Source organism: Microcebus murinus, chromosome 19 (genome assembly GCF_040939455.1).
Source record: "Microcebus murinus isolate Inina chromosome 19, M.murinus_Inina_mat1.0, whole genome shotgun sequence".
In the NCBI taxonomy this organism is placed as follows: Eukaryota; Metazoa; Chordata; class Mammalia; order Primates; family Cheirogaleidae; genus Microcebus; species Microcebus murinus.
The window spans coordinates 50,751,822-50,822,699 of record NC_134122.1 but is presented as its reverse complement, the minus strand read 5'-3'; the positions used below and the strand labels follow the sequence as shown (position 1 = coordinate 50,822,699).

The 70,878-nt window shown below is 41.6% G+C and overlaps 2 protein-coding genes, 1 long non-coding RNA gene and 1 other non-coding gene across 9 annotated transcripts; 2 read left to right on the top strand and 2 right to left on the bottom strand.

Annotated features, from left to right (window-relative positions):
* Window positions 1–34,123: 34,123 nt before the first annotated feature.
* HNRNPU (heterogeneous nuclear ribonucleoprotein U) lies at window positions 34,124–52,545 on the top strand. 4 transcript variants are annotated; one of them, XR_012913558.1, is made up of 16 exons: window positions 34,124–35,068; window positions 35,934–36,045; window positions 36,131–36,204; window positions 38,243–38,382; window positions 38,895–38,994; window positions 39,428–39,540; window positions 39,945–40,208; window positions 40,531–40,650; window positions 41,397–41,525; window positions 41,628–41,796; window positions 42,076–42,330; window positions 42,636–42,820; window positions 43,192–43,263; window positions 43,700–49,290; window positions 51,321–51,423; window positions 52,024–52,545. XR_012913558.1 is itself a non-coding variant. In XM_012751267.3 (14 exons), the coding sequence occupies exons 1-14, from the start codon at window positions 34,381–34,383 to the stop codon at window positions 43,751–43,753; spliced, it is 2,475 nt and encodes an 824-aa protein (XP_012606721.1). In that variant the 5' UTR covers window positions 34,124–34,380; the 3' UTR covers window positions 43,754–52,545. The 4 variants fall into 4 exon arrangements, 1 of the variants encoding a protein (XP_012606721.1); XR_012913559.1 differs by having other exon boundaries at window positions 34,124–35,011; window positions 43,700–51,423; XR_012913557.1 differs by having other exon boundaries at window positions 43,700–51,423.
* On the bottom strand, window positions 48,322–48,445 carry LOC142862523 (small nucleolar RNA ACA64). Its single transcript, XR_012913607.1, has one exon. It is a non-coding gene; the product is annotated as a small nucleolar RNA ACA64 (small nucleolar RNA).
* Window positions 52,546–53,523: 978 nt separating the features above from the next.
* COX20 (cytochrome c oxidase assembly factor COX20) lies at window positions 53,524–63,707 on the bottom strand. 3 transcript variants are annotated; one of them, XM_012751269.3, is made up of 4 exons: window positions 63,261–63,368; window positions 55,235–55,349; window positions 55,035–55,098; window positions 53,524–53,954 (listed from the first exon to the last, which is right to left on the bottom strand). In XM_012751269.3, exons 1-4 carry the CDS (start codon window positions 63,300–63,302, stop codon window positions 53,816–53,818), a joined length of 360 nt encoding a protein of 119 aa, XP_012606723.1. In that variant the 5' UTR covers window positions 63,303–63,368; the 3' UTR covers window positions 53,524–53,815. The 3 variants fall into 3 exon arrangements, with proteins under 3 accessions (XP_012606723.1, XP_075851647.1, XP_075851648.1); XM_075995532.1 differs by lacking the exon at window positions 55,235–55,349 and having other exon boundaries at window positions 63,261–63,707; XM_075995533.1 differs by lacking the exons at window positions 53,524–53,954; window positions 55,035–55,098 and adding an exon at window positions 62,156–62,234 and having other exon boundaries at window positions 55,233–55,349; window positions 63,261–63,707.
* A 5,329-nt stretch (window positions 63,708–69,036) lies between these two features.
* LOC142862403 (uncharacterized) lies at window positions 69,037–70,489 on the top strand. The gene is made up of 2 exons (XR_012913458.1): window positions 69,037–70,088; window positions 70,175–70,489. It is a non-coding gene; the product is annotated as an uncharacterized LOC142862403 (long non-coding RNA).
* The last annotated feature ends 389 nt before the right edge of the window (window positions 70,490–70,878 follow it).

Here is a 70,878-nt window from a genome sequence, read left to right as displayed (position 1 = left end):
AATCCTAGCACTCTGGGAGGCCGAGGCGGGCAGATTGCTCGAGGTCAGGAGTTCGAAACCAGCCTGAGCAAGAGCGAGACCCCGTCTCTACTAAATATAGAAAGAAATTAATTGGCCAATTTATATATATAGAAAAAATTAGCCGGGCATGGTGGCGCATGGCTGTAGTCCCAGCTACTCGGGAGGCTGAGGCAGGAGGATTGCTTGAGCCCAGGAGATTGAGGTTGCTGTGAGCTAGGCTGACGCCATGGCACTCACTCTAGCCTGGGCAACAAAGTGAGACTCTTGTCTCAAAAAAAAAGAAAGAAAAAATTAGCCGGGCATGGTGGCAAATGCCTGTAGTCCCAGCTACTCGGGAGGCTGAGGCAGGAGGATCGCTTGAGCCCAGGAGTTTGAGGTTGCTGTGAGCTTGGCTGATGCCATGGCACTCATTCTAGCCTGAGCAACAAAGTGAGACTCTGTCTCAAAACAAACAAATAAACAAACAAACAAATATAGTTAAGTCATCTTCTTCTGGAACATCATTGTAACTCTCCAAACCTGGAATTCCATCTTGAATTTCTTGCAACTCTGTTTCCTTTAGAACCATTGGCCCCAATGTCTCATGTCGAGCCATAGAGCTCTCATGGGGCAGATGAGAAGGGCTCCTCGTCTTCTTTACCGCTCTGCGACGAAATGCATGGGCACTGCATAGCCACGCCCATCACCAAGTCTCATTTTTGGGGTAGGGCATATATTGAGCAAATGCTTAAAAATCCTGCTAGGACTTATTTTATGGGTAGGTCTTATTTTCAGAGAAACATGGTAGACGCTAGTTAGACTCAAGCTGAGTTAACAAAGAAGGTATCTACCTGTGCAGGGTTTTTAGCCAGAATTGAAACTGAAAGCTGACACAAGAATGACCTAACTCATTATTCAGGCAAATGCTTCACGAGCACCTACTATGTGCTAGGTCCTGTTAGGTGCTGGGAATATACCAACACAAACACATGGAGGTTAAAGTTAAGTGAGGGAGACAAAAATTAAACAAATTATTACGAATGATTAGTTAATTAGAAGTATGCAAAGTGCTGTGATGAACCAGAAAATCACAGATATACCTAAGGATAGCCTTATAAGATACACCTTGTCTTGCTTCTCCTTACCAACCATTTTAGGTGACCGAATGCTTTGTGACTACAAATAAAATATTTTTTAGATTTTCTGGTGAAGTTAGGATTTCCCCTTTAGACCAGTGGTTCTTAATCAGGATAATTTCCCCCCCAGGGGACATTTGGTAATGTCTGAGACATTCTTGATTATCACAGCTTGGGAAGGGTGGTCCTCCCCATATAATGGGTAGAGGCTAGAGATACTACTAAACACCCTACAACAAGCCGGGCAGTCCCTCCTAAACAAAGAATTATCAGGTCCAAAATGTCAATGATGCTGAGGTTGAGAAACCCTGTCCTAAAGAGTGAGCCAGTTCATCTGCCAGCTACAAAAGGATGCTATCTCTCCCTCTCTCTGTCCTTTTACTATCTTTTTACACAGAAATACCGTAAGATTTAACAACAACAACAAACACATTGTAAGGATTCCAACTACATGACATTCTGGAAAAAGCAAAATTATGGAAACAGTAAAAAGTTCAGTGGTTGCCAGGGGTTAGTGGGGAGGGAGGGAGGTATCGGCAGAACACAGGGTGGTTTTAGGGCAGTAAAGCTACTCTGTATAACTGCGGTCCCCAAGCCCCTGGCCATGGACCGGGCACCTGTCCATCACCTGTTAGGCAGCAGGCCACGCAGCAGGACATGATCAGCAGGCAAGCGAGTGAAGCTTCATCTCTATTTACAGCCACTCCCCATCGCTGGCATCACCCCCAGAGCTCCACTCCTGTCAGATCAGCAGCCCTGGGGGCGCTAGATTCTCACAGCCGAGCTGGGCATGCGAGGGACCGGGTTGCGGGTCCTTATGAGAATCTGATGCCTGAGGATCTGAGGTGGAGCTGAGGCGGTGGTGCTAGCGCTGGGGAGCGGCTGCAAACACAGATTGTCATTACAGAGAGCTTTGACTGCAGGGAGACCATAATAAATCAGTTGCTTGCAGACCCATATCAAAACCCTGTCAGTGAGTGGCAAGTGACAATGTGGTGATAATAGAAATAAAGTGCACAATAAATGTAATGCACTTGGATCATCCTGAAACATCCCCACCCCAACCCTACCCCGTGGAAAAATTGTCTTCCATGAAACTGATCCCCGATGCCAAAAAGGTTGGGGATCACTGCTGTGTAATACCGTGTTTCCCCGAAAATAAGACCTACCCATAAAATAAGCCCTAGCAGGATTTCTAAGCATTTGGGCAATAGAAGCCCCACCCCGAAAATCAGCCCTAGTGGTGGGCGTGGCTACGCAGCGGATCTGCACAGCCCATGCATTTCATTGCACAGCCATAAAGAAGAGGAGCAGGCCCCTGGGCGCGGTGGCTCACGCCTGTAATCCTAGCACTCTGGGAGGCCGAGGTGGGCGGATTGCTTGAAGTCAGGAGTTCGAAACCAGCCTGAGCAAGAGCAAGACCCCGTCTCTACTATAAATAGAAAGAAATTAATTGGCCAACTAATATATATAGAAAAATTAGCCGGGCATGGTGGCGCATGCCTGTAGTCCCAGCTACTTGGGAGGCTGAGGCAGGAGGATCACTTAAGCCCAGGAGTTTGAGGTTGCTGTGAGCTAGGCTGACGCCATGGCACTCACTCTAGCCTGGGAAGCAAAGCGAGACTCTGTCTCAAAAAAAAAAAAAAAAAAAGAGGAGCAGCGCTTCTCATCTGCCCATCATGACAGCTACTATCCCAGAGGTGACCGGAAAGGTGAGGGCAGCCCCACCAACAAGGTCGGCTCCCCCTGACAGGTCCCAGCCATCCTGTGCGTGTGCAAGCTGAGTGCGTGCTGCAAGCTGAGGCTTTGAGGGGAAGATAACACATCCCCTGAAAATAAGCCCTAGGGTGTCTTCTTGAGGAAAAAATAAATATAAGACCCTGTCTTATTTTCAGGGAAACATGGTATAGTAATGGTGGATACATGTCATTATATATACATTTGTCAAACCCCAGAGAATGTACCACACCAAGAGTGAACTCTAATGTAAATTATGGACTTTAGGTGATGGCAATGTCTTTTTGAAAAATTATTATTTATTTACTTAGTATATATATTTTTAATTTTTAATTTATTTTAAATTTTTTTTAATTTCAGCATATTATGGGGTACAAATGTTTAGATGACTCGTGTTGCTTTCCCCCCTTCCCCCCAGAGTCAGATCGTCAAGCATGTCCATTCCCCAGATGGTGCACATTGCTCTCATTATGTGTGTGTATACCCATCCTCTCCTCCCCTCTCCCATCTGCCCAACATCCAATAAATGTGATTCCTATATGTCTACTTAGGAGTTGATCAGTTAATACCAATTTGCTGATGAGTACATTTGGTGCTTTTTTTCCATTCTTGGGATACTTCACTTAGTAGAATGGGTTCTAGCTCTATCCAGGAAAATACAAGAGGTGCCAAATCACCATTGTTTCTTATAGCTGAATAGTACTCCATGGTATACATATACCACATTTTATTAATCCACTCATGTATTGATGGGCACTTGGGTTGTTTCCACATCTTTGCAGTTGTGAATTGTGCTGCTATAGACATTTGAGTGCAGTGTCTGTTTTATAGAGTGTCTTTTGTTCTTTTGCATAGATGCCCAGTAATGGGATTGCTGGATCAAATGGTAGATCTACTTGTATCTCTTTGAGGTATCTGCATTTTGCTTTCCACAGAGGTTGAACTAGTTTGCAGTCCCACCAGCAATGTAGGAGTGTTCCTATCTCTCCACATCCATGCCAACATTTATTGTTTTGGGACTTGTTAATAAAGGCCATTCTCACTGGAGATAAGTGATATCTCATTGTAGTTTTGATTTGCATTTCCCTGATGTTTAGAGATGTTGAACATTTTTTCATAAGTTCGTTGGCCATTATTCTGTCTTCTTTTGGAAAGTTTCTGTTCATGTCCTTTGCCTACTTTTTGATAGCATTGTTTGATTTTTCCTTGTTGATTTTCCTGAGTTCTAAATAGATTCCAGTTTTCAGCCCTTTATCGGATGTGTAGCTTGAGAAAATTTTCTCTCATTCTGTAGGTTGTCTGTTTGCTCTCATGAGAGTTTCTTTGGCTGTTCAGAGCTTTTTAAATTTGATCAGCACCATTTATTGAATAAGGATCCTTTTCCCCAGTGTATGTTTTTGTTTGCTTTGTCAAAGATTAGATGGCTATATGAGGATGGTTTTATATCTGGGTTCTCTGTTCTGTTCCACTGGTCAATGTCCCTGTTCTTGTTGTGATGGCGATGTCTTGATTCATCAGCTGTACAAATGTCCCACGTGCTGCAGGCTGTTGATAGTGGGGGAGGGCATAGGGCTGGGCATGGGGAGGGGACATCTGGGAACTCTACTTTCTGCTCAATTTTGCTCAAATTGCTCTAAAAAATGAAGTCTGTTAAAAAAGATAGCTAATTGGAAAAACAAAACATTTCAGAAACGTGGTGGATTTTCCACTCTGATATGTTATTTGAGAAAAGGAGATTTAAAAATTCACAACTAATGTCTATTACTAATGTTTAGTAACTGTGTAGGCTGGGGTGGAACAGCGGTTTCCATTTTATGGTCCATGGAATAGTAGTTCAGTGGTACTTTCATGGGCTTTATCTGAAGGACAGTGTTTGGGAAGCCCAGGGGTCATTTTTATTTTCATCTTTTTTTATTTCAGAACTCTTCAGGGCCTCCCAGAGGCTATTGCTGATCAGGAATCCCTGTGGGGGGTTACTGCATGTGGCATTTCCCAAACTTCTGCCAACTTTTCTTGAGGGACATCTCAAGGGACGATTTCAGACACCCTAATGAGTCATTCCAGTTGGCTTTTTTTTTTTTTTTTTTTTTTGAGACAGAGTCTCACTCTGTTGCCAGGCTAGAGTGCCGTGGCGTCAGCCTCGCTCACAGCAACCTCAAACTCCTGGGCTCAAGCAATCCTCCTGCCTCAGCCTCCCGAGTAGCTGGGACTGCAGGCATGTGCCACTATGCCCGGCTAATTTTTCTATTTTTAGTTATTTGGCTAATTTCTTTCTATTTATAGTAGAGACCGGGTCTCGCTCTTGCTCAGGCTGGTCTTGAACTCCTGAGCTCAAGCAATCTGCCCACCTCTGCCTCCCAGAGTGCTAGGTTTACAGGCGTGAGCCACCGCGCCCGGCCTCTGGTTGGCTGTTAGCATGGTTTTCATGGCTCAGGCTTTACCTCTGTCCCTTGTGCCCTTATCTGTAGGTCTCCTTGCTTGCTGGTTCGGGTTGCTGCTATCATTGCTCTCAGCACAAACCTTGGCCCCTGCACCCGACCTCTGAGTGCAGTCAGTGGTCACTGTGAGGTACTCCCACGCCTCCGCATTTTCATCTCTGTGTGGCCAAGGGAGACTTCCTCGGGGGCCTCCTGGCCCCGGGTTTCACCTGTGGCTAGTCCTATCCGAGTAATAAATGTTTGCATGCTTCCTGCGACCTTGCATACTTACCTTGCCAGCCCTGAGCATGCCTAGCTGCCTCCAAGAAAGAGAGGTGTTGGATTTCATTTTCTTCCCTTTATGGAGGAAATCCAACTCCTTTTTAATGGTGTTGGGTAAATTTTCCAAGTAAGCTTCACTAAGGGTGGGGCATGGGGGCTCACACCTGTAATCCTAGCACTCTGAGAGGCCGAGGTGGGAGGATTGCTTGAGGTCAGGAGTTCAAGGCCTGAGCAAGAGCAAGACAAGGTATCTACCAAAAATAGAAAGCATTAGCCAGGCGTGGTGGTGTGTGCCTGTAGTGTCAGCTACTTGGGAGGCTAAGGCAGGAGGATCGCTTGAGTACAGGAGTTTGAGGTTGCAGTGAGTTATGATGATGCCACTGCATTCTACCCAGGACGATAGAGTGAGACCCTGTCTCAGTAAAAAGCTTCCCTGGGCCTGTCTCCTGCCATTCGCCTCCTTGCCGGCAGCACAGGGGAGTTCCTGTGTTTTGTGAGTGGGTGAGCCTGTGCTATTCTGGGTCTCTCTTTCCTGGCTGCCAACAGAGCAGGTGTTTTTCATGGAACACGAGAGCTGCCAGGATCCACGCTGCCTCCCTCTTTGTGCTTAACACTTGTGTCTGGGCTGTCTGGTGCTGCCAGAACTGTAGTTTTATTTCTCCATACTTCTTCTCCCATTGCATGAAAAGATGAAGCAGTCTGTCAGACAGATAAAAAATTTTCTCCTTTGTCTTTATAGGACAGAAAGAATTTCCAATCTTTGTTTTCTTAATATTTCAAGTGGAATATCTGGTCAACCCCTTTGGAAGTATTCCCCCCAAAACTGAATAATATTTGAATGTGGTTGCTGTGTTTCCCATCATCAGACATTTAAGAACTGCTATATTCCAGGCACTGTGCTAGGTGCTAGGGATAAAGAGATGGGTAAGACACGATCCAGACCTGGAGGTGCAACAAACAAAAACAAGCAATTTCTGTAGAGTGGGCAGTGCTACGAGAGCTCTGTGCACAGGGATCCATGGGGCACAGGGACAAGCAGCCCACTCACCTGAGGGCTTTGAGTGGACCCCAGAAAGAAGCCCTGAGCTGAATTTCAGACTTTTTTTTTTTTTTTTTTTTTTTTTTTTTTTTTTTTTTTTTTTTTTTTTGAGACAGAGTCTCGCTTTGTTGCCCAGGCTAGAGTGAGTGCCGTGGCGTCAGCCTAGCTCACAGCAACCTCAAACTCCTGGGCTCGAGCGATCCTTCTGCCTCAGCCTCCCAAGTAGCTGGGACTACAGGCATGCGCCACCATGCCCGGCTAATTTTTTTTTTTTATATATATATATCAGTTGGCCAATTAATTTCTTTTTATTTATAGTAGAGACGGGGTCTCGCTCTTGCTCAGGCTGGTTTTGAACTCCTGACCTTGAGCAATCCGCCCGCCTCAGCCTCCCAAGAGCTAGGATTACAGGCGTGAGCCACCGCGCCCGGCTAGACTTTTTTTTTTTTAATGAGGTCTTTCTGTGCTGCCCAGGCTGGACTTGAACTCCTGGCTCACAGGATCCTCCTGCCTCAGCCTCCCAAGTAGCTGGGACTACAGGTGCTTGCTGGTGTGCTACTGTTAAGAGACTTTTCTCCAGAACTCCTACCATAATACATTTCATTCAGGTTACCAATTGGCATTGTATTTTCAATTTCTTTTGTATAACACATATAATTGGGAGCATTTTACTTATTTTCATCTTGATTACAATCTTCAGGATTTTTGCTAACTGGCTAGCTGCCATTGCTGAAGTGCTCATTTTGTCAAAAGTAGCAAGGGGAAATTCACAACAGACAAATCTATTAATATCTAGGTGTCTTAGGAATCAAATGATAATAAATCACATTTGGATGACATTTTAGAGTTTGCCAAGCACTTTTGCATACTCTTTGATAATATTTGATACCAACAATAATCTCACAAAATGTTATAGGTAGGGAGATTGCTAATTAAACATGGCAGAGTTGACATGTGTTTATCTCTATGGCCTTTTGAAGTTCTACTAAAATGACAGAAAAGAAATAGAATGGGTCTAACCTACAGGGTCAAAGAAAACAGAAGAGAATGTAACAGTGAATGAGAGGTAGCAATAGATTTGGTGACTATAGAAATCAGATGAAGTGGGTTACTCCCATACAAAAGGGGGAGCAGATCAGAGGAGGGCACTGGTGTGCTCTCAAACCCAGAAAGGCTCAGGATTGGGAGAGGCAGATTCTGCTGAGTGGGGCTGGAAACGGGGGGATTGATTCCAAATCCCTGTAAGATTTCTCGTCATGATAGCCCCACCTCTGCTGTCAGGTAGAAAGAAGAATAAGTCTTCCTTGGAGAAACTGTTCTGTTAAAGTACTAAACAGCAGGCTGGGCTGGGGTGGCCCTGTCACCCTAGCGCACAGCACAGCATTACCAAGCTCACTCAGGTTTTCTTTGAGCTTTGTAGTGAGTCACTGTTTAATCCCGCAAGGATTGCTGGAGCGAGGCCTCCCATATGAAAGACAGGAACTCAAATTAAAAATAGGGAAAAAAGGCCAGGCGTGGTGGCTCACGCCTGTAATCCTAGCACTCTGGGAGGCCGAATGCGGGCGGATTGCTCGAGGTCAGGAGTTCGAAACTAGCCTGAGCGAGACCCTGTCTCTACTAAAAATAGAAAGAAATTAATTGACCAACTAATAATATATATACAAAAAATTAGCCGGGCATGGTGGCTCGTGCCTGTAGTCCCTGCTACTTGGGAGGCTGAGGCAGGAGGATCGCTTGAGCCTAGGAGTTTGAGGTTGCTGTGAGCTAGGCTGATGCCACGGCACTCACTCTAGCCTGGGCAACAAAGTGAAACTCTGTCTCAAAAAAAAAAAAAAAAATAGGGAAAAAAATTTTAAAAAGCCAATGCAGGAAATAGACAATAACTTCCAGAAATGAATACAATTGGTAACCTCAGAGAGACAAAATGACAGCAAATTTTTTTTTTTTTTTTGAGACAGAGTCTCACTTTGAGTGAGTGCCGTGGCGTCAGCCTAGCTCACAGCAACCTCAAACTCCTGGGCTCAAGCAATCCTCCTGCCTCAGCCTCCCAAGTAGCTGGGACTACAGGCATGCGCAACAATGCCCGGCTAATTTTTTTTTTCTATATATATTAGTTGGCCAATTAATTTCTTTCTATTTATAGTAGAGATGGGGTCTCGCTCTTGCTCAGGCTGGTTTCGAACTCATGACCTCAAGCAATCCGCCCACCTCTGTCTCCCAGAGTGCTAGGATTACAGGCGTGAGCCACCGCGCCCAGCCACAGCAAATTTTTTTAAATGAGGAAATTTCCCATAATATATTATAGAAAAATGGACAAAAAGAGAGAAAACAGTTTAAAACTAAAGGATTAATCCAGGTAGTCTAATAGCCAACTAACAGAAATTTAAGAAATAAAACATAGGAGAAAATTCTCAAAGGAATATTAGGGAAAAAGTGTCAGGAAGAGGAAGGCAGGCCTCTGTATTCAAAGGGCCTACCCAAAAAAATCAATGAAAAGATCTACGCTAAGTCATATTTCATAATATCTCAGAACACCAGAGATAAAGAGAAAATGCTGAAAGTTACTATAGAAGGAAAAAATAAGTCTCGCATATAAAGACTCTGGAATCAGAATGGCAGTGGGATTCCCAGGAACAGCATTGGAAACTGGCAGACAATGGAGCAAGGCCTTCAGTATTTCGAGGAAAAACAAGTTTTCAACCTAGAATTCTCTACCTTACCAAACTATTAATCAAAAGAGAGAGTAAAGACATTTCACTTCCTGGCCACCCTGACTCTGGAGCCACTGGAGATTGCACTCCACCAAAATGAGAGAGTAACCCAAGAAAGGGTAGGATGTCAGAGTCAGGGAGAAAGGGATCTGTCACAGGAGAGAGGCGAAAGGAGCCTCAGGACAGCAGCTGTACCTGGAGTGCTGGTCCAGAAAGGAACCGGGGCCAGAGGCTCCAGTGGGGGTGGAGGTCCAGGAAAAAGGACACCTATAGGTAGACTACTTGCTATGTTTGACCACCTAGAAAATCTTATGCAGGAGGGTTTGCAATTCACTTGGAGCGTGTGGAAAGAAATAGTAATAATGACATGGGAAATTAAGCATATGAGAAATTAAATAGTATAAGAGAGGGAATGCGTTATTCAACTCAACAGTGAATAAGACAAATAGTTATAATAAGGTAAAAATAAATATTGGCTTAAGCAACATTTTGTTATAATTATGTTTGCAGGGCTGAGGAAGTGGGAGGTGAGATAATATGAGTATAATACCTTCATCTTCCAAAACAGGAAGTCAAATTGTAATATGTCTGAGATGCATAGCAATATAAGCATATTATTGCTAAATATGGAGTTATGGATAAGGAGGAGAAATAGATAAAAGAATAGAGGCCTGACCCAGTTGTTCATGCCTATAATCCTAGCACTTTGGGAGGTTGAGGTAGGAGGATGGCTTGAGGCCAGGAGTTTGACTCTAGCCTGGGCAATATAGTTGTCGCGCCCGCCTCGCCAGCAAGGAAGACGCGGCAACCGGAGTTCTTCTGACCGTGCTTTAATGGGGTTCCCTTTAGGCTTACATGATACGGAAGACGCCGAGGCGTTCTCAGCGGCTGCTTATAAAGGCAGTAAGTACACTGGGCATTGTCTGATTGGATAAGGCACTTGGAAGGGAGGAGACAAACTCTGCACATGCGCTGAGCAATTGTTTGTCAGACTAACAACAGGGTTTGACCAAGAAGCGGGCGCCATCTTGGAATGGCGTTGCCACCGCGCCCCACATATAGTGACACACCCATCTCTACTAAAAAAAAAAAAAAATTAAAAATTAGCTAAATGTGCGAGTGTGCACCTGTATGCCCACCTACTGGGGCCCAGGAGTTGAAGGCTGCAGTGAGCTATGATCGCTCCACTGCACTCCAGCCTGGACAACAGAGCTAGACCACCTGATTTAAAAAAAAGAAAAGAATAGGAGATTGCCCTCAGAAGAGCAAGACTGAGAGATAAGAAGCGTCAGGAAATGTTATAGTCACTATTGTACTACTGCTTTGTAACAGCTCACCCTAAAACGTTTCTTTTTTTTGTCAGCAAAGGACTGAGTTCATCACCCTAAAACTTGATGGCATTAAACAACAACAATCGTTAGATATATTATTGCTCATGGTTTCTGTGGGAGAGGATTTCAGGAAAGGCTCAGCTGGGCAGTTCTGGATGGAGGTCTCTCAAGCTGTTGCTGTCAGAAGCAGGAACTGGAGCTGGAGCTGAGACAGTAAGAGGGGCGGGAGCAGCCCGCGCCTGGCCAGGCATCCCTCCCTCTTCACGCAGTCTCTGGGTTTCTCCATGCGGTCCCTCCTGGCAGGCTAATTTGGGCTTTTCCATTGCAGGGCAGCTCAGGGCAGGTGGACTGCTAACGAGGCAGCTCAGGGTTTGAAAGGTGAGGTCCCAAGAGAACAAGATGTCATGTAACATCTGTGATGGTTAATTTTATCTGTCACCTTGACTGGATCATGGGATGCCCAGATATCTGGTTACACGTTATTTCTGGGTGTGTCTGTGCAGGTGTTTCCAGAAGAGATTAACATTTGAATCAGTAGACTGGGTAGAGCAGACTGCCTCCACCCCCGCCCCCAGTGTAGGTGGGCCACATCCAATCTATTGAGGGCTTGAATGCAACACAAAGGTGGAGGAAAGAAGGATTCACTCACTCTCTCTGCCAGAGTGCTTGAGCTGGGACATCGATCTTCTGCTCTAGGTGCTCCAGGTTCTCAGACCTTCTGACTCAGACTAGAATCTCACCATCAGCTCTCAGGCCTTAGAGCTATACCACTGGCTTTCCTGGGTCTCCAGCTTGCAGGGGGAGGACCATGAGACTTCTCAGCCTTCATCATCTCACAAGCCAATACCTTATAATAAATTTTATAAAAATCTCTTTATATATGTAGTTAAATAGATCAATATAGATACAGATAATCTCCTCTTGGTTTCGTTTCTTCGGAGAACCTGGACTAATACAGCATCACTTCTGCCGTGTTCTGCCAGTCAAAGCAGCCACAAAGATCCACCCAGGTTAGAGGGAAGGAAACAAAGACCGCCTCATTCTATGGGTCGAATGTCAAGGTCTCATTGGAAGAGGAGGTTTGTGAGATGGGAGATGTCATGGTGGCCATCTTTGGAAAACACAATCTGTCACAGGCAGGCAATTGCTGTTTTTTGTAATAAACCTTATAGTACTATTTGACTATTTAAACAATGTGTGTGTGTGTTATTTTTATAAGAATACAAATTAAATGGATGTAGAAGACATTTTTTTCATCCTTTGGCAAAAGGGGAAAATGTTGTCAGAAAGGTTAAGAGGGTGCTTGAGACAGGGCTAGGATTTGAATCAGATCCACTGATCTTAGTTCAGAGGTCTTTACTGCTAAGCAGATTACCAAGGAGAGTCACTGTCATTTACATTAAGGACCACAGCCCATCTCAATTACAATAGTTAACAAATAGGCTGGCTTTCTAATCTCAGCATTTTAGCCTTATCCATTGGCCTGAAGATTAGTATGAACTTTGAATGCAAATGATCAGATCTCAAAGAAACAAAATCAAAGCAAAGACACTGTTGCTGTCTAATGTGATGCTTCAGGAGTCCGAGAATTGAATTTGTTTTTTCAGGCAGTAGATAACATCCTGGAATGAGAGATGCACTCAGTGTCCTTCAGGGTGATTCTGCCTTAGGCTGGGACTTTGTTGTTTTTTTTTTTTTTGAGACAGAGTCTCACTGTGTTGCCCTGGCTAGAGTGTTGTGGTGTCAGCCTCGCTCACAGCAACCTCAATCTCCTGGTCTCAAGCGATCCTCCTGCCTCAGCCTCCCGAGTAGCTGGGACTACAGACACAAGCCACCATGCCTGGCTAATTTTTTCCATATATTTTTTTAGTTGGCCAATTAATGTCTTTCTATTTTTTAGTAGAAACAGGATCTCACTCTTGCTCAGGCTGGTTTTGAACTCCTGAACTTGAGTGATCCGCCCACCTCGGCCTTCCAGAGTGCTAGGATTACGGGCATGAGCCACCGCGCCCAGTCTAGGCTGGGGCTTTTTAATGCCAACTTAAAACACACACATGCGGCCGGGCGTGGTGGCTCACACCTGTAATCCTAGCACTCTGGGATAGTGGTCTTCAAACTTTTTAAACAGGGGGCCAGTTCATTGTCCCTCAGACCATTGGAGGGCTGTTGGAGAGTGCGCACATTCCACACATGCGCACTGTGGGCCCAGGATGAGTCGGCTTCTAAGCAGGACAGGCAGCAGAAGCAAAAACAACTGGGGGGCTGGATAAATGTCCTTGGCCGGCTGCATGTGGCCCTCGGGCTGTAGTTTGAGGACCCCTGCTCTGGGAGGCTGAGGCGGTAGATTGCTCAAGGTCAGGAGTTCGAAACCAGCCTGAGCAAGAGTGAGACCCCCGTCTCTACTAAAAATAGAAAGAAATTAATTGGCCAACTAAAAATATGTAGGAAAACAATATTAGCCAGGCATGGTGCAAGAGGTTTGCTTGAGCCCAGCAGTTTGAGGTTGCTGTGAGCTAAGCTGACGCCACAACACGCTAGCCTGGGCAACTGAGTGAGACTCTATCTCAAAACACACACACACACACACACACATGCAATTGCCAAACTAAAACACAAACCAAAAAACAAAAACAGAAGTCTTTTAAGTAAGGCTCTGGCTACCTCAGGAATGCTACCCTTGCCCATTCTCTAAACATTTGTCTGCACAAACCACCAAAATTTCAGGAGAGGACATTGAACTTGGTCCTGTGGTAGCTCGAAGCATGAGCCACACGTCTCCAAACCCATTTCTATTGCCAGAATGTTGCATCACTCTGCCACTGACTGCTCCTTCTGAGGACCTGCCACTGCTCCCAGACCACAGCCATGGACTAGGACGTGTAGCACCTGGGTGGTCAAGTATACTGGTCGAATTTGAACTTGGTCCATGAAGCAAGAATGCCTCATGCAAAAACAAAAACAAAACAAAACAAAACAAAACAAAAAACTAACATAAGCTATACGTTCAAAAAGGAAGAAGAGGAAGAGCTCCCAAATTACACACTTGAAATGCTTAGTGGAAGTTGGTCTTGACTTCTTCATTGAAAATGATCTTTATAATTTTCTGATTGGACAGATAATGTATCTGGGAATATGGATTCAAGCTGTGTGGAAGTGAGTGGGATTTAAGTAACCGTATATAGCAAAGAGTTGAGTAATTCTCAAAGCTGCTTTTAAAGAAAACAAGGACATAGAGGGAGAAAAAAAAAGGCAAACAAGAGTGGGACACAGTATCTTCAAAATTCCGTTGCAAATATGAGGGCTCAGAATAGTCTTCAAAAGAGTTCAAGTCAAAAATATCAGAAAGAAGAGAATTAAAGAGTTCTTCTGGCCGTACTCGGCTAGCTGAGTTGGTGAAGGGCCGCGACAGCAGAGCAGTGATAACCAAAGAACAAGGGGTGGGCACGTGAGGTTCCATGTGAAAAGATGTAATTCCACTTAAGACCAAATTAGGGCCTAGCACAGAGCTCAGCCCTGAGATAGGAAAATGGAAGTGTAGTCTCAAATAGAAGGATCGCAACAGGGGCTTTAAGGTGCACCTAGAAGGAATTCGCTAGAACTCTGAGTGTTAGGTGACATGCTCACTGTTCATCTCAGCCTGAATTGTGTTTCTCCAAAATTCACATGTTGACATCTTACCACCAAGGACCTAAGAATGAGACTCTATTTGAGGACAGGGCCTTTTACGAGGTTCTCAAGGTTAAATGAGGTCATATGGGTGGGTCCTAATCCAATCTCACTGGTATCCTCATAAGAGGAAATTTGGACACACAGAGAGACACCAAGGACGCTCGCAGAGGTAAGACCATGTGAGGACACAGGGAGACGATGGCCATCTATAAATCAAGGACAGAAGCCCCAGGAGAACCCCAACCTTGCTTACACCTTGGTCTTGGACTTTTAGCTTCCAGAACTGTGAGGAAATACATTTGTGTTGTTTAAGCCACCTAGTCTGTGGTATTTTGTTATGGCGCTCTGTTTCAGTCTGTGTTGCTATACAGGAATACCCGAGGCTGGGTAGTTTATAAAGAAAGGAGGTTTATTTGACTCATGCTTCTGCAGGCTGTCCAAGAAGCGCGGCCCCCGCATCTGCTTCTGGTGAGGACCTCAGGAAGCCTCCACTCGTGGCAGAAGGGGAAGGGGAGCTGGCATGTCACGTGCTGAGAGAGAAGGAGGGGGTGCCAGGCTCTCTTCAACAACCAGTGCTCATGGAACTAAGAGTGAGAGCTCACTGGCTTTTGCGACAATGGCACCCATGCATGAGGGATCCACCCCCAGGATCCCGACACCTCCCACCAGGCCCCACCTCCAACCTCAGGGATCAAATTTCAACGTGAGATTTGGAGGGGCCAAACATCTAAACTACATTACACCCCTAGCAAACTCATACACTGTTTTACAACTCTAGGTAGTTTGTAATCTGAAATTTCCTCTGGCTGTAGTGAAATTTAATTATACAGCTGATCTGACTTTGTAGTTAAACCACAGGGGGCATGAAGGAAAAGGCACAAGAGAGAGGCAGTGCAGACAGGGTCAAGACTGAGGATGTTGGTTCTCCTTGCAGAAATAGCCTTCCTTCTCCCCCACTGGCCTGCAAAGAAGTGCCTTAGACTCCCCAAGAGGCAGGAGAGGACCAACTTTGTGCATTTCTTTATTATTCACATTTTGATGTCAGGTCTAGCAAGACCTTTCAAGTGCATAAGTTGATACAAATTTTTGAAGAGGCTTGTTAAAATAAAAGACACAAATAAAGAACACACTCTGGTGAATTTATTTATTTGGCTCAAGCATGGAAAAGAGAGTTCTCTTTGCCACCACTAATGCCCTAATTAAAAAATAAAGCAGGGTGTGATTGTAAAGCCTCAGTATAAACCACAAGTAAGGCCTTAGTTGGGAACAGAGGAAAAGCTGGCTGACTGGCAGGCAGGACACCTTTACTGTGCCATCTTTGACTTCCAAGAAGCACATTTCTTAAGATGCAAAGGAAAAAAAACCAACCATAATAAAGTAAGATGGTAAAGTGACTTCATAAATATAATATTCTGAGGGGCCAGAATAGAAAAAGTGGCAGCAGAGAAGTGTGTCCTCATAGATTTAAACTGGATCATCTGAAGAGCTTTGAATTCACTCTGAAGTCTTATTCTGGAAGCAGGTTGCAGTGTCAAAAGTGCCAAGAGGTCATCATATTGGCAGTTTAAAGTTAACTATAAAAGCCAGAGGGAAGGGGGTGTGGGACAGGTGCGGGCCCAGAAGTAGTGAAAGCAGTTAAGAAATTTTATAGTACAAACAGAGATAAATAGGACCCGAATGAGGGCAAGAGCCAGGGAAATTGGGAACATATATGGATTTTTCCAGAGATACTCCACGGTAGAAGCAGAACTAGATGACTTATTAAATGTGTGGGGCTAGGGAAGAGTTATCAAAGGTGAAGTCAAGGTTTCTGGCTAAGGTACTGTATTAGTTTTTTATTGCTGCTGTAACAAATTATCACACATCTAGTATCTTAACACAAATTTACTATCTTACAGTTTTGGAGGTCAGAAGTTTGATATAGGTCTCACTGGGCTAAAATCAAGGTGTTGCAGGGCTGCGTTTCTTTCTGGAGCCTCTTAGGGAGAATTCATTTCCTTGCTTTTTCCAGCTTCTAGAGGATGCCCACATCTGTTGGCTCATGGCCCCCTTCCTCCATTTTCAAAGCCAGAAATGGCAGGCTGAGTCCTCCTCTCTTTGCATCTCTGTCCCTTCTCCCGTGGTCACATCTCTCTCTCTGATCACAGCCTGGAAAGGTTCTCCACTTTTAAGAATTCATGTGATTAGACTGGGCCCACTTGGTTAATACAGGAGAATCCTCACATCTGTAACCTCAATCACACCTGCAAAGTCCCATTTGCCATGTAAGGTAACATATTCGCAGGTTCCAGGAATTAGGATGTGGACATCTTAGGGTGACCTCTCAAAGGTATCAAAGAGCAGAGTTTTTCAAACTGACCGATTAGTGGGTTGTGAAATCAATTTAATAGGGCACCACCATTTTTTAAGAAGGGGAGTAGAAATTAAGGGAATGCAATGCATGTAGTAAAAATATTAATTTTTTGTGACACTTCAACTTAGTTTTGTGTGTGTGATATAAAATATATTTCTTATTGGAGGTCACAGGCAAAAAATGTTTGAAAGCTATTGCCTTAGACGAGAGGATGATGAGAGTGTTAAGCAACATGGGACATAACCCTAACAGCTGACATTTACTGAATGCTTGCCATGAGCTATGCCTGTTTTATGTGCTTCACATGTACTCTTCCCAATAAGATAGACACTGCCATTATGTCCATGTTGTGAATGAGGAAACAGAGAGATCAATTGTCTTGGTGAAAGTCACACGGCTAGAAATGGTATAGCTGGGATCCAATCCCAGACAGCTCAGCTCCTTGCTCCCAAACCTGTATATTTAACATCATTCTGTAGTGTCTAGGAGCACCCAGGGCCCGAGGAGAAGGCAATCCTGCCTCTCTGGTTCATCCAGCTACTCTGAGAACCTTCGCCCATGCATGGTATCCTATTAAAATTTAAAATAGGAAATACTAATCCTTCAGAGCAGAAAACAAACTTCTTACATAACTCCAGGTATAGGTGTATGTTAAGGGAGAAGGGCAAGACCCAATCTAGAGTCTACGGTGAGCTTCCCTCTACAGGCCGACAGCCAGAACTTCAGCCTAGAAGTCCAGTGTAAGTGTAGCATTCAGCATTAAGTCTAATATGTGTGAAATTAATGTTGTTTCCTAAAAGTTCTTAGCAGTAAAGGACTTAATAATAGATAGGTAAACCTTTTTTTTTTTTTTGAGACAGGGTCTCGCTTTGTTGCCCAGGCTAGAGTGAGTGCCGTGGTGTCAGCCTAGCTCACAGCAACCTAAAATTCCTGGGCTCTCTCTATATATTAGTTGGCCAATTAATTTCTTTCTATTTATAGTAGAGACGGGGTCTTGCTCTTGCTCAGGCTGGTTTCGAACTCCTGACCTCGAGCAATCCGCCCGCCCCGGCCTCCCAGAGTGCTAGGATTACAGGCGTGAGCCACCGCAACCAGAGGAGATTTCTTTCTTATAGTCCTGGAGGCTAGGAAGTCCAAGGTTGAGGGACTCGCATCTGATGAGGGCCTTCTTGCCATGTCATCTCATGGTGGAAGACGAAAGGGCACAAGAGGATGAGAGAGGGGGAGAGAGAGAAAGAGAAAGAGAGAAAGGGACCCAAACTCATCCTTTTGTCAGGAACCCACTCCTGTGGTAAGGATGTTGATCAACCTCTCAACACTGTTGCCTTAGGAATTACATGAGCTTTGGGGGAAGCTCTCAAACCATAGCCTTGTCTATCATTGAAAACCAGAGTTTAAGGAGGTGTTTCCTCCTGGTCACCATTTGACATTAAACTTTGAAAACAGGGACTATTCTTTTTTTTTTTTAATTAATCATTTTCTTTTTTCTTTTTTTTCCCCCATGCATACTCAAGTCCCAGAAAAGAGGGAATAATCTTTTTGTTGTTTTATTTTTGTGACAGAGTCTTGCTTTGTTGCCCAGGTTAGAGTGAGTGCCGTGGCGTCAGCCTAGCCCACAGCAAACTCAAAGTCCTGGACTCAAGCAATCCTTCTGCCTCAGCCTCCCAAGTAGCTGGGACTACAGGCATGGGCCACCATGCCTGGCTAATTTATTCTATATATATATTAGTTGGCCAATTAATTTCTTTCTATTTATGTAGAGACAGAGTCTCGATCTTGCTCAGGCTCAAACTCCTTACCTCAAGCAATCCGCCCGCCTTGGCCTCCCAGAGTGCTAGGATTACAGGCGTGAGCCACCACGCCTGGCCAGGGAATATTCTTTATCACTCAGATTAACCTCATACTTTTGGTAATATCTTTTCTTTATGATGCCTCTTAATATTTTATTATACAGTATTCTTCTTATCTACTTCCTTACTTTAAAAAACAGTGATGTTTATTCATTAAAAAATAAAAGAAGAACCGAGAAAACATGACCACCATGCAAACTACAGGCAGTGAACAAATGGTGTGTGATTCCTTTATGAAATTAGACACATAACACTTGCTGTAAAGGAAGCCCAGAGGCCTGTGCAGCAGGTGGAGGGGTTCTCAGGATTCTGGGGCATGTTGCCCAGTTCAACTTCTGCTAAACTAACCTTTTCCCCAGTAATATATATGCCTTCCACCTCAGAGTCAAGTATAACTATTTTCTGGGACTCTTGGACTTTGTTAAGTGGAAAGGTACAATATAGCAAAATTTTCTTAGGCATGAAGGAGGGAGAGCTAGAAATGAGCAGCTGAAAACAGTCGGTAAGACAAGGATAAAGAAATTGAGGAAGTTGTGCTGATTCTGGCAACAGAAAGTCTGGAAGGGGTGGCTGTTAACACGAAGGGGAGGGAAAAGAGAAGAAAGGATAAAAGTAAGAAGTCTCGATGGTAACATGAGATACTGTTTGGGGAAGCGTTTTGTAACAGGGAAAGGCCTATACAAATACTGTATTTTTGCCAATAACCTATTTTTGATTTAGCAAACATTGAGCATATATTAAGTGCTAGTTGCTTGGGATCTAAAGATAAATAAGACCTGTCTATCTAGTTTTTTACACACAAAGGGTGATTGGGTTTGAATTCGAGTGTATTTGACCTATTAATGCTATTAGTCTATGCTATTAATACTAAGTCCAAGAGTGCACCATTATGTCTTACCCACAGTAGGTACTCTACAAATATTGATTGAATTGAAATATTAGAGTTGGATAGGACCTGGTTCAAAATTATTTATACATTTATTCAGCACTTTTTTATTGTGGTAAAATGTACATAATGTGAAATTTAGTGTTTTAACCATTTTTAACTGCAGAGTTCATGGCGCTGAGTACCTTCAGCCGTGGTGCACCCATCACCACCACCCATCTCCAGGATGTTCGCATCTTCTCAAACTGAAGCTCTGCACCTATTAAACAATAACTCCCCCCCCCATGCAACCCATTTGTATATGTTCCTTCATTCAACGAGGATTTATTGAGCACCTATGATTAAGCCCAGTTCTCATTACAAGAGGTCTGGTTCCAGAATGAACGAGAGGGTGCGATCTAGGGAGGAAGACAAACACGGCCAGGAGCAAGCGGCAGAGCGCGTGGGGCTGGCGATGCTCCTTTGAGGTAGGAGCGTGGGGCTGGCGATGCTCCTTTGAGGCAGGCGCCCATTCCTCCCGATTCCCAGGACAACAAGCACCGGGAAAAGGGAGGCGCGAGCTGCTCTTTGGGACGAAAACCCAGTCTGGAGGACATAACTTGGTCAGGGTAGTCAGGGCTACACTGAGCCCTGAAGTGTAACCCTGGAAGGACACCAAAGCCAGCTCTGGGAGCAGATGGCCCCAGGAAGCTGGGGGGAGAATCCTGAGATAAGAATGGAGCCGTAGCAGGAGCCACCTCTCCCAGGGCCCAGGGGAGGGTTCCTGCTCTATCTCCAGGGCAGCGGAAGCCACCGAAGAGCTTGCAGCAGAGCCTTAAAAAGATCAATCACTCTGGCGCCTTGTTAACAAGTGATTCATTTCTCTGCCTTCATTATTATCGCGCTGATGGCAAGTACATTATCTTGGAACCACCCATGGTACAAAAATCACTAGTATTTACATTGTAAAATCTTTCTGTGTTTATGTTTGAAGTTCCTGTTCTGGGAATTCACATTTCTTTAAGTAATGGTATAACCAAACTCTGGAAAATATGACAAAGGGAAAAAAGTGGAAATCAGCCTCATTTTGCAGCCCATCATACCTCTCCCAAGTTGGGAAGAAATCATACCCCTTCTCCGACTGATATGGATGGAGTATAAGCCTAAAACACTGGTCTCTCCCAGTTTGTTGATTCATGTCTTCCCTGGGGCAGGGAGGTAAACTCCCTCAGTCCCTTCTGGGCAAGTGTAAATGAAGATTCTGTTTACAAAGTACTTAATTAGCTTGCCTAGGTGATATTATCAATCATAATTTGAGAGACGATTTACTTCCAGCTCATCCTGTTGTAGGATTGCACAGGGCTGCCTGAGCACATATGTGATAGAGGCCAGGCTTGGAGGTTCAGTTTCCTGAGGGGACGACATGGATCAGGATTGGTTAAGCACCTCTAAAGTGAAACTCTACTCTACACCCTGAGCCGTGCTGCTTGCAGCCGATAGGGCGTTCCTGTCGAACCAAGGGTCACTCAGTAGTCTCAGGTAAGCGTAGCTGGCTGTGCAAATTCATCCCCATTACTGGAAAGAAACGTGTCCCTCTTGATGGGAAGTCAGTGCCTTTATCTTCATATTTTATTTTATTTTTAACTGTAGATTTCTCAACTGATATCTTCATATTTTAAAGCACCAATGTTATCATTTTATTTTTTATTTCATTTATTTTATTTTTTCATTATTTTTTTATCTATTTATTAATTTATTTATTTTGAGACAGAGTCTCGCTTTGTTGCCTAGGCTAGAGTGAGTGCCGTGGCGTCAGCCTAGCTCACAGCAACCTCAAACTCCTGGGCTCTAGCAATCCTGCTGTCTCAGCCTCCCGAGTAGCTGGGACTAGAGGCATGTGCCACCATGCCCAGCTAATTTTTTCTATATATATTAGTTGGCCAATTAATTTTTTTCTATGTTTAGTAGAGACAGGGTCTCACTCTTGTTCAGGCTGGTTTCGAACTCCTGACCTTGAGCAATCCACCCGCCTCGGCCTTCTAGAGTGCTAGGATTACAGGTGTGAGCCACCACGCCCAGCCTATTTTATTTTTTTGAGACACGGTCTTGCTCTGTCATTCTGGCTAGAGAACAGCAGCATCATCCTAGCTCACTGCAACCTCAAACTCCTCGGCTTGACCAATCCTCCTACCTCAGCCTCCTGAGTAGCTAGGACTACAGGCACACACCACCACGCCCAGCTAATTTTTCTATCTTTTGTAGAGATGGGGTTTTACTTTTGCTCAGGCTGGTCTGGAACTCCTGGTCTCAGGTGATCTTCACACCTCGGCCTGCCAAAGTGCTAGCATTATAGGCATGAGCCACTGTGCCCAGCTAATTTTAATTCTTTAATTTTTTTATTATCCACAATAAGAATAATGTTTCTGCAGAATTAATATGAACAAGGGACCCAGTTATTGTCTTCCTTTAGCAAGAGCAGTGATTTTGAACCCTGTATACAATATAAGCATTCAAGAGTCAAGAACCTTCTCAAGACCATTTGTTTACATGTCTTTAATATTCCAGGAGAAAGATGGTCTTGTCTCTGAATCAAAAGAGATGTAGTTTATTAAATAGCAAATATTGCTATCTTATTCCTAACGCTATCAAACTTAAATTGTAGACCTTCAGTAAGGACTGTGTTACCACTCAATTTCAGGTTGAGATAGGTAGATAAAAACGTCCTAATTGCTTCTCAGCCTTTTGGCAAGATCAAGTGTGGGTAGGTAAAAACTCTCTTTTCCCCAAAAGTCTATGTTAGATAAGTAGGTAATAATTAGAAAAATACCATCCACTATACAGCATTTTATGGTTTAGAATGTTCACATATATGATTCTTACCCTTCTGGTAGATAGGACAGTGGTAATCATCATTTCACAGGTTAAAAGACCGAGGTTGAGAAAGGGAAGCAACTTTGCCTAAGGTTACCTGGCTGGCAAGGGGTAGAGCCCTTTGCTGAGTGAGCTAGGTCAGATCTACACGGGTTCAAGTACTCCACACAATCCGAGTCTTGAATGCTTCTCTCCCAGGCCAGGCTGAGGATGCACAACAGACAGACATCCAGCAGTGCCCCTGGAGAAGGTCGGCCCCTGGGAAAGACAGACACAGAAACAGGCAATTGTGAACCTGTGGGGCAAGAACAGCATCGGGTGTTTGGAAGCTCAGAGGAAGCATACCCAATCCAGGCGGGCGCAGGGAGGGAAGCTCTTCTTGGGGGAAACAGGAAAACCTTCCTGGAGGAGGTGCCTAAACTGAATCTTGAAACAGAATAGGATAAGCAAGGCCTAGCCTCGTATCTTAGAATCACTGTGCCAATGAGATAATGAGATAATATTTATATGTTTAATATATGAAAAGTAACTAATAGATGGCACCGCTGGGCAGTGAGTCAGCTGGGCGGTGACTCAGGGAAATGGTCAGTGGAGATCTGGCGTCTCTGCAGCTAAGACCCACCTAATGAGGCTCTGCCTCCCTGCTCGCCACGTTTCCCTCTGCAACCCCATTCTACTTCAGAGCTCTCCTTTGGTGTGCAGTTCAATCCTGTTTCAACCATTGAAGGATGTAGGGAAGAATGGAAACAATTTCCCAAAGTGCCAATGTTGCTAAGGTTTGCTTTGGTTCCTTGACTTAATTCGTGTTCCTCTTAATCTGAATTGGACAATTTTTTGGGTGATAAGGCTGAACGGAACTGATTTTTTTTTTCAAGGTTGAATACCTTCACATACACTTGTCCAAAAAGCCCAGAAAGCTGGGCATTGCATAGCCTTTTTCCTCTTGGCAAAGACTGTGTCTACTCCCACAAAATATTCCGTCCCCATCCTAACGGCCACACTGTTTAGAGAATTAACCCAGATGGCTCTATTTGCCAAGACCCGGTGGTCATGTCAGAGTCCAAACAAACAGGGTTTAAGAAAACCCTAGGAGTCTTACGTGATCTTTCCTCACAGCCCTTAAAAGGGTAAACCCTTCTCAAGATTAAACTGATCAATTTGAACTAGGTCAGGGTAGCCTTCACCACTTCTCACCTGTTTAAATAACCCCCTCACTGGTCTTCCTGCCTGTGCCCCCTTCACAAACCTTTAACCTAGGGCTTAAAAGTGCATGACCAAAGATAGGGGTTTTTGGAGTGCATGGTGTCGGTCATCTAACACTCAGTAGATGTCTATAAAAATAAATATTTTCCAGTTCACTTAACAAAATGAGAAAAACTGACAACCCTGGGTCCCATTGCACATAGCCATAGGTGGTTGCCCCCTTTAAATAGGGGTCCTCACTCCAGTTTCCCTCATTCTCCATCACTACCTGTGGTGTCCTGACCTAAAGCCAAGTGTCCCTTGGCATGTATTATCATGACTGCTGTTTTTATCACACCTGTTCCTCTTCATTTGTTTCCTGTGTACAACCTATAGGCTTGGGAGTTTTCAATACTCTGACGTCCCCATGATCTTTCTAAAATTCAGACCTAATCATGCTACTTCTCAAATAAAATTCCTTAATGCCCCCACTCCCCCACCTCTTACCAGTGGACGAAGCTCCAACTTCGTATCTTGGCTGGGTTCTTTGCAATCTGCCTCTTTGTCGGCTGTAGTCATTTCCTAGCCCTGCTCTGCCCTGCAATCTTACCCATTCACACTGAACTCCAGCCACAGGAGTGACTCTCGCCTCTACGCCTCTACGCATTTGCAGAGCCTGTTCCTACTTCCTGAAATGCTCTTCTCTCTCTCGGCCCTGCTCACTCTTTGAACACTCAGCTCAAGTGCCTTTGGTAAGAACCCTGTTTTCTTTTTTCTATTTCCCATGCTGAATACATACCTTGATCACATCACATATCACTCTTGTAATACAATTGTTGGTTTGCCTGTCTCTTTCCCCTGTACTGTATACTATAAAATCTTGCTGGATCAGAGCATGTAATTTTTAATGTTGAAACTCTAATGATTTGAACTTTTTCATGCAGGAGAAAAAGCTTGGGAGTGGAAGTCAGGCAGTCCTGATCTCAGCATTACCACTTATTAACCTTGGCCAAATTTCTTAATCCCTCTGATTCTCAGTTTCCGTATCCATACACTGAGACTAATAATTCCTGCCTTTATGAGGTTGCTATGAGGATTAGAGGTATAAAATGCCTAGCACAATGGTTGGTGCAAGCACTCAATATACAGCAAGCACTCAATCACTAGTAGCTAATAGCACAAATAAATGGATCAGGACACAACATACCAGATTTAAAAGATAGCCTATATGAAGTGTGTTTGGATGGAGCAAAGTGAAAACAAGAAAAAGAAGGAAAAGTTATATAGGCACAGAGTATGCACAATGTCTTGGCAATTAGGACCTCACAGGAAGCACTTTCAATTTGATGTATTTTCCCTTAAACCCCTCACAGCTTTTTGTTTTGTTTTATTTATTTATTTATTTATTTATTTATTTATTTTGAGACAGAGTCTCACTTTATTACCCAGGCTAGAGTGAGTGCCATGGCATCAGCCTAGCTCACAGCAACCTCAAACTCCTGGGCTCAAGCAATCCTCCTGCCTCAGCCTCTCGAGTAGCTGGGACTACAGGCATGCGCCACCATGCCCGGCTCATTTTTTCTATATATATATTAGTTGGCCAATTAATTTCTTTCTATTTATGATAGAGATAGGGTCTTGCTCTTGCTCAGACTGGTTTTGAACTCCTGACCTTGAGCAATCCGCCCACCTTGGCCTCTCAGAGTGCTAGGATTACAGGCATGAGCCACCATGCCCGGCCTGTTTTGTTTTATTTTGAGACAGAGTCTCACTCTGTTGCCCAGGCTAGAGTGTCATAACATCAGCCTAACTCACAGCAACCTCAAACTCCTGGGCTCAAGCGATCCTCCTGCCTCAGGAGTAGCTGGGATTACAGGCATGCACCACCATGCCCGGCTAATTTTTTCTATATATTTTTAGTTGTTCAGATAATTTCTTTCTATTTATAGTAGAGACGGGGTCTTGCTCTTGCTCAGGCTCTTTTCGAACACCTGACCTCTAGCTGTCCTCCTGCCTCGGCCTCTCAGAGTGCTAGGATTACAGGCGTGAGCCACCGCACCTGGCCCTTTTGATGAAGGACTTGCTTAGTTATCAGCTGGCAGAAGTCTGCAAACGATAGGCAGTTCTGTATGTAGAATAATGAATATGATATACGAGAATCTTGGCTAATGACTGTTTACTTGCAAATTCCATACAACTGGCTTCTTGAGTGTGTGTGTGGGGGTTGGTTTTGTTTTGGTTTTGCATGTGTGAATGTTTGTGTGTGGGCAAGCATGTGCACAAACCGACACCACAGGAACCCGCCAGACAATGGTGCAGCAGTAGGTCAAGGTGACTGGATCCCGTGAAGCTGTGCTAGTGTTCCACAGCATCCTCGTGTGGCTTGCCTTTCTCTCCAAATTGCAAGCTCCTGGAAACCCAGGACTGTGTCGCTCATTTCTGTTTTCCTTGCACATAGAATGATATTTGGTACATAGTAGATGCTCAGTAAATACATGTTATATAATATTTGTTATATAGTGGATGAATTAGGAGTTAACTATGTTCTATATATTAATATATATATCACACTTATTCCCATTCCTGGGGCCAACTTTCCAATTAGTCTAGCTACTGAGTCACATATAAACTATATAGTTTCTTCCTTGGTATAAAGTATACCTTCAAAACAATCAGAGCAGGGCTGTTGCAAAGAAATTTCCGTGATGATGGAAATATTCTATTCTTCATTATCCAATATGAGACTGGTGGCTACAGAGGTATTTGAAATGTGGCTACTCTGATTAAGGAATTGAATTTTGAATTTTATTTCATTGTAATTTAAATTTAAATAGCTACATGTGCCTAGTGGCTACTGTATTGGTCAGCAGGGGTCTATAATCTCTAATGTTTGTCATCTCTATGTGCTTTTCCAAATGATACTCATATGCTAGATCCTAGATGAGATTTTTTAATGGTGCATGAATGTCGAGTTGGAAGACTTTCTTTGTAGTCTAATGTCACCTTCTAAAGAAAGTCGAAAATATTTATTGAGCATCTAGTATTCTGTAATATTGATAGGAATTATGAAGTCCCTATGTTTGTGTTGCTTCCATCTAATAAAGAAATGGATTAGGAAGCAAAGCAAGAAACATTAAAATAGGGAAATAGATTACACAGCCTCGGGCATGAGTATGAAATCAGAATCCTGCTCAACTAGAAGGGAGCAATTGCACAATACACTGTCAATGTAGGTGGGCAGAGTACTTGAACATATACTTAAACTCATGGGCCATGAGACATTTGTTTAGTAGCTCTAAGAGTTTTCTTTGGGACCATTGATAAAAACCTTTAAGGTGTTCACTCATGGCGCCCACAATAATAGTAGCGTGCCTTGCAAATAGAATTTATTTTGCAAGTATTATGTTTAAAAGGGTTTGGTGAATAAAATTTATTATCAGAGCCTTCACTCAATTTTGAGATATCTTTCTTAAAAAGTCAAGAATTACTCAGTGGACATTGGGGTTATGGTACATTGCAGTTCACGCATTTTTAGAGAATATTTTTCATTCCTGAGCTACCTTCCTGATCCCCAGTGTAGGGCTGGGCACTCAGTGAATGGTGATGGAAGACACTGCACAGGTACTGCACAAGTCAAGTCCATCTTGCTCCTTGTCCCCAAGGAACTGAAATCAGCTTCAAGAGAGATGACTATGGTGTAGACAGAAGAGAACTTATGAAGTCAACTCAGTTCAGTCTTTCATATCATTCTCCACATCTTGGCTGTGTAACTCATGAGGGTCTAAATATTTTCTTTATCATTCCTGTCTTTTCTTTTTTAGAGATGAGATCTCACTCTGTCACCCAGCCTGGAGTGCAGTGGCCCAATCATAGCTCAATCCAGCCTTGAACTTCTGGGCTCAACGGGCCTCTGACCTCAGCCTCCTGAGTACGTGGGACTACAGGTGTACGTCACCATACTGGCTAGTTTTTAAAATTTTTTGTAAAGACAAGATCTCGCTATGTTGCTCAGGCTGGATCTAACTCCTGGCCTCAAGCGATCCTCCCACCTCAGCCTCCCAAAGTGTGGGATGACAGGCTGTGAGCCCCCGCGCCTGGCTTCTGCATCCCTTTCTCTTACGTGCTGTTATACAGCTGGCACTCATACCTGTGAAGGTGTAGACTTTGTATATTTATCACTCAATTTGCTACTTCTTCTCATTGAAGATTTCCTCTTAAATCCTATTAGTAGTTGATAAATGCACCATTCTTAACACAAAGAAATTGTTTTGAAGAAAAAACCCACATGTGCTTGTGAAGCTTTTTACTCTAGTAAAGCCCAGCTTATCAAGTTGAAAGGTGCTGGTTCACGCAGGAATTTAAATGCTTCCTCATAGTATTCCGAACCTAACTTTCTTGTGAACAGGTAGCCCTTTTTTGTCACTGACTGGTGTTTTGTTGACTTTCTGCTTGTTCACACTGAGGTAGGCACCACAGCATATTTGCCAGTGCTGGCCTGGAGTTGGGAGGTCAGGTAGGATGGAGGTCGGGAAAAGAAGATGTAGTTTATTTGGGCTTAAGAAACTTAAACTGAGTGGTTGTGAAGTGCCGGGGGTCAGAGAAGAGTAAGCCATGGTCCTCCCTTCAAGGAGTTTCTAATCTAATGGGGGAGATAGCAACATAAACAAACAATTTGAAAATACACAGCAAGTGTGAAGGCAGCTGTATCTGAGTGCTTAGTTCTTCCATGGAAGCATTGTCACAAGTAGGTCATATATGATTAATGGTGAATGTACTGGGTGCCTGTGAATTTGATACTCCAAAGATAGTATGGTTATTTCCTTTGTGTAAGGTGAATTTTGGTGAATATTATCAGTCTTCACCTGGTAAATATTTTAGTTACCAGAAAAGGCATTATATCTTACTATTAATCACATGATTCTAGTTTTCCAGCCACTTTCTAATTGGCCCCCATCTTATTCTACAGAAGTTACATAATTTACATGAAGACAAAGATTTATAACATCAAAGACAAGAGGACTCAGATAGATGCCATTTACTTTAAAACTTTTACCCTATTAAGCCAGGTGTGGTGGTGCATGCCTGTAGTTCTGGCTACTTAGGAGGCTAACAGAGGAGGATCGCTTGAGCCCAGGAGTTGAGTCCAGCCTGGACAATATATAAGACCCTGTCTCTAAAAGTAAAAAAAAAAGTATTTTATACCACTTCAAATTAAAAACTTATAGTACAGTAGTTCAAATTTTATGTCTACTCATTACTTGTAAAATGCTTTGAGACTTAAATCTTTTTTAAGTATTAACAAGTAAAAGCTGAATATGAATAAACAATTGTTTCAAAGTTTAACAATGCTCACCTATTTAAAACTCATAGAAGATTCTCCCTGGGGGTTCCCTAGTCTGCTCTGTTTCATTTATAGATGATGAAACTAATATGCAGAAAGGTCATGCAATTTGCCCAAGGTCACACAGCTTGTTGCCCTGATAGTGCTGGGCCTAGAAGGGAAGTCTGCACACCTTCCTTTAGACTTTGTCTCCCTTTTTGCCAGATTGACATCTTACCATGAACAATTGATTGACAATTTACAAAATGTGTATAGTCATAATTTCCTCAGTAAGGTTTTAATGTTAACAATTATAGATTTTTCTTAACTTCCTTAAATTGCTCAGTGTATATAATGAAGACTATTATTCATTGGACTTCATCGTGTGTCAAGCACCGCTCTTAGGGTTTATATTTATTACCTCACTGAATTTTCCCAACAACCTCAGGCAGCAAATATCATTTTTATACATGAGGAAATTCAGACATAGAGAAATAAATACATTGTGCAAGATTACACAGCTACTATGTGGTATAGCTGTGGATTTTTAAGCTTGTGCTTTTTTTTTTTTTTTTTTTTTGAGACTGGGTCTTGCTCTGTTGCCCAGGCTAGAGTGCAGTGGTGTCATCATAGCTCGCTGTAATCTCAAACTCCTGGGCTTAAGTGATTTTCCTGCCCCAGTCTCCTAAGTAGCTGGGACTATAGGCGAGCGGCACTATGCTCAGCTAACTTTTCTATGTTTTGCAGAGATAGGGTCTCTCTTTTGCTCAGGCTGGTCTCCAACTCCTGGCCTCAAGCAATCCTCCCACCACCAGAGTGCTAGGATTATAGGTGTGAGCCACTGTGCCCAGCCCAATGCTTGCACTTTTTTTTTTTTGAGACAGAGTCTCACTTTGTTGCCCAGGCTAGAGTGAGTGCCGTGGCGTCAGCCTAGCTCACAGCAACCTCAATCTCCTGGACTCAGCGATCCTACTGCCTCAGCCTCCCGAGTAGCTGGGACTACAGGCATGCACCACCATGCCCGGCTAATTTTTTGTATATATATATTTTAGTTGGACAATTAATTTCTTTCTATTTTTGGTAGAGATGGGGTCTCGCTCAGGCTGGTTTCGAACTCCTGACCTTGAGCAATCCGCCCGCCTTGGCCTCCCAAAGTGCTAGGATTACAGGCGTGAGCCACTGCGCCCGGCCTCTAAGCTTGCACTTTTAACCAGAACTTGGTATAGCTTTCCTCCTAATTGGGCTTTCTTGTTTGTCTATGGAAAAATGTCTACTTTTTAATGCTTAGTAATTTAGAGGTACTTGTAATTTTTCAACCTTTTGTAAAATACATTGGAAGATGTATTTCAGCATATTTCATGCTTCTTTGGTTAATTTAATTTGGGCTTGATTGTGCTATAAAAAAATACGGAGTTTAATGGACTACCCTCTGAAGTGCATTTAATTTAGCATTCTTGTCAATTCACGTCATTCCTTTGCTAACCTCGCTGGAGGTATTTTAGTCTGTTTGGGCTGCTATAAAAAAATACCATACACTGGCTTATAAACAGCAAATTTATTTCTCACAATTCTGGAGGCTAAGATCAAGGCCCCAGCTGATTTGGTGACTGGCAAGGGCCCACTTTCTCATAGAGGGTGCCTTCCTGTTGTGGCCTCAGATGGTAGAAGAAGCGAACTCCGGTCTCTTCATCTCCTTATAAAGGCACTAATCCTATCAATGAGAGCTCCACCCGCACAATCTACTCACCGCCAAAGGCCTCACCTACCTCCTAATATCATCACATGAGGGAATGGGTTTCAAAATACAAGTTTTGTGGGGACACAAACAAACATTCAGTCCATTGCAGGAGGCAAAAGCCAAAGTCTGAACAAAATCACGCACAAGGTTGCCACCGATTTGAATTTCCCCTCTCTCAGCTCTCCCTTCTCACTTCCTATCATTTCCCTTAGGCCTCTGCTGTTTCCTCTGCCTCTTCTGCGTTATTTGCTCTAACGTTACCTGATTTCTTTTGTCTCTACCCCCCAGCTTTATTGACGTATAGTTAGTATACAAAAAACTACACGTAACTAATGTATACAACTTGGTGGGTTTGGACAGATGTACACACTCATATCACCATCACCACCATCTGTGTAATGAACATAACCATTACCTCTACCAGTTTCCTTGTGCCCCTTTGATTTTTTTTTTCTTCTTCTTCTTTTTTTGGGGATAAGAACATTTAACATAACATCTATATATTTTTTTTTTTGAGACAGAGTGTCACTCTGTTGCCCGGGCTAGAGTGCCCTGGTGTCAGCCTAGCTCACAGCAGCCTCAAACTCCTAGGCCCAACCAATCCTACTGCCTCAGCCTCCCGAGTAGCTGGGACTACTTTTTTCTATATATTTTTAGTTGGCCAATTAATTTCTTTCTATTTTTAGTAGAGATAGGGGTCTTGCTCTTGCTCAGGCTGGTTTTGAACTCCTGACCTTGAGCTATCCTCCCGCCTCGGCCTCCCGGAGTGCTAGGATTACAGGCGTGAGCCACCAGGGTCGGCCAACATCTATACTCTTAACAAAATTGTAAGTGCACAATATCATATTGTTAACTGTACACCCTGTGTTGAACAGCAGATCTCTGGAACATACTCATCTTGTATAACTGTAAAATGTCACCTTATTTTTCTGGCTTCCCTGACCACGCCATTTATAACTGAAAAACTCACCCTGCTCCTCTCCCAGCACACCCTGCCTCTCTCCTGTTTATTTTTCTTTTTTTAATAAGAGACCATGAATGAGATCTCCTGTTTATTTTTTTCTATAGTATTTGTCATCTCTATTTTATTTGTTAAGACTCCTTAAGAGAGTAAAGGCATAATTACAGTCACTGCTATATCCCTAATAGACTAGTGCCAGTCTTAGAGGAGGTACTCAAATAATATTTGCTGAGTAAATTGTGTGGCAAAGTATAGCGCTTAGGTACGTCCCTTTGCTTTGACCTTAAAATGAAAGTTACATATGTTGAGCACCATGACTTTGTAATTACCTGTCACAAATCTATTATCCATAAGTAATTCACTAATCATTTTCTGCTACTGAGAATTAATTTGTCTCCTCTCACACTCGGTATTCTTGGTAGTCTCCAGGATTTCCAAAAGGGGGAATTTAAAGTTCCTTGTATCTCAGAGATTTAGAGGAAGTGACCTGTACTTTTACTGGTCTCTGTAAAGGAGGATTATCATAATAGCATTAAAAATATAAGAAGCAAAAATAATTAGTAAAATTAAGTCACCATTTGTCCTTTCAAGTGGTAACATAGTATATAGAATGGCAGATTTCCCCTGTTTGTAAAAAGGACAAATAGCAAGATGATGGTTCTTAGAGCATTTAGAGCAACTGTTTTTCTTTCAGATGTCATCTAAGGCGGCACAATGTAATGGCAGGAGCATTGTGGTGGAGTGCCGGTCTCAGCTCTTGGGCTGTAAAATGAGCAGCCTGAAGGTGATCTCTAGGTTTCATTCTGCTCTAAAAGTCTGTAAAGCTCTGGGAAGATAAAGCCATGGAACCATCTCATGTGCATCAAGAGTTATATTTCATGTTTATTATTACCACTGATGCAATGTTCCAAGAACGACTGTTATAGATCCATACTTTAATACATAAACTTAGTTTTCATATCACTAATATTTAAAAGTGTAAATAGTATCTAAGGACACATAAAAAAACCCATCATCATTATTGTATTTAACTCTGTTTCATTAAAAGACTCATCATCCAGTGTTTCAACGTGTAAGTCCCCTGTAGCTCTTTCCCATTTTTGAACACGAACAAAGAAGAGTTCAAATTCCAGTTTGTGGGTTGGTCATAAGCTTCAAAGACATTATAACCAAAGGTTAAAATGAGGTTTTGGCACTATTTGGAAGTTTTATTTTGGGTGCTATCCTCACCACTTAATTTGAACTGAGGATTTCACTAAATTGTATTGAGGATTATCAGTAGTACTGTTATTAATTTCAACTCAAATGATTTCAAAAATGTTAATATTTCATCTTTATACATGCTTGCATCGTATGATACAATGCTTGTTGAAAGCTATTGAAAAGAAACTAAAAATAAAATTTATTAATCACTTAGCCTATGGGAGAAATTTCGCAAATGGATACTTGCAAATTTCAAATTAATATCGGGGCAGTAATTGTGCCAGCTAGAGCATCAAGCAGTGGGTATAACCAATTTCCTTAGGTAGTAGCACACCGGCAGGACTGGACACTGTGCAGATTCTCTGGGGTTTAGGATGTTAACTTGTATCACAAATCTAAATTCTGGCATTCTTATCTAAAATTTCAATGATATACCGTACCTTTAACTTATTAAAGAGAAAAATCAAACTTCAAAAATACAACATAATGACAGATTTTTTTTCCGCGAGAATGATAGTCTAATTTTTGCTTTTTAAACAAAATTCCAGCCCTTTATTCTCCATGAGCTGTAAGAGTTTCAGCATGATTTGGTCAGGAGTATTTCTACAGGAATAATAGGAAGACCCAAGCGTATGACCTCGCTGGGTCTCATCCTCACCGTTAGCTATTGGGAACATGTAACCAGACGACTAGGTCCTAAATTGGACAGAACAAGTCTTACAGAAGGGCCGTCTTTTTGGTAGGCATAGAAAACTGAGAAATATTCCAGGGCTATTAATACCATCTGAATAGCTGCTATGAAAAGGGTGGTAAATTACGTTTTGCAGTACAGAGAAGCAAAGCAAGCCTCTAATTCCTAGGCCCTGCACAAGGGGTTGTGGAAGAGACAAAAGAAAAGCTCTGCCCTCGTCCTTCTAGAACTTAAAATTTAATTCGCAAGGCAGGACTTACAAAAATTAACCTAAATGCAGTATTACGCAGGGGAAAAAACCCCTCCATATAACATTCGCCAATTCGTGTTATACCAGTCAAAATGAAACAAATTGTAAGGAGTTTTAAACGAATAGCTGGAGAAACATATAAGAAGGGAATCTAAGATGGAAGAAAGGGTGGAGGATTCGAGTCGAAATGCCAAGTTGAAGACTGAAGGAAAGCACTAGGGTAAAGCAGCCTCCAGACTGGAAAGGCAAAGAGCAAAACGAGTATTGCCACCAAAGAACCAGAAAGACCAATAGACTTTGCAGTGGGCCGGTTTAACTGAAAGGCGGTTTCCTTTTCCCCCATTTGCTCAGTCCCCATTGGAAGCGCACTGCGCGGCCTGCGCCGCGCTCTCGGCCGGGCTCGGCGTGGGGGCGGGGAGGCAAGTACGCTCCTGGGCGGGGCCGAGCGCGGGCGCGCTCCGGCTTCCCTCCTGCGCGGCGCTCCCGTCAGCGCAGGGGGCGGGGCGGCTATATTACGTGCGCGGCGCCGCCCCTGCGAGAGGACGTTGCGTGCTCGCTCGCGCCAGGCGAGTCTCCGCGTCTCCCTCGCGAACTCGGTGAAAGGAATTGGCGCCGTTCGACACCAGGCGGATCCGCTCTGCAGCACGAACCCACCTCCAGCCGCAGCCGCAGCCGCCGCCCGGGCCGAGGAGCAGCCGCAGCAGCCGCCACCAGTGGCCGAGCGAGCGGAGCCCAGTTTGAGCCAGCGCCTAGCGGTGAATTGGGGCCCTCACCATGAGTTCCTCGCCTGTTAATGTAAAAAAGCTGAAGGTGTCGGAGCTGAAAGAGGAGCTTAAGAAGCGGCGCCTTTCTGACAAGGGGCTCAAGGCCGAGCTCATGGAGCGACTCCAGGCCGCGCTGGACGACGAGGAGGCCGGGGGCCGCCCCGCCATGGAGCCCGGGAACGGCAGCCTAGACCTGGGCGGAGATTCCGCCGGGCGCTCGGGAGCAGGCCTCGAGCAGGAGGCCGCGACCGGCGGCGACGAGGAAGAGGAGGAGGAGGAAGAGGAGGAGGAAGGGATCACCGCCCTGGATGGCGACCAGATGGAGATAGGAGAGGAGAACGGGGCCGCGGGGGCGGCCGACTCGGGCCCGATGGAGGAGGAGGCCGCCTCGGAAGACGAGAACGGCGACGATCAGGGTTTCCAGGAAGGGGAGGATGAGCTCGGAGACGAGGAGGAAGGCGCGGGCGACGAGAACGGGCACGGGGAGCAGCAGCCTCAACCGCCGGCGACGCCGCAGCAACAGACCCAACAGCAGCGCGGGGCCGCCAAGGAGGCCGCGGGGAAGAGCAGCGGCCCCACCTCGCTTTTCGCGGTGACGGTGGCGCCGCCCGGGGCGAGGCAGGGCCAGCAGCAGGCGGGAGGTAAGAAGAAGGCGGAAGGCGGCGGAGGCGGCGGTCGCCCCGGGGCTCCGGCGGCGGGTGAGTGCTGCGTTGTACGTTGCGCGCGGCGGGAGGCCCGCGCGGGTGGGGACCGTGCCCCAGGCCTGCCGGAGCCCCGCGGGGGGAGGGAGCCCCGGGCGGGCGGGGGCCGCGGTGCGGGGGCCGGGCGGAGGCCGGCGGTGGGGGAGGGGTGCGGGGAATCCCGGATTAGCCCGGAGGCCTCGGGCTCGGTGTGTGTGTGACGGTGGTGGCAGCGCCTCCATTATGTGGCACGGGAGCCGGGGGGAGCTGCAGCTGCCGCTGGAGGGGGAGGAGCCGCGGGCGGCGGGAGGGAGCCCGGTCGGCCCGCGGTGGCGCCGTCGCGCTGCGTGCGCGCGGTGCGGGCACATGTCTCGGGGGGAGGGGAGAGGCCCGAGGTCCCGGGGCGGGCGCGCTTTGGCGGCTCCTGGCCGCTGTATTGTGCAAGGAACGCAGGGGCTCGGCGTGACGTCACTTCCGGCGGGAGGAGCCGGGCGGGGAGAGTGGGGCGGAAGATCAGTACAATGCGGCCGCGGGGAGCGCGGGCCCGGGTGGGGGAGGGGAGGGCCGCGCGAGCCCGCTCGGCTCCTCCCCCCTTCCTGAACTCTCGTCGGGTTGCACGTGGGCTCTGGGCCTGGGCCGCGCTATTTTTCTTTACCTTTCTCGAATAATCGAGTAGACTGGGAAAATTACTAACGTCTTTAGAGTGCGTCACTAACTCCAAGCTGATCTTAGATTACATTTGCTTCATCGATTATAATATAATTAAACAGGGTAAAGACGAGCTGCTATGCGCCTCAAAAGGGAAAAGGTGGCTTTTTTTTTTTTTTTTTTTAGTTTTTTTCTTTGGCGCTTTGGCCTCTTATAGCAGTGTTGTGTGTTTTAGGAGACGGCAAAACAGAGCAGAAAGGCGGAGATAAAAAGAGAGGTGTTAAAAGACCTCGAGAAGATCATGGCCGTGGATATTTTGAGTACATTGAAGAGAACAAATATAGCAGGTAGAGAATGCTTACCTAGTTTATTGTCGCCCATTATTTATTCCTTGATGGGCGTGGTATATCAGGAGACAATTCTGTCTTGCAGAGCCAAATCTCCTCAGCCACCTGTTGAAGAAGAAGATGAACACTTCGATGACACAGTGGTTTGTCTTGATACTTGTAAGTGAAGCTCTTTCTCCCCTTCTCTCCTCGTGTTATCAAATGGCGGTGGTTTTTTTGGTGCCAGCATGTTAAAAAAACAATGCAGTGTGTTGAACTTAAGTGTAGAAAACTTAGGTTAGTTTTTTAAAAGCAGGGAGATAAAGGCTTATTTGCATTACAGGACTTTAATATTTCGTTCGGCATGGGTTGTATTGATTATTTTTACAGGCTCTAGCATTTTATGTTTTTATGACTTGGAAGTTCTCATTCTTAGGAATGTAAAATTAATGTCAATTTTTGACTAGCTAATGGAAACTTGTAACAAAACTACCTATAATTTGTTTTTGTAGGCTTCTACAATAAAGTAATTTCATTTTTTGTGGAACTATATTAAGTGAGCTATTTGGGCTAAATATTTACTGATAACTTTCCCCATTAGCACACAAGTATATCCCTATTCTAAAAGATTGTAATATTATTTTTTCAATAACTGCTCTTTTGTTCTCAATTCCAGTTCAGTAGCTGCTGCTTTAACATAAGTTGATTTCTTCCAAAGACCTGGGGCAGCAGCAGTGGGCTATCACTGGGCCACTAGCTTTCTTCAGCAGCGAATGGTATCAATGGCAGCACTGTAAATACTGCTACTTTACCCAGTTGGGTTGCAATTGAGTATGAGGAAGTATTGCAAACCTCTAAATGGGCCTTAGCTGTCAGACTTGTATTTTTTTTTGTTGTTGTTTTAAAAAAAGTTGTTGGTTTAGTAATTATAATTAGAAAGCACACAACTCTTTTCATTGGGATAAATAGAACAAAGTGTAGAAAAAAGTGGTTGAAAAATAAGAGGTAAGGTGTCAGCCTGCTTTGTTTGTTAGATGTAAGGAGTTGAAGCTTAGATTCTCATGTTTTCTGGTACAAATTTGTTTTTATTCAGATTTGTAAGACAGTGTAAATGTAAGAGTGTGATTTCTTATTGACTATTCCTTACAGTTGAAATAGTCATTTGAGCCTTTAAAAGGAAAAAACTGCAGGTGGAAAAGTAGTTGATTCGAAAGATTTATGTCAAATTTAGTTGCTTAAATATTGTTCTCTAGGAATTGGCGGGATATCAAAGCAGTGATTTAAGAAGGTAATGCTGTTGTCATAGGCTTTTAACAGATCAGCTAAGAATATCAATTTGTTGAGTGCAACATTGGGTTTGAACACAGTTTGTTGAATTAGAAATTCTAGTGATTAGGAATTTTAGGAGGAAAGCTAATTTAACAAAAATTTCAAACTGTAAGTTTAATTCTCTCTCATCAGTAAAAACTCCTAAAGAAAACAGCCTTCTAACTTGAGTTTAGCTGTCCCTCAAGTGAGAACTCTGAGAAGGGTGCATACTAATGAGCCAGTGACCCATAGGTAGCTAGGTTAAAGACACTGGATTTGGATAATCCGGGAAGTGGTTAATCCCTAATTGTTACTAGTAGGCAAACCTACTAGTAGGGGAAAGAGGACCTACAATGCTGTATGACAGCATTTGATGACCAAGTTTGTACTTTGTAGATTTAGGCTGTTTTCACAAGTTTTAGGAAAGAATTCAGGAACTAGACCCTGGGTGTTAAGTTACAAAGTGCAGAATCAACAGCTCATACTTTATTTTAAAATATTTGGTCGTGGCCTCCCTTCAGTTTTATTGTGGCACTGGTAAATTCTACCTGGTTCTGGCATGCTTCACTTTGATTTCCTGCTATCTTCTACTGCTTGCCTCTAAATCAAGGTAAAGAGCAGAGCAGGTATGTATTAATGTCACATTGTCTTGATTATTTTATAAACTTAAATACACACTTTAAGTCTTGGTGTTAGTTTCATAGGCAGTACTCTTTAGTACATAATTCAAGAGTGACTTTTTGGTGGGAGTGGGGCTTAAACTGAAAATTGGAATAATCATGTGATGTGTAAAAATGTTTTATGCAGGATTAAGAAGTACATGCAAAAATTTAACCAAGTTTTGTCTACATAGCAGATAACGTTTACATTGGATATCAAATGAGTAATATGATACTTGATATGCTTACAGATAATTGTGATCTACATTTTAAAATATCAAGAGATCGCCTCAGTGCTTCTTCCCTTACTATGGAGAGTTTTGCTTTTCTTTGGGCTGGAGGAAGGGCATCTTATGGTGTGTCAAAAGGCAAAGTCTGTTTTGAGATGAAGGTAAAAGCAGTTTTGTGGATTATTTTTTCTTCTTTAAAAGAACCTTCGTGAATTTTCGTTTGCCTGACATAGCTAAACGTCAGTTTTCTGTGAATTAGGGGCTTTAGAACCTTTGTTTTTGGGACAGACAAGTTTGTTATATCAGGACTTACCATATATAGAGCCAGGTCATTTTATCAGGGACTTGAAATGGCCACCAAAGAGTTAAAAGAAAAACAGGTTAAAGGTATATTTTAACTGGCTTTGAGAATTGAGAAATGTACATTAAACATATTAACTGTTCTTTCATATGTGAGCCAGTCAAGTATCAAACTTTTTCAATTTCAAGTTGTAGGCACTTACATCAATTTTTAAACTTCTTGTGATTGGGGATAGGGAGGGGAAAGGTGAGGCAGAGTCAGGTGTCTTTTTGTTTAATAGCTAGAGAAGAATTAGCCCATAGTCCATGTGAAATAAGCCAGAGTTAAGAGTTTACCTTCCTGGGTTTAATCATTTAATGATTTGACTTTCAGGTTACAGAGAAGATCCCAGTAAGGCATTTATATACAAAAGATATTGACATCCATGAAGTTCGGATTGGCTGGTCACTAACCACAAGTGGAATGTTGCTTGGTAAAGTTTACATTTTGACTACTGTGGGTTTATGAAAGTTTAGGGTCTTAAGTATTTTATAATAGAAGGCATTCTAAAACTTTTGCCTGTTTTTATCTATTCATTTTGTTACTATTTTAGAACGAGGTAATACCAGCACATACAGGTGTAGACACAGGCTAAATTTTAGTTTTTGTTCCTTCATGATTGATTAAGTTTAAGACTGATGGTTACAATAGTCTTTACCTGTGACACAAGATTTGTCAACTAATTTTATTTGTATTTTTGTGTGTATGTATGTATATCTCCTATCAATTCAGTATCTGGTTCAGAAGTACATAAATCAAAATGTCAGATTATTAAGTTACGTACTCATCATTTCTCTTGCAACCTTCATCTTACGTATAATACAGAATAGATGGGATTGTTTTTAAAAGTTAACTATTTTCCTTAGGTGAAGAAGAATTTTCCTATGGGTATTCTTTAAAAGGAATAAAAACGTGCAACTGTGAGACTGAAGATTACGGAGAGAAATTTGATGAAAATGATGTGATTACGTGTTTTGCTGTAAGTTATAGCTAAATTTCTGTATAAATGGCAAATTAGCTACATCTATGAATTTAAAAAAAAACTACATCTTTGTTAGCCTTCAGTATGTTCTATAAATACGTGAACCAGCCCTGGGTTAAAGACTTCATTTAGCAGTTGAACTGGGAGAATACAGAAAATATTTGAGGTAGAAATCACTAAGTCATTTTGAGTGAAAAGTATTAAACATGAAGTTTGGCCTGAAAATCTATCCCGTCTTCCAGGACGATATCATTTCTGGTTCTGGATAAATACGTGTTTCAGTGTTTATAAACATCCAAGATTTAACAGGATAGCTTTGTTATTTGAATTTTAAAGTTTTTTAGGAAGCTTACAGGAGGCAGCTTTATTTAAACTTACAGATTATTTTTCCTGTTTAACAGAACTTTGAAAGTGATGAAGTAGAACTCTCCTATGCTAAGAATGGACAAGATCTTGGTGTTGCCTTCAAAATCAGTAAGGAAGTTCTTGCTGGACGGCCACTCTTCCCACATGTTCTCTGCCACAACTGTGCAGTTGAATTTAATTTTGGTCAGAAGGAAAAGCCATATTTTCCAATACCTGAAGAATATACTTTCATCCAGAATGTTCCCTTAGAGGATCGAGTGAGAGGACCCAAGGGGCCTGAAGAAAAGAAAGATTGTGAAGTAAGTGGCTTTGGGGGGAGGGGAGGGAACTGCAGCATTTGATTGAACTGAACATTGCTTTTGCTTGGCAAAAATGGCATTTAGAAGATCTGGATTAATCCTGTTCTGCTGTACATACAGCTCTTGACCAGTGATTTTCTCTTTTAAGTAGCTTTTTTGTTTACATGGAGTGTTAAACTTTACGTAAACAAATTAGCATAAGGACTATGGAAATTTAGCTATACATTGTTAAGCATTGTAAACTTTAAAACAATGTTTTTAAATATCAGGTGGGCTATAATGATTAAACTGTGAAATGACATTTTTTTCCTTTCCACTATAGGTCGTGATGATGATTGGCTTGCCAGGAGCTGGTAAAACTACCTGGGTTACTAAACATGCAGCAGAAAATCCAGGGAAATACAACATTCTTGGAACAAATACCATTATGGATAAAATGATGGTAAGTAATGTTTTGGGGCCTAATCTCAGCATTTAAAATATACCAGGAGGTATTCTAGGTAAGTCTTTTGCCCACTGTTACTATCCTTTTTTTTTTTCTTTTTTGAGACAGAGTCTCACTTGTTGCCCAGGCTAGAGTGAGTGCTGTGGCATCAGCCTAGCTCACAGCAACCTCAAACTCCTGGGTTCAAGCGATCCTCCTGCCTCAGCCTCCAGAGTAGCTGGGACTACAGGCATGTGCCACCATGCCCGGCTAATTTTTTCTATATATATTAGTTGGCCAATTAATTTCTTTCTATTTATAGTAGAGACGAGGTCTCGCTCTTGCTCAGGCTGGTTTTGAACTCCTGACCTTGAGCAATCCGCCCGTCTCCGCCTCCCAGAGAGCTAGGATTACAGGCGTGAGCCACCGCGCCCGGCCTATTTTTTAATATAGTATCTTGAAGAAGGGTTGTGTGGGTTTAATTAAGAATTTTTTTACTTAAGCTATTTATGTGTAAGGTAAACTGCCTTCCAGTGGCTAGGCTTGTGTTTTTTCTATAGATTTTTTAATTTTCTGAACTCTAAAGCGTTTTGCTGCTAAACAGGATTAAATAGCATAGGGTCTTACATGATTAAGTGAGCTTCTTTCTATAGCATAAATAGATGAGAATAAGTTAAAATTGCCTACTTTTCATATAGATCCAAGCTGGTATTAAAGTCTTGAGATTCACAAATTTAAAGGAAAATTTTAACTTGAAAATACAGGTGGCAGGTTTTAAGAAGCAAATGGCAGATACTGGAAAACTGAATACACTGTTGCAGAGAGCCCCACAGTGTCTTGGAAAGTTTATTGAGATTGCTGCCCGAAAGAAGAGAAATTTCATTCTGGATCAGGTAAGCTGAAGATTTGAAGTTGAAAAATGTTAACTGACCATTGGGTTTGGTGTAGAATTAATGTTTAGGGTTACAAACATAAATTTTTTTTTTTTTTTTAAGACAAATGTGTCTGCTGCTGCCCAGAGGAGAAAAATGTGCCTGTTTGCAGGCTTCCAGCGAAAAGCTGTTGTAGTTTGCCCAAAAGATGAAGACTATAAGCAAAGAACACAAAAGAAAGCTGAAGTAGAGGGGAAGGACCTACCAGAACATGCAGTCCTCAAAATGAAAGGCATGGAATCTAATTCTGTTACTATGTTAAATCTGTTTATATGATTTATATCTGAAAAATTAACATTTTCTCTAGCTGTACTATTTAAGGAATTAGAATAATTTTTGGTAAATATGGGTGTGTTTGGTTTATTTCTGTTTATTTTTAGGAAAATGTTATTAAGCCATAAGTAGATATTATCTATTGAATTTTAAAGTCATTTAAGAATGGAAAGCTTTAGGATTAGAGATACTTGCTGAGGTGGGATTCTAAGCTAATAATTTGACTTTGTTTCCATAGGAAACTTTACCCTCCCAGAGGTAGCTGAGTGCTTTGATGAAATAACCTATGTTGAACTTCAGAAGGAGGAAGCCCAAAAACTTTTGGAGCAATATAAGGAAGAAAGCAAAAAGGCTCTTCCACCAGAAAAGAAACAAAACACTGGCTCAAAGAAGAGTAATAAAAATAAGAGTGGAAAGAACCAGTTTAACAGAGGTGGTGGCCATAGAGGACGAGGAGGATTCAATATGCGTGGTGGAAATTTCAGAGGGGGAGGCAAGTAAATTTTGACTGCTTGTATATTTATTTAGTTCAGGATCGAAAATAAGTGATAGTCTTATGGGTTTAGCTAAATTTAGCATAGAAAGTTTGTTCCTCATTGATGCTATGCTGTCATAATTTAAAGTATTCATATAATTTGAAATTAAATGCACTCGTTAAGTGAATGGTTACATTTAGACATTACTTTTGTCTTTAAACATTTAATTATGTTTTTTCAAAAATGAAGGAATGGTCCAGAACACTAATCTTTTGTGTAAGTAGGTATAACACAACAAAACTAAAACATTTCTTGTCTTTAGCTCCTGGTAATCGTGGTGGATATAATAGGAGGGGCAATATGCCACAGAGAGGTGGTGGCGGTGGTGGAAGTGGTGGAATCGGCTATCCGTACCCTCGTGGCCCTGTTTTTCCCAGCCGAGGTGGTTATTCAAACAGAGGGAATTACAACAGAGGTGGAATGCCCAACAGAGGGAACTACAACCAGGTAATGATTTAAGGTCCCTGGAGGGCACTGGTATAGCTGCATAATTTTGTGTGGAAAGTTGTAGGCCTATGTTGTGGGGTCTCAGTAATTTTAAGGAACATTATGTGTGCATTGGCATTAAGAAAGTGCAACTAGTGATGGTAAAATGAATCCACTTAATTTCAGTTTTTTAGGTACACACTGACTAGCAACAAGTTAGGTAGATTTCTCATAGTAGATAAAAATTAGAACACTTAAGCCAGCCGAGGGTGTGCAGAGTTTTTATATTCCCTTAAGATTAATGGCTAGCACCCTGTCCATTTCTGCCCCCTTTATACACTACTGACAAGCAGTTGGGCTCAGAGCTCCTGAAGAATTTTTCCTTTTTGTAGAACTTCAGAGGACGAGGAAACAATCGTGGCTACAAAAATCAATCTCAGGGCTACAACCAGTGGCAGCAGGGTGTAAGTAATTTCTTATGTGCTTATGTATGTTAATTGTATTTTGAGTTCCTAAGAATCAGTTTTGAAAAAGATCTTGTTCCAGACATTGAAGTATTTAGAAGTGTTAATAGGCAAGGTGTGAATTGTGTTGCAGTTTGATAGGTGGAGTTTGCTTATAACTTAATTTTTTAAATGAAGTAATGTTTAATACATATGGTTCTTTTTATTGCTAGCCTTAATTGTGTAAACTAACCAAGTCATGGTGTGTTTCCTTTTGTAATGTTTATTGATAATGAATATTAGAACTAACTATATGTGGTTTGATAGAAATCAGAGGTATGACAGGTATAAATTTGTTTCCAGCAATTACTCTGAATTAGATTCATTGTCATTTCCTAAAAGCAGTTTGAGTGGCTTATTGATGTTTTTTCTTTAAAAAAAAAATTTTCTCTTACAGCAATTCTGGGGTCAGAAGCCATGGAGTCAGCATTATCACCAAGGATATTATTGAATACCCAAATAAAACGAACTGATACATATTTCTCCAAAACCTTCACAAGAAGTCGACTGTTTTCTTTAGTAGGCTAACTTTTTAAACATTCCACAAGAGGAAGTGCCTGCGGGTTCCTTTTTTAGAAGCTTTGTGGGTTGATTTTTTTTTCTTTTCTTTTTTGTACATTTTTAATTGCAGTTTTAAAGTGAATCGTAAGAGAACCTCAGCATTGTGCACGATAAGAGAATGTGTCAGTATTTCAGGGTTCTACATTTTATCTGTAAAATGTGACTTTTTTTTTTATCACAACAAAAGTAAAATGTTGCTTTGTACCTGGTGTCTTTTATTAAGAATTTACTCCCCCCATTTCTCACAGAGAATAACAGTCGGGAGTCATTGTCACAATATAATAGAAATGTTAGCAACCAGATTCATGTAAGGACTAAGTGGTCCTCATGAATTGCATAAGACTCTGTACTGCTCACATTACACTCCATCCTCTCTGTAGTTTGCCGGGTAGTGGAGGGGGTAAGCTAAATAGTTTCTGACAATAACTGGGAATGCTTTTTCTTGTTAAGTAACAATGGAATTGGCATAATTGGGGAATGAACATTAAAAACTTGGAACTAAGATAGAGAAGATGGAGTGTATGTAGAAGGGCTGTTAAAAATGTAAATCTTGGTTGCATTATTTGTGGAGGCTCAAACTTGTGAAGGTTAAATACCATAATTTTTCCATTTGTTCTGCATTTTGATTCTGAAAAGAAAGCTGGCTTTGCCCATTTCTTATTAAAAAAACTTGTTGTAAATCCAGTTGTCTAATGGGATCTATATGAAGTTAGCTATGTCTGTATGCCCTTCTCCCACAAAATACTGTATAACTAGTGTGCTTGTAGTAGTTAACTCCACCATCTTTGTAAGCTAATGAAATTGTGAGTCACCCATTTATATCTTAATTTTTAATCATGTCAGTTCTTGAATGGGTATCTCCTTAGCCTGCTGATTTCTTTTTCTTTCTAAAGAAAGTGGGTGGAGAAATTAATTTAGACGTTTGTTTGCAATAAAAAGAATTCATTTTACTCTTGTTTTGGGATTCTCGCCATCAAGGTTCAAAATCCCTTTATATAACTCCCCAAGAGGAGAGATTTTAAGTGTGTGCTTTCTGGACAGCTTATTCTTTACTCTGTACTTAGAACATTTAGGTTTTAAAAACTTAAATGTATGCTGACAAATGATTTATACTTATAAAGAAAAGTTGAATTCTTCCCTTCCCCTCCCCCCAGACAACTTTTATCATTTAATGAGGGGAAAAGGTGCTGGCTGGGAGAAGTTAACACAGTTTATCATCTTTACAAAATGCTAATGGCTGTCCTCAACTGATTATTTTATATACATATATGAGATACATGAAACTCTGGGAACAGATGCTTTTAGAAGCCATCATGCAAGCCAGTCATTGATTTCACTACTACACAACACTGCTAACTTAACTGTAGCTATGTGATAACATTGGATCCCCTAATTGTAATTTTATTGGGTTTGCACAGAACACTTTAATCTTCCCCTCACTACGTGAAGTGAGGAATCAGGAGTCAAACTGTAGAACTAAAATTTGACTTCAGTCTAGTGTTTTGTTGGTGTTTTCAGGTTGCTTCTGGTAAGTTTAGGTGTGCTGTATTTCTGATTGCCTAGAATTTTGTTGTAGTCTTTTAAAATCAGATTTTTAACTTGAATTCATATTCCTAGGAAATTTTTTCGGCAAGCTAGAGTTTTAGATGGTGGTGTAGGTTTAGTTGAGAAATTTTTAGAACAAAAGCTAATCCTTGATTAATGTAGGATACTTAACAGTTTCAAGGTAGTGTCTTGAATTTTTGTCTTTTTAGCAATTCTAGCAACCATTGGGCTGAGCTACTTTTCATTATACGTTACTGTTAGATTGCATAGATATACCCAGAGGAAAAATTTAAAACGTCATTCTAATGTTTAGGTGTCCTAAAGTTTTCATTTGTGCCTTTAAGAAATTTTAAATATACCTTCTAGTTGAGAATTGCTTTATTAAGGAATTGAATTCATAATTACAATAGGAAAGAAATGGTCAAATAACACTAAGTAGACTATTACATAGTCCAGAGAATTTTGGAAGGAGAGAAGGGATAGGTAAAAAACTCTGTTCAGGAAAATGTTAAGATTTTAAGCAATCAAGATTAGAATTAAGTGATGTGGAACAAATAATATTAAAGTATTGAAAAATTTCAGAAAAAATGCACCAAATAGCAAGCAAAAGGGAGAAAAATAGGGAAGTTAAGAAATGCCGGGTTCTGGAAGAAAAATATCTGTGAATGAGAAACTTGATTTAGATTTATTGTTCGCCCAATTGCAATGCCATACAAATCTGAATAGACTATAGACTTAATGAGGAACAAATTCTGACTAACCACAGAAAACTCAGATTGTGGTTAGTTTAAGGGGTGCTCTCCTAGGAAGTTGTGTAGGTAATGTTATATGCTTCGTGAAAAATAGGATTGATTTAGCTACAGTATGAAAACAGTATAGAGGTTAATGAAGAAAGAAAACAAACTTAAATTGATGTAAGATAGAAATGGTAAAATCATTGTGTTGAAAGTTTTCCTCTGGTAGGTTATATTATACTCAGTCTAGCCTTTGAAGGGCTCTGGTTCTAACTTACTAAGAAATCAATGACTAGCTTCTTCTGACCTTAATTTCCAGATAGCAAGATGAAATCATGCAGTGACAAAAGGAAGCAGTATTAAATCTGTAGAAACAATAAGCTAATTTGCCTAGGCTATATCCCATGTAAAAATTAGAAATATGAACCTAGATGTCCTGAGTTCTATCTAAGTAACAAGGTATTTACTCATAAAGGCAATTTTTTTTTGAAAAACTATTTAAAATTTTTCTAGGAAATATACCTAATATTTTTGAGGGCTTTTCACCCTGGGGATTTTATACTTAAGACTGATAAACCTATGTTTAACATTTGCCTCACTTATGTGGAAATTGGATGGCGTGTTTTTCTGTAAACTTGTTCATAACATAAATTGGCTTTTTACCTTAGGACCATGTCTATAATGGGGACCTCTGCATGAATATAATGACATATTTTAATAGCTTTTAAGGCAGTGGTATAGACATGGATATAAAGACTTAATTATAGATCTTCTAAGAGTATATTTGATTTTTTTTTTAAAAGCCAAAACTAGAATAATTGTAGTTTAGTGAGAAAAGCATAATCACCTCTTAGAGCCCACGTATTTAGTGTCTGTTATGGGACATGATATGTGGATATATTACAAAAAGTTTCCATAAATCTCTTCTATGCACAAATGTATACAATATTGTATCTGAGTCTAAGCTTTGTCATTTATTGTTCTGTAACACTGGAGCTCTGAGATTGAGGTGTTGAGAATTTGTGAAAAACTGGGTATAAGTTTTAACATTTTAATAGTAGTTAGTAAAAATAAGAATATATATGTTAAGGCCTAAGAATAGGTTGCAATACCTATGCACTGGGACTTGAGCATAAATTTTAGTAAACATTAGTGCTTTCAGCAAGAATCTGAGTTTCCGAACAGTAATTTGAATTTATTAGTCATACAAACCACATGTCTGCTTCAATTGCTAATTGCCTAACCTTAACCTTAAAATACTCAGTTAAATTGCAGTACCCTTTGTAGAAAGCCTTTTTGTTTTTAGCTTTTGAAGGGTTTATTTTGGCCATAGCTATTCCTCACCTACATTTTGAAAACATGAAAGTGATCTAGCTAGTTAATTTTAGTGCTTGAGTTTTTAGTTTTTCAGGCTGCTCTTGAATCATCTATAAGGTTTCTTAAAAATCTATTAGTACTAGAGGTCCATGTTTATAAAATAAGGATTAAAAGTACTTTGTCCAGCTCACTCATGTAGCATTGACTTTTGTCTTACCCTCGCTGGTAACCTTGATCTTTAGGCCCTTTAGAATTTGAAAGTGAGTTACAGTACTTACTGAAGTAATGTGTATCCCTTGAGTGTGTTGGAATATATTAAAAACCAGGGCTCCCTAAATACGTAGACATTCCACAATTTAAATTTATGTGTATGTTTATGAAATAGAACAATTGAAACAACCTACCTTAAGGTATAGTTTTCAGTATGTTTAGCTACATATGTATGCTAGTTTATTTGGCATCTCACTTATGTCAATCTTGAATCATGCAGAACAGCTGGACCTCAGAAAAAGAACTTATTTTGAGAAATAGCTAAAATAGATCGTATATTTACATTAAGACATACTTTCATGTCCTAGCCAATTGACTAAAGATACAAGTGATTAAGCTTAATTAGTTGTCTCAAGAACTTCATTTAGTCTATAAGGAATAGTAGATTGGAAATAGAAGGATTAAAATTTATAATGTTAATTGGAATTATTCAGAAAATATGACACCTTTATAGTGGAATTGATAGTTGTGGTAGGAAAGCAAATGTTGAAGATAAGTGACAGGCCAGAACCACTGATTCACTGCTTGGTTAGGTGAGTAGTTAGGACTAGGAACATTTTGTTATCTAATTTTTTTTTTTTTTTCCTGCGGCGCCTGTCGGGGCCTGGGTTTCACCGCCGCACACGAGGCAGTGGGCGCTGAGCTGAGGCCCCCACTGGCTCTGGGCGCCGCATCTCACCCCTGGCCACGGCCAATGTTATCTAATTATTGCCTAGGAATGTTGTTTAATTTCTTTTTTATGCCAGGATTCGGCTTATGTTTGGATTTTGACAAGGAATGCGTTTTGCTCTTAAAGCTGAATCTGGGCGTGAGAAACTACATACTATAGTTGAAAGTGATACGATGTTAAATGATAGTGTAGAAATGTTTTCTAGAAAAGTTTAGTTCCTTGTTACACTTACAATCACTGAGCTGTCCAATGGCATAGTTACTCATGAGCATGTCCAGCCTGAGTGTCCACACTCCCCGAAATTAATGCAGGGATTACAGGCTGGAGAGCTAACATAGCATCTAACTGATAAACACTGAATTATTGTTTGTGGCATGTTCTTCTGCTTTTCCTTTAACCAGTACCATTCCATGACCTTCACAGGAAGTAAAATCAGTTTTTCCAGTAAAATATACTTTGCAAACACAGTATAGCCACAAGTTGGTATCAGCCAAAAAATTTTTCAAAATTTTAAAGCCACCCAGAACTGATTAGTATAGACGTGTAATTTATAACGGTGACAGATGCTTTGAAAGTACTAAAGTATGCATAGAGAAGATGAGATAAAATTAATACTTCACATGAATGATTGGGGCTTATTTGAATGGCAACAAAATGATTCTGAGGTAGTCTGTATCAGTTGTTTGTAAAGGGAAACCTGGAGAGTCATGGTCAAGTATAAGAACACAAGGTTCCAACTGACTTTTTTTTTTTTTTTTTGAAAAGTAATAAAGCAAAAAGAAATGATGTGCTGATTTAAATTTCATCTCCTTTTCCTTAGTCTGTCCATGTGAATGTGCTGTGTGGAAGAGTTAAAGGGCCCAACTAAATGTGTTCCAGTGATTCCAATAGGTATTCCAAATTAATTGCTTGTACATTTAGCAATTGTTATGTTAGGCTTCCAGGATCATCTTAAATAGGACTCTAATTGTTTAAAAAGATGGGGGGGGGAGTAATTGATAATCAGATGGACAGATTCTCTGTAACAGAAAAGGTTCTAATTTCTTCTTTGCATACCTGGAGTATCTCTTAGCAATTGGCAGACCTCTTGTTTAGGTTTAGGGGAGTATATGCAAGTAAAACCTGAGTCCTTTCCAGGTTAGATCCATTTTCTTGGTGGCTCCAATTCCTTCTCTTTAACTTTGCAAGACATTTAACATCGTCCCTACTTGTGGGGCTTTAAAAAGAAAAAATTAGCTGAATTTAAGATTCAGACTTAACAGGGTTTAAGTAAATATAGTGTTCTAATGAAAAACAATGAGACTAGGATGGGATACCTTCCCGTCCTCAATTTCCAAAAATCTTCTTTGCATTTATACTAAATACACAACTACTCCTTTTTACTAGCTTTTCAAAATTTGGAAGGAATGGGAAAGCTTGGTGTGAGCTCTTGATTGTGTCAGTCCCCAGAGCATTTAATTTTAAGTTTCCCTGAAAAAGACTTGATAAGCTTAGAGAAAACTTACTTTTCCCCCTATGTATTCCAGAATAATGTCTAAGTGAAATGAGAGGACGTGGGTGCTGTTGTGATTCCAAATGTCAGGGTTTGCTTCTTAATGAAATATAGCTCTGCTCACAAATAAAATGCAATATAATGACTTCTGAAGAGCATGTAACTTGAGGTTTCATAATCCTGTTCATTTGAGAAAAACCATAAAACTAGAAAAGGAAAACATTCAAAAATAAGCTTTGAATACAGATGGTAAGGCTAAGGCATGTTTTATTTCACATGACTTTCATGATGATTTGTCTTTATAGGGGAAGAAACATTTCTATGGGAACCTAACCCCTTAAGAAACCAGTATATGCAGATAGGTTACTTTGATATCCCTTAAGGGTGTGCCATATAATGGGTGGTTTATAACATACCAGACTTGATTATTCCTAGAAAAAGCAGAACAGATAACAACCTTTAAACACTGACAAATTTAAAGTGAACAATAGAAACCTCTTAAAATTAGTATTTGCCTTTTGCCTTCGCAAGATAAAAATACTCATGTCATCCTTACTCTAGAAAATGGAAGAGTAAGGTGGATGCAATGGTTGAAAAAGCACTCAAATATTTGCAACACATGTCTAGTGCTCATATTACAAACTTTAAAATGTAACACTTTCATGATAAAACTTTTTGTCCTCCATCTTCCCTTATAATGAAAAATTTAAAAACATTTTAAAATGGAACTTAATGTGCAAAGTAAGCTGTGTAAAATACCAGTATTCGGGTGGTAGAGGATATTGGTATATTGACCTGACATGATTACTGGACTATTTTAATATGCTTCCAGAAAATACTTTATTCTAGAGGACCATTGAAAATCAGAATTATAGCAATCGTTTTAATTTTTCTACTTTCCTTGTTAAGGTCTTCTGCTTACCCCCAAAATAGTGTATGTCTTAACATGACTTAAAGGGGTGCCTTGACCCCCATCGCAGATTTTTATCTAGGAATAGAAGGATTCAAACCCTATTTGTTATCTAGCTCTTTGCTGAAAAGTGCATAAACAAGAATCCTGAATTTATTATATAGACCTCCTCGCATTATATAATCGAAGCAAAGGGAAACCAGCGATGGAGTAGAGGTACGTAGACTAAAGAGATGCTTGCAAATCAAATAATGGTACCAGGGATAGTCAGTTTCTTGTTGACAAGCTCAAGTCATTATACATTCCAAATCCAGAGAAAAGCTAGTTTAATTTGAAATTCCCTAAGGTCCTTTTACTGAGATGGAAAAGCAAGTAGTCAAGGAAAAACAAAAGAGGGAGGGGCAAAGGGAAGGGGGAAATGCATACGGCACTAGGAAGATTTTTTAAAAAGTAGATAATGATAGATAAGCCACAAAAAGCTTTTAAGACTACTAATGACCACAATTCTATTTTAATCAGCTATTTAGCTGGTACCTACTGCTATGTCACCTAGTGTGAAATTTCGGAATTAATGGAACAATGAAGGAAGCAGTGCTCTGGAGGCTCCATGTGGGCATGGAAGGTAGGTTACTCTTTATAGTTTAAGATTTACAAAGTGTGAAAGTCTAGATGAGAGGGGAACTTGGACACCATTTGGTGGTGAGCATTCAATCTAATGCATTTTTTTACTATAATTGTGCCAGATACTTAGTTGAGAATATAAAGATAAAAATGAACAAGGTTCTTGCCAACAAGAAACTAGGCTCTATGCACTAGTGGTGGTAGCAGATACCAGTGACCAACAAAAGTCAACTATTAAAACAGATAAAACATAGTATTGAGAACTTAAGTGAAAAGGTGATTAATCCTCAGAGGTTAGTGAGCAAAAGAATGGAAAGTTAACGGAGAAGGTAGAAAGGCATTTCCAATGGAATTAAATCGGATTAAGGTCAGGTCATGGTGGGCTGAAGTTTCGCATAACTTAATACAGTTTGGGTTTGGAAGTTTTATGGCAGAGTAGAAACTGATTGAAGTTAGTGGAAGTGTTGAGAACAATTATAAAATAATACATTTTGTAACATCTTAATAGTTCAAGAAGAAAATAAAGTTATTAATGATCATGCAATGACATTTTAAAAGTAATCCAACCAAATAAGTGTGTTACACCTTTGTTTTTATCCAGGTCTCCAATTTATACAATCACTCTGCTGTGAAAGTGAACTAACCTTGTTATTGGTGAAGGTGTTGGAAATTTGACCAGCCAAGAGGTTTGTTTCTCTTTTACTCATGGTAAGATGTAACTGCGGTATGCTAGAGGTAGAAGGGACTTTAATTACTTAATTCATCTGCCCAGTTTTACATGTTACATACATTAGAACATCAGTCCTCTTTATCCTCCAGTTCCATACTTTCAGATTCAATCAACTGCAGATCAAATGTATTGGGAAAACCAAACAATAACAATGCAACAACAAAAAAATACAAACATTAAACAATATAATGTAACAACTAGTTATACAGCGTTTGCATGGCATTAGATATTATAAATTATAAGAGATAATTTATGGGAGGCTGGGTACAGATACCTGTAATCCCAGATGTTTAGGAGGCTAAGACAGGAGGATTGCTCTGAGTACAGGACTTCGAAACCAGCCTGGGCAACAAAACACAGACACGGTCTCAAAAAAAAAAAAAAAATTAAAAACTACATGGCAGGTTGTGCATACTTATATGCCAATACTATTTTATAAAAGGAACTTGGGTATGTGCTGCAGATACCCAGAGATGACTGCATACAAGCTGAGAGCATAAGTAGTCTGTCCATACAGCTTGTTAAATACCAGATTATTAGTGTTCCAGATTGTTTAGTGCTCTTAGGTGTTTTCTCCCCTTCTTGCAGTGCTGCCTCTTAACTATGGGTGAATGTCACTTGGAATTCTAAATGATTATTTGGTTGAGATCAGTTTGAATAATGTAGACTGCACTTAACTTTGGTTTGTGCTAGTAAGAGTGGGCAGATCTTGCAAAATTGCATTTTCCTTTTTGTTAACCTTTTCTTAGCAATGTCCAAATCCCTCCTTTGGTGGCTGCTAGATTAGAATCAGTAAAAATTTTCTCTGAGAACATGTGTTTAACAGTGTCATTCACTGGTAGTTAAAGCACATGGTAAACCACACAACCTCTGTACCCTAACCCTCCTAGTGACAGCTAAAAGAAGGTGGTGGGCATGGGAGGGAAAATGCTCTCTTGTGATTGATCTGGAACAAGCCTCACTTTTTCTTGAAGACTTTCTTCCTTGCTCTATTTCACTGGCTTGCCATGATATTTCATCCTGTTGACTGTCTTTTCTTCAGTGTTTCTTTGTCACTTAAGCATCTAGCTGTGTTTTGTCGTATTTAACAGATCTTGAAAAATAATGTCTATTAATACTTCTCAAGAAAATAACTTCATTTCCTTAGAAAGGGAGAGAATGTCTGCTGGATGAATAAATATTGAGGATTTACTTGGATGTTGGGTAATTTTATACTTGTATTTTAAAGGATTTTTTAATGGGGGCAGCTGATTGACTTTCAAATGGCTTGTTTACATGAATGTAATGACATAAGTGTAATTTTACAGTTTTGCCATTGCCCCAGTCTACCAAACAAGTTCTGAAAGTATTTTTACATATACCATGCACATATTTGAATTCAAAACTAATTTTACTTAAAAATTAAGATCGTGCATACTTCCAAAAAACATTTAGGGCACTTAAGAAATCAGGTATGACAAATCCACCATATGGAACACATAAGAATGCTACATTAGCAGTAGATAACATGGCCAGAATGAATTGGCGAGTTATCATACAAGGGTGAACCAAAAACAAAAAGACTACAACTTACACATACTTTATTTACTTGATTGTGAGCTTATTCAACATAAAATGTTTTATATGATTAATATCAGCTTTTTCACATTGACATCAGGATTGCTTAATTGCTGCTGTCGCTGTTGGTTTGTTTTCTTTCAGGATCAAGGTGGGTGCTTTCATATAATATCTTATTTTTAATTCCTTCTCTGGCAATTCTTTCCTGGATTCTTTGCTTTGCATAATTATACCTACAATGGAACCTTGTAAGAAAAGAATATGAAGAAATTATTAATTTCTTATGGAAATCAGTTTATGAAATTTATTTTTTTATAATCACACAGTTTAAAAATGCTTACAGATAACTACACCTTGAGACTAAAAATACAAACGTATGTTTTGGAGTGCTATTTTGGGAATGGTTGTCAAAATACCTGTGAACCCATGCTTTTTTAAAAATGAAGGTATAGATTTCTATCACTGTAGTTCATCTGTTAAAGAACTGCATGTATAAATGGAACCATAGAGTTATGTACATAATGCACTCTGGAATCTGGCTTATTTCACCCAAGATAATATGTTTGAGATTTGTCTGTGTTTTTTAATATTCACCAGTAATTGTGAACACTCTTAAAGTAGAACGTTCAGATGTGATGAATAAGCAGGAATGAAATAGGCATTAAGGTAAGGGAAAGGTTGAGGCCTTCCTAAATGAAGTATAGAAGCCATAACTTTGCTTCGTTTTAATGGAATGTCTTAATGTCATGCATTGATCTGTTCAAGCATGCAGTGAATGATATGATATATGGATATATGTGTTTAAAAGGTAAAGGCATTCCAGCAATGTTTGGTAAGACAGATTCCATTAAAATGTCTTAATCAAGATTCATTCTTGGGCCAGGCACAGTGGCTCACGCCTGTAATCCTAGCACTCTGGGAGGCCCAGGTGGGTGGATCGCTCGAGGTCAGGAGTTCGAAACCAGCCTAAGCAAGAGCGAGACCCCATCTCTACTATAAATAGAAAGAAATTAATTGGCCAACTAATATATATAGAAAAAAATTAGCCGGGCATGGCGGCGCATGCCTGTAGTCCCAGCTACTTGGGAGGCTGAGAAAGGATGATCGCTTGAGCCCAGGAGTTTGAGGTTGCTGTGAGCTAGGTTGATGCCACGGCACTCACTCTAGCCTGGGCAACAAAGTGAGACTCTGTCTCAAAAAAAAAAAAAAATTCATCATTTTAGGTGGGACTCTCCCAATGAGAGATATCTCTGAAAAAAGCATGTACTTCAGTATTAGATAACTTATTATAATCATGGATTTTCTCAAATACTTAGCAAACATACCAGCATCCTAAAGTCACCAAGATAAATCCTCCTACTCCAACATCACATGATCTTCTAACTCTACCTGTTGAAAATAAGCATAACCAGTACAATTAGAATATAACTACACATTATGTACATTATAGTTACTCTAGAAAAAAATTATTAATCAACATAGAGAAGTTTTTTTTAAAGCATAGAGAAATAAAAATGATACTCACTAGTTAACAAAAAATGTCCAAGGCCAGCCACGACAGATCCTAATGAACCATATAATACTGAATCCCGTGCACAAGGAATGTTTTCAACATCTAAAATTCCTAGGAGCTTAAATGGCTATGATTTAAAAAAAAAAAGATTGAACAAGAAAATATTTTATTTCAGGGTGGGTTGGCAAAGATTATAACACATTCCCCTTGTTACAGTCAAGAGATTACTAGAGTATGTGCCATCTGACAGCCTGGAATCAGTTATGCTTTTTCCTTGCTCTGGTATACAATCTGAATTAAGTTGGAACCCTTAAACTTGATCAGAAAGCCCTAGGCAGCAGGATAACTTTGTGTTATATGATAATTTGCTAATCAACTGATTTGGAAATAGGAATGTACATATTTTATGTGGTCTTTAAATGAAATTACTTATCACTGAAATTAAAAACCATCATAGTTTGCTCTAATTAATAATCCCAGTAATTTGAACCACATTAGCTTAAAACATTAACATGCTGTTTTAAATTCCATTTTCATGTTTTGTTGGTGTTAAGTAGATGAATAACAGTTGTGGTTGCAGCATATATTTCACGTGAAGATAAATATGGGCAATGAATTTATTTATCTCTTCTAGTCTCACTTTTCTGCCTGTGAAAAGTGAGGTTGCAGTTGATACTGCATTCATACTACATAGTAACCACAGGTAGCTGTGGTGGGAAAAGCTGAGTTTTGTTTCAGCTCTGCCACTAACTTCTGTATCCCTGTGTCCTCAGTCTGTTCTAAGTTCCTTCAGCTGCTAAAATGGTTTCTTTTTCTACAGTCTTCATTGGATTTATGGACTTGTTTTCCCCATGTTTGGCTGGGATGTCTGTCACTAAAAATTGTACTTTAGGGTGGCAGCAGGACAGACATTTAATAGTTATGTTTAACTGATATTTCTGAGTAAAAGAAAAAAGTTAGAAGTGATACTTTCTAACATTTGATTACTATAAATGTAAGTTTTCAATAACATTGCTTTCAAGGTTTCATAGTTTTAAAAGTGGGTTAGTATTGTGTGGGGCAGGACATGAAGCTAGAGGAAGAGGATTCTATGAGATGACACCTAGAAGGTAGTATATTTTAAGGTAAAAGATTAGAAGAAATGGGGAAAGGACAGTAAAGGCAAGTCAGATTAAAGGTTGAAACATGGAAATATTTTCAATTGTACTTTTTGTGTGAAGTTCTTTGGCTCAAGTATCTGCTGGAAAAGACAAAATGTGACTTGATTCATAATAAAGCAAAAACTATATACTCTTCTGATTTGTCATTCTATTTCTTTTGCCTCTCCATCCCTCCCTGCACACTTCTGACAGATTTCCTTCGTGAGCACAGCAGGTGTTTTTAGTAGCAGGCTTTAAAAGCTCTGCAACACAAAAGAGATTAGGGGACTTAATTCTGCTTCCAGCCTTTTCATTTAGCAAAAAAGACTTACCATATCAGCTCAAAAGCCCAGGGGACTGTATGGTTGTATGGGGGTAGTTGCTATGCTGATAAGGAATGCTGGACTCTGCACTCCAGAACTAATGCCCTTCTTAAACCAGCTAATTTCCCCAGGGGTTGTGTGCTGGAGCTAGAGGGAGCGCTGGTGCTATCAGGTCTTAGGTTCAAGTGTATGAAGAGCAGTTCTGATGGTGTTCATATATCAGGCTGGCCATGACATGCCGAGCACTGCACTCCTGCCCCCAAGCAAAATAACACAAAAGTTTCTTCAAGGCTTCCAAGCTTTCTCATTTGGATTCCCCTCCAGGATGGTGGAGCACTTGGACAAAATGTAAATGTTAGCCCCAGTTCTTTATCAAATGCATTAAAATACACTTGCCAAAAATGCCTGAAACGGTGGTTTCAGACCTTAAAGATTAAGGAACTCTTAGACTAATTTTTTTGTAGACTGTTATTTAGAAAAGTGGCTTTGCCAGCCCATCCTGATAAAACTAAAACTAGCTAGGCAACTAGGTATTTTGAGCTTTTAATAAGAAAGATTTCCTAGTGTCATACTCACATTTTGATTTAGATTTGGGATAGGCCATTGGAATCTATGTTAGAAACATTGCTGTAGGGCTGGGCTCAATGGCTCACACCTATAATCCTAGGATCGCTTGAGGTCAGGAGTTTGAGACCAGCCTGAGCAAGAGTAAGGCCCCAGGATCTACCAAAAATAGAAAAAATTAGCTGGCCAAGGTGACTCATGGCTGTCTGTAGTCCCAGCTACTGGGGAGGGGGAGCCTGAGGCAGGAAGATTGCTAAGCCCAGGTTTTTGAGGTTGCAGTGAGCGATGAGGACACTTGCACTCTAGCCCGGGCTTTAAAAAGTAAATTTGGAAATGCTGGAAAGGATCTCAGCTCACTCCAAAAGCTACATATCTCATTTATAACTGTACCTTATGTAACCAAGAGAGCCAGTGATGTACACCCAAGGCTATCTGGTCTTAAATGTTGATAGTGCCAAGGTTGAAAAACCCCGGTCTAATTAAACAATCTCATAACTTAGAGCTGGCAGGAGGTTATTACTGCCAAGCACGCTACACCTTTTTCCTCTGATAGCTGCAGTTTCACACCTCGGAAGTAACTGGGACTACAAGTGCACACCACCACACCCAATAATCTTACCACCTCTCTGAGATTGTCTCTCAAACAGGCTCAGAAACATAAAAAGGCAAATAAAGGCTGGCAGGAGTGGAGGTGGAAGTCAGTGTGACCCCTAAAAGCCTGTCATTACCACTGAACTAAACTGCATCTGTAACTCTGGCTAAATAAAACAACTAAAACTTCTGGGAGGAAAATTTTCTAGTGGTCACATATCTAAAGTGACAGGATAAAGTCAGCACATAAATATATCTACTGCAGTTTTTATTAAGATGGTGGAAGGATGTACAAAGACTTAAAGCCACACCACAACACAATTTTCCTTTTGGTAGAGAATTCATCCCTTTGCGGTATTCTATTTATATTTTATATACTTAAGTATTGTGTTTAACATTTTTCTTACTTCCTTATGTAGCCTGCAAATTTAAGGTTTAACTTTTGCCACTAATCAAGTTAAGGCCTTAAACATAAATTAAGGAAATCTTTGACAATTTTTTTTTCACAGCTTAGATTTAGAAAGGCTTACCAGCTCACCTTGATAGAACTAAGGAAAGCTGAAGAGATTCTATGCCACAATGTCAATTCAGTAACATACAGGAAATAGATGAAATTAGAGCTAGTTCATCTTCCACCACTATCTCATCAGTGCCCATATTTGTGTTCTGTTGCAAAGGATGAACTGCCCTATTCCTATCTAAAACTAGTCTTGCCTCTGTGCTTGATTCCCTTCTTTACTATTCAGAGATTCTAGTTATCCCCTTCCTTTGGATCATTAGATTTTTTCTCTATTACAATTTACTAACAAAACAAAACCACTCTATATACTCCACGCCCAACCCCTGCCTCCCACAGCCTCCTAAACTACCATCCCATTTTTCTGCTCCCTATCATGGCAAAACTACTTGATTTTCCTAGGTGTGGTTCTCCACTTGCAAATCTCCCATTTTCCTTTTAACTCACTACAATGAAGCATTTATCTACTATTGCACTCTAGAAAAACACTACAGTCAAGGTCTCTAAAAGACATCCATTTTGTAAAATCCATCCTACTCTACATTTCAGCACATGTGGCATGGATAATCATTTTTGGAACATTTCCTTTACTTGGGTTCAAATATGACATGACTCCAGATTTATAAATCAAATCTTTATCCCAAGCTTCAGTCTCAGTCTGCCTATTGACACTTCTCTTACATGTCTAATAAGCACATTGAACCTAATATTTGCAAAATAGAATTTTTACCTCCAAACTTGCCTCTTGATGGCATCACTACTCAAGCAATTTTTAGGTCCAAACCCCAAGAGTCATCCTTGATTACTTCCTTCCCTTCATCAAATCCATGACCAAGATAGCAGCAAGTCTGGAAGAAGCTACCTTCAAAACATATCTTGAACCAAACCACTTTGGCCAACTTTGTTACTACAGGTTGAACATTCTGAGTCTCAAATCCACAACTTTTTGAGCACTGACATGACATTCTAAGGAAATGTTCATTGGAGGATTTTGGATGCTCAATTGGTATAATACAAGTATTCCATAATCTGGAACACTTCTGGTTGGTCCCAAGCAATTCAGATGAGGGATACTCAACCTACACTACCCAAATTATTATATGTCTACAGTATCTTAAATTTTGATCTACTCTTAAAAATGTGTTATCACATGACTGTCATTCTCCTTTTTAAACCCTCCATAGCTCAGAATAAGGCATGTACTTCTTACCATTACTCCAAAGGCCCTACACAATCTGGCACTTAGCTCCTTCTGTATCCCACTCTGCCTTGTCCTCTAGGCACTGGCCTTACCATTCATCTAACACGCCTAGGTGGTTATTACCTAACATGCTACCTTTCTACTTGATCTTTGCATGGCTGGCTCAGCAAATGAGTCTGTCTTACTGATCACCCACCTAGTTTAGTACCTAATATTAACAGTAGGTACTCTGTAAATTTTTTTTTTTTTTTTTTTGAGACAGAGTCTCGCTTTCTTGCCCAGGCTAGAGTGAGTGCCGTGGCGTCAGCCTAGCTCACAGCAACCTCAAACTCCTGGGCTCAAGCGATCCTGCTGCCTCAGCCTCCCGAGTAGCTGGGACTACAGGCACGAGCCACCATGCCCGGCTGATTTTTATATTATATATATTAGTTGGCCAATTAATTTCTTTCTATTTTTATGGTAGAGACGGGGTCTCGCTCAGGCTGGTTTTGAACTCCTGACCTTGAGCAATCCGCCCGCCTCGGCCTCCCAGAGTGCTAGGATTACAGGCGTGAGCCACCGCGCCCGGCCTGTAAATATTTTTTGACTAGATGAATTCAGAATTTTCCTGATCGTGAATTAACCTGTATATACTAAGTCTTACATTTTAAAGTGTCTTGAAGAACAAGAATGAGGGGGCAAAGGAAAGAGTTTTTAAGAGCTACTTCTATCAAGCTTGGTAACTCCCATTTTTACCTTTTACACTAGCTAATCCTAATAAATAATCCTTTTCCCTGGGTTGTACCAGCAGGATGACTGATAAATTCTTTTTTTTTTTTTTTTGAGACAGAGTCTTCCTTTGTTGCCCAGACTAGAGTGAGTGCCCTGGCGTCAGCCTAGCTCACAGTAACCTCAAACTCCTGGGCTCAAGCAATCCTGCTGTCTCAGCCTCCCGAGTAGCTGGGACTACAGGCATGCACCACCATGCCTGGCTAATTTTTTCTATATATATATTAGATGGCCAATTAATTTCTATTTATAGTAGAGACAGGGTCTCACTCTTGCTCAGGCTGGTTTCGAACTCCTGACCTCGAGCAATCCTCCCGCCTCGGCCTCCCAGAGTGCTAGGATTACAGGCGTGAGCCACCGCGCCCAGCGGATAAATTCTTTTTAATAACTGCAGGCTTCCTTTTCTGATATTGCCCTCAGTTGTTAATCAGTCATAGCTTACGTTATATCAATTTTATCATCTTTTTGATGAGTTTTGATAGGTACTGCTCTTTCAAGGGCAATTTATTTGCAGGTCTTTTTATTATCTTTGGCCCCCCAAATCTGACAGTGCTATTTTAAGCACTTGAAGGTATCCTTCATTTCACTGACTACAATAGTGTCTTGCTACTGGTGGGCCAATTAAATAGGTCAATATTTTTTTTTTTTTTTTTTTGAGACAGAGTCTCGCTTTGTTGCCCAGGCTAGAATGAGTGCCGTGGCGTCAGCCTAGCTCACAGCAACCTCAATCTCCTGGGCTCAAGTGATCCTTCTGTCTCAGCCTCCCAAGTAGCTGGGACTACAGGTATGCACCACCATACCCGGCTAATTTTTTCTATATATATTAGTTGGCCAATTAGTTTCTTTCTGTTTATAGTAGAGACGTGGTCCCGCTCTTGCTCAGGCTGGTTTCGAACTCCCGACCTCGAGCAATCCGCCCGCCTCGGCCTCCCAGAGAGCTAGGATTACAGGCGTGAGCCACCGCGCCCGGCCAATAGGTCAATATTGATCCATTGGCCGGGCACAGTGGCTCACGCCCGTAATCCTACCACTCTGGGAGGTTGAGGCTGGCAGATTGCTCGAGGTCAGGAGTTCGAAACCAGCCTGAGCAAGAGCGAGACCCCATCTCTACTACAAATAGAAAGAAATTAATTGGCCAATTAATATATATAGAACAAATTAGCTGGGCATAGTGGCGCATGCCTGTAGTCCCAGCTACTTGGGAGGCTGAGGCAGAAGGATTGCTTGGGCCCAGGAGTTTGAGGTTGCTGTGAGCTAGGCTGACGCCATGGCACTCACTCTAGCCTGGGCAACAAAGCAAGACTCTGTCTCAAAAAAAAAAATATATTGATCCATTGTTTTCTTTCATTGAGTTCTTTTTTTGATTTCCAATGGATTGGACACCTCTTATGATCCTGAAAAGACAGCAGTTATTTCCTGTCAAAGATGAGTAATCAGATACAAAAGAAATAAAAAGTCTCATATAAGATCTCAGTGTTCATCACAAAGCTGAACTAGGATTTAGAGTTTGTAGTTATGGTGCACCTTGAAATATGCAAGTTTTGAACAAGGATACATTTTTGTTTAACACTATACATATTCCAAATGGTCAGTGTATGAGACAGTAAAACCAGAAAAGGCACCAATAGTTTATGAATTGACAAAACTTGGTATTAAGTATGGAAACAATTTATGCAATATTTGTTCATATTAACTGTATGATCTGAAGTCTTGGCCAAATTTAGATGGAAATGTCCAAAGAGAAGCAAGCAAGAGCAAGAAGTGAGCAAAATTTTCAAGCCAAGTAGAAAATAACTTAAAAAGTATACATTAGGGTGGCGTGGCACTTGCCTATAGTCCCAGCTCCTTGAGAGGATCACTTGATCCTGTAATTCAAATTCAGCCTGGGCAACATAGCAAGACCCTCTCTCTAAAAAAACACAAAAACAACAAAAACCCCGTGGATTAGGAGCCATCTAGCACACAGCAGGTCTTCAACAAATGCTTGCTCATGATTGATCCAATGTTACTAGCTCCACAGTTTACTATTTAAAATTTCTTTCCTTTTGCATTATTTTTTTCCTCAACACCTGTGATGTGCTCTGCACAGAAAATATAAGTTGGGTTCCCTGCTGTCAAGGAGCCCATGCAAAGAGGAAGACAAGATGTATCATCACCTCCCAGTACGATAAATGCTGGAATGATAAAGCTATGTACAAGATGCCAGGGAAGATGGGGTAAGCAGCACCTCAGTTGGCTTTCGGGAGGCAGAGGAGGCCCATCTAGGGAGACCAGATAGCCTGGTTTAGCTTTACTAAGAATTTTAAGGAGATGGGCTGCTGCAACTGGATTTTCGACACAGGGGTAAAATTATGGAGTTCGCAGGTGGGAGCACGTGGACGACTGCGGAGGGGAGAGCACCAAGCCAGGGATACAGCTGGGCAGGACACTGGTCACATACAATGCTGTACACTCCACTTGATCGAAAGAAAGCTAATGGTAAAAAGTCTCAACTCTTTCACCTCAGCCTCCTGCTGGATATAAATTCTAAGTTTTCATACTCCGCGTCCTACCTCTATGTTAAGTGTGAAGAGTACGTTAAAGACAAGGTACCTGCGTCCTCTTTGCCTTTACTGTTAACCTTCACCCGCAAAACAGCGCCATGCGCTTAGCAACATTTTCTCGCCGAAGCATTCAGCATTAGCCGTTTCTCACAGACCTGCAGTAAGTCGCTGGCACGACTGGCCCCTCCCCTAGTTTGGGTCGGTTTCGTCCTGGCAATTCAGAGAATGCCGGAGATGACGGGAGGGACTAGTAAGTTACAAGCCTCACGCCCACGCGTACAGACAAGCCAGGGACACGTGCTCCGGCCAGGCGCCGCACCGAGGCCGCGTCCCCACACGCCGCCCGCTCCGCTCCCCCGCCTGCCGCGCGCGCCCTGCCGCCCCCGGGTTACCTTCCCCTTCCCGGGCTCGCCGGGCTCCGGAGCGGCGGCCATGCGGACGCGTCGGGGCCCCAGCCCCGCCCCCCGCCGCCTCCCCAGTGCCCGCGGAGGCCGCGGGAGCGGAAACCCGGCCCGCCCCGCCCCGCCCCGCCCCGCCGGCCCCGCGCGCCGGCCGCCATCTTAGGGAATGTTCTTCATTCTCCGCTGCGGCCTCTCGGGCGGGCCGGCGCGTCCGCTGCCATCCCCTTTGTTCACTCGAACGGGCCACGCTTCTTCCCAGCGCGGCAGCCGGCCAGGGGGCCGGGAGCGAGGGAGGAGGAGGGCCAGCGAAGCTCCCTGGCGGGGCGGGGCGGGGCCGAGCCGAGCCGGGCGCCGCGAGACGGCCCCTTCCCGCCCCAGCCCCCTCCGTCGCCCCAACCGCCATTTCCAACCGTCCCCCGCGCTCGCGCCCGCGCCCTCGTGCACACACCCGGGCGCGCGCCTAGGGGCGGTGCCGCCGCTTTGTCCTGCGGGGCGGGCCCGCGGCGGGGGTCGGCCCGGCCCCGGCGCACCCCGCGCGAGCCCACCAGCCCGGAAGTCGCCCGCGCTGGCAGAGCGGCCCTTGTCCCCCAAGTGTCCTTTGTCCTTCCGGCCCCGGGACGAGCCCTCGGTGCCACGGGCAGCTCCGCTCAACCCCGCAGCCGCTTAGTCCCCAGCAGCCGTGGGGCTCCCAACGCCCACACCTCCTCCTCCCTGTTTTCGTTTCATTACTTGGTGTCTTTAAAATAGCGCCGCTCGGTTCGCCCAGAGGAGACTGGGGACAAAATGGAGGCAGCAGCTCGCTGGGAACATGCGTCAGGACGTGTGTGGCCGGGGAGGGCGGGGACGGCGCGGGTCGGGTGATGTGCTTTGGCGTCCAAGGAGGAAAGTGCCTTCGACGTGCATTTTTGATATGAAGTCGCGTTCTACGTTACATTCCTCGCCACGACTGCGACATAACGTGGAACACTACTGCCTGCTGGCGAGCTCAGTCAGACGCGTGCGTGCTGGTGCTGTGCAGGAGAGGGGCGAGCCAGCCTTTCAGCCATCAAAATAAATACCATGCAGTTTTCTTTAGTATTTATTTTTTTCTATTCAACCTTTTGCCTCCTTTGTTTTGTACTTTTTTTTTTTTTTACATTATTTATGTACCTTTACATGTAACGTTTAGGCTTTATGTATTCCAAAGATACAGTCTTGTAGAGAATGTCATTGTGCAAAGTCATGCTGCTTCTAATTATACTGCTGCCTGGCTCAGTGTAAGCGATGATTTAATATTAGCAGTCATTAACTGAGCATTTTCTTATTCTGGATTAACTGAGCATTTTCTTCTTTTTTTCATGTTCATGTAATACCTTTCTGCAATCCCAGTAAAATAAACAATGTATGATGTGTACCTATGTGTGACATTTTTTTTAAAAATGAGTATCTTTTTTGGAAATCAGACAGTTACAAACTACATACTTTTCTAATATTTATTAGGGAATAGAAAAAAAGTAACCTTACCGGTGATATCTTGCCAGTTTTGGGCTCACAGCTGAAATACTTACACTAACTATGCTTTGAACTCTAGGCCTGGAAGGTAGTAATATTCCGTAAAGGACAGAGGAATTCTTTTTTTTTTTTTTTTTTTTTTTTTTTTTTTTTTTGAGACAGAGTCTCACTTTGTTGTCCAGGCTAGAGTGAGTGCCGTGGCGTCAGCCTAGCTCACAGCAACCTCAAACTCCTGGGCTCAAGCAATCCTTCTGCCTCAGCCTCCCGAGTAGCTGGGACTACAGGCATGCGCCACCATGCCCGGCTAATTTTATATATATATATCAGTTGGCCAATTAATTTCTTTTCTATTTATAGTAGAGACGGGGTCTCGCTCTTGCTCAGGCTGGTTTTGAACTCCTGACCTTGAGCAATCCGCCCGCCTCGACCTCCCAAGAGCTAGGATTACAGGCGTGAGCCACAGCGCCCGGCCTGACAGAGGAATTCTTTAGAAGTAATTGCTAATTATGTTGTAAAGAAAGGAAAACTGGAAAAGTACCAAGTAAAACACCACAAAGCCTTCCTGTTTTATTTTTTATTGTGACTTTGAAAAATTGCTCAGGTAGACTTAGGGTTCATTTTATTTGTCTTTGAAAAGTATTTTCCTATGGATTATTTCTTTATATTAAAAATTGTGTTTTCACAAAAACTGCATAATATTTTCATGGGTTTTTTTTAACAGTTTATAGAGTAGAAAGTAAAAATCTTTCACTCTCACTCCTTTCTCCCTGAAGGTAGACAAAACTAACAATTTGATGTGTCTCTTTCAAACAATTTTCTTTTTTCTTTTTTTTCTCAAATATTATTACACCCATATATATTATATTCTGTGTGTATACACACATATATAATATGTATATATAAATCCTTAAAATACATGTGGTAATGAGTGAAAGCCTCTATGCCACACTTGCCCCAACACGTGTCTATATGTGATACACAAATATCCAAATGGCACTGCTTTATGTCTTTTGCATTCATTACTTTTTGCCATTTAATTCTTATCCTGGAAATTTTTCACGTTAAGTACCTGTAGATTTATTCATTCATTTTAATGACTGCTTAGTAATCCTTAAACCATTTTCCATCTGATATTTCTATAGAAAGTTTTTTCTCACTCATCCAAAAAACTGCTTCAGTGAGCATCTGTATGCATATATCTGTGGACATGTTCAAGTATTTTCATAGGATAGATTTCTGAATGTAGAATAACTGATTCAAAGAGGTATACACAATTAAAAATATTAACACATAACTGCTAATTTGCCCTGCAAAAATATTACCAATTTACACTTCCCATCAACAGTATACTAAGCTGGGCCTGGTGTCGTATCCCTGTAGTTCCAGCTACTCAGGAGGCTGAGGCAGGAGAATCCCTTGAGCCCAGGAGTCAGAGCCTGCATTGAATGAGCTAAGTCGGTGCCACTGCACTCCAGCGTGGGTGATAGAGTGAGACCCTTGTCTTTTAAACAAAACAAAACCAAACAAAAGCAGTATATGAGAGTGACTGCTTCTACGCAACCATTTCAACACATATGATCATGTTTTAGAATGTTTGCTGAATTTGATGGGGGAAAAAATGATATCTTACCGTTTAACTTTCTTGATTATATTAATAGTAGGGTTGAGCATTCCTTCAAATGTTTATTGGCCATTCTTTTTTAGAATTAACTTTGTATAGCTCCTGTGCATTAAAAATTTGGATCTCTGTGATCTTATTAGTTTATAGCAGCTTTTTACAATTATAGCTTTTAGCTCTTTTTCATATATGTAACAATTATTTTCTTCTGGTTCACTTATTAATTTTGTTCATGGAATTTTTCATTTCTCAAACATTTTAACTCTTCTTTTTTTGTGGGGTCAAATATGTATTCTTTTGTGGTTTTCAATCTTGTGTCTTAAGTAGGCATTCTTTTTTTTTTGAGACAGAGTCTCACTCTCTTGCCCAGGCTAGAGTGCTGTGGCGTCAGCCTGGCTCACAGCAACCTCAAACTCCTGGATTCAAGCAATCCCACTGCCTCAGCCTCCCGAGTAGCTGGGACTATAGGCATGCGCCACCATGCCCAGCTAAATTTTTTCATATATATTTTTAGTTGGCCAATTAATGTTTTTCTATTTTTAGTAGAGATGGGGTCTCACTCTTGTTCAGGCTGGTCTCAGAACTCCTGACCTTGAGCGATCCTCGCGCCTGGGCCTCCCAGAGTGCTAGGATTACCAGCGTGAGCCACCTTACCCGGTCAACCAGGCATTCTTGACTCCCGTAATAAAAACATAATTTCTTTCTTTTTTTGAGACAGAGTCTTACTCTGTTGCCCGGGCTAGAGTGCCATGGCATCAGCCTGGCTCACAGCTACCTCAAACTCCTGGGTTTAAGCAATCCTGCCTCAGCCTCCCGAGTAGCTGGGAATACAGGCATGCGCCACCATGCCCAGCTAATTTTTTTTCCTATATATTTTTAGTTGGTCAATTAATTTCTTTCTATTTTTAGTAGAGATGAGGTCTCGTTCTTGCTCAGGCTGGTTTTGAACTCCTGACCTTGAGCTATCCTCCCGCCTCGGCCTCCCAGAGTGCTAGGATTATAGGAGTGAGCCACCACGCACAGCCAATAAAATCATAATTTCATGATTTTAAAAGTAATCTTTTGTATGATCCTTTTCTCATTCATAATTTTGATTATTTTTCTTCTTTCTTTAAGAGGCCAACTTTTGGTTTTAATAACCAAGTCTATTTTTTTTTTTTAAGGCTGGTCAAGTGGAGCAGTGGGAGTGGAGAAGGAACAAAGGAATCTGTAACTGGTTGTGGTCAATTGGTTTGTAAACACCACTGCACTCAGACCAGCCTATTTTTAAATCTTGTTTTCTATTTTACATATTTTCTGTTTACTTCATGTCTATTCTGTTTTCTTTTTTCTAGCTTTTTGAATTGACTGCATAGTTCACTTAATCTCTATCTTATTTGGTTTCTGATGAATGTAGTTCTGTCTATAAAATTTGCACTTCCTCGAACATTCCCTGCTTTTCTTGTGTGCTTTTGTTGGTGATTTTGCTGTTTAAAATGGCCCCAAGTATAGTGTTGAAGTGCTGTCTAGTGCTCTTAGTGCACGAAGGCTGTGCTGTGCCTCACAGAGAACATATGTGTGATAAGCTTCGTTTGGTCGTGAGTTATAGCACTGTTAGCTATGAGTTCAGTGTTTTGAATCAGCAATATATAAGGTGTCTTTAAACAGAAATACATATAAACAAGGTTATGTATTGTTTGGTTAACCAAAATGTTGTGACCAGAGGCTTGCAGGAACCTCAGCCCATTTCCCCCTAAGAGCAATGGTTCAGTATTTGTTAACTCAGTGCTCACAGCAACTTTGGAGAACATAACTATGGTGAATAACGAGAATTGACTGCATATTTGTAACAGGTTGTAGAGTGTCATCTGGTTATAGAGGTAAGAGTTTTGAAAAAGGCAAAACAAACCCCAATCCCCATTAGAACCACTTAGATGTAAACTAAAGTATTATGGTATTTTGTTGTTGGTAAAACCTTAGTTAAATCTCTAAGGCTGTAGTGATTATTGCTCTCTCTAGAATGAGAATTTAAAACAGTTATTCTTACCGTCAGTTTCTGATTGTATGCTATAATTTTAGTATTCTTATTTTGTGACCTTTTCTAAGTACAGCCATACGCTCTCATTGTTAAAATGGGAGATAATTACAGTAGGGTGAATTGAGCACTCAATTTGGAGTCAGAAATTCTGGGGATGAGTCAAAACTATTAATACCTTAAAATTATTAATACCTATGTATAACCTTAAGCAAATCTAATGTTTCTGACTTTCAATTTTCTAATCTGTAAAAATGGAGATAATAAGGCCGGGCACGGTGGCTCACGCCTGTAATCCTAGCTCTCTGGGAGGCAGAGGCGGGTAGATCGTTTGAGCTCAGGAGTTTGAAACCAACCTGAGCAAGAGTGAGACCCCGTTTCTACTATAAATAGAAAGAAATTAATTGGCCAACTAATATATATAGAAAAAAATTAGCTGGGCATGGTGGCGCATGCCTGTAGTCCCAGCTACTTGGGAGACTGAGGCAGGAGGATTGCTTGAGCCCAGGAATTTGAGGTTGCTGTGAGCTAGGCTGATGCCATGGTACTCACTCTAGCCTGGGCAACAAAGTGAGACTCTGTCTCAAAAAAAAAAAAAAAAAAAAAAAAAAATGGAGATAATAGCCAAGCTCACCTAACTCTGACCTCAGGTGCTCAAGAGCTTTTCATTTAATCCACACAACACTGTGAGGAAGACGCCAGGACCTCATTTTACAGGGGAGGAAACAGGCCCAGTGAGCTCAAGTGACAGGCTCAAGGTCACACAGCTGAGAGAGCTGAGGTGGGATTCTGAGTCCAACGTGCAATGGTGTAAATCCCAGGGCTAATAACATGTAAGGTATTACTTACTATTTTTGTCATTAGGGTTAATATTTTGAATGTTAATATTTCAAAGGGAATTTTCCCTTAAAATATGTGATTTTCAAAAGGTTTGTTGAAATCAATTAGGATGCTGTTATTCATCCAGGGACTTAGATATTTTTTTCTTTTTAGTAAGACTCATATCCAATTTTAAATTGAAACTGAATTGAAAAAGAAGATTTTAAGTGGACATTTTCTTTACAACAATCCTTTGTGGAACTTGTTTTGCATTTAGAGTGGAAAAATTGTGTTTGAGTTTGAGTATGATTTTTCAAAGGCATAAGACATTAAGTCACAACCCGGAGAACTATTTCACTGCAGCAACATAAACTAATTACATTTGAAAAAAGAAAAGATAAAAGGAGAAGAGTGTAAAAACAGCAGCAGACAATTGGGGAGCGCTGACCTTCTGTGTAGACTAATAAACCAGCTTGGAAACTCTGCCCCTCCCACGAAATGAAAGTTTCCCACTAAGTTGAAACTACAGTTTTCTCCGGTGGGCTTCACTGACTCATTCATTAACTCACTCACTGATTTACTGAAAGATATTTTTTGGCTGAGCATGGTGGCTCATGCCTATAATCCCAGCACGTTGGGAAGCTAAGGTGGGAGGATCGCTTGAGCCCAGGAGTTCAAGGCTGCAGTGAGCTGTGATGACACCACTGTACTCCAGCCTGGGTGACAGAGCGATACACTGTCTCCAAAAATTAAAAAAAGGTACTTTCTGATCATCTGCTCTGTGCTGTGCACTCCTCTAGGCCCAGAGTGTGCGGTGATGGACAGGACAGACGCATGTGGCCCCTCCTCCCAGGAAGCTGACTTTTAGCGAGAGGCGGTGGGTAAAAGCAAGTACAATAATCTGCGATGGTAGCAATGCTGTGAAATGCCACTGTCTCAAGGTGCATGCTTTCTCTCTCTCAGATCTTTCTCTCTGGGACCATGTTGCAAGCCGCCTAGGGAGAGGGCCAGGTGGTGAGGAGCTGTAACCTCCTGCCAGTAGACAGCAATGACCGAAGCCTGCCAACGACCGCGCGAGTGAGCTTGGAAGTGGATTCTCTGCTTGGCAAGCCTGGATGGCCCGATCCCCAAGAGACACCTTGAGCCAGAGCCATCTAGCTTAGCTGCTCTGAGATTCCTGACCCCCAGAAACCGTGTGAAATGATAAATGCTTGTTTGAAGCTGCTAAATTTTTGATGTAGTTCGTTAAGCAACAGTAAAGAACAACACTTCTAAACTCTCTTGTTTGATCGTTCTATTCACATCGTAAACCTCCAGCAACTGGATGGACCTCATTCTTTTATGAGCTCAGAACCAGGCTGCAGAATATTGCTGAGAAGGCCCACAAAACAGAGCATATAGTTTTCATGTTCATCAATATCATTTTTTTAAAAAAAATTATTTATGTATCTATTTTAATATGACTCACTGGTTGTAATCAGTGTCATTTTGATCCTTAACACTGTCGGACAATGTTTCCCTAGTGAACTCTCTCATTTGCAGATATTCTCTGCTGTTTTTAAACCTCAGCCCTGGCCAGGAGTGGTGGCTCATGCCGTAATCCCAGCACTTTGGGAGGTCAAAGTGGGAGGATTGCTTGAGCCCGGGAGTTTGAGACCAGACTGGGA

Bases quoted from the DNA above. Each gene is read 5' to 3' on its own strand.
- COX20 (XM_075995532.1), bottom strand. From the start codon at position 63,672: ATGGCGGTTGGGGCGACGGAGGGGGCTGGGGCGGGAAGGGGCCGTCTC. The intron at 55,099-63,260 runs GTAACCCGGGGG...TATTTTCAACAG, and splicing joins GCGAGCCCGGGAAGGGGAAG to GTAGAGTTAGAAGATCATGT. The intron at 53,955-55,034 runs GTATGTTTGCTA...TTTTCTTACAAG, and splicing joins TTGGTGACTTTAGGATGCTG to GTTCCATTGTAGGTATAATT.
- HNRNPU (XM_012751267.3), top strand. From the start codon at position 34,381: ATGAGTTCCTCGCCTGTTAATGTAAAAAAGCTGAAGGTGTCGGAGCTG. The intron at 35,069-35,933 runs GTGAGTGCTGCG...TGTGTGTTTTAG, and splicing joins CCCCGGGGCTCCGGCGGCGG to GAGACGGCAAAACAGAGCAG. The intron at 38,995-39,427 runs GTAAAGTTTACA...TATTTTCCTTAG, and splicing joins CACAAGTGGAATGTTGCTTG to GTGAAGAAGAATTTTCCTAT.